Below are 72,089 nucleotides of genomic sequence, written 5' to 3' on the forward strand. Positions count from 1 at the left end.
CACATTCTGCCTATAGCAATCCTTGGCCAGTGCCTGATTATTTTGGAGGACTTCTGTTTTCTGTAACGTCTAAATCTATTGATCAAGGAGCATGTATCAAAAGCACACTATGTAAAAGGCCCTGTAGGAAGAGTTTCCAGATAAAATACAGTATAAGTATGTTCACATCAAATTATTTCGATGAGACATACTAAAAATTTCTTCATTGTTCATTTGCAATTCAAATTTAGCTGGAAATCCTGTTTTGTGTTTCGTTTTGTTTTTATTAAATCTGGCAGCCCTACCAGTTGGAGACATATACACTGCTTTGGTTCATTTTGCTTTTAATTGTCCCTCTCCCTCTTGGTGAGACAACCCATAAACATATGAAAAGGAAGCCAATAATTCAATGAGATATTTGATAAATGTCACATGACTAGTGCATATATTCGGTTTATCTTGAAAAGGTTCAAAACTCCTCTCAGAAACGACTTTGAGAACATACAGCCCTCTCTGCCCAGATGTCTTTCTAAGCTAGATTAGCTACTGTAGTCGCTGTCCTTTTTCACACTGATTCATACTTTTATTTAGTCAGTTTAGAGTTGGGGACCCAGGAGGAAGGGGATGACATACTCAGAAGGGGAAATGAAGGAGAGTATAATAAGGGTGCAGGCCGAGCTAAGAGAAACTAGCAAGGAATGGTGAAGTCCATGAAGGCTAGCAACCTTGCGAAACCCTCCAGGGCAGGAGGTGGAGCCAGTACTAGATTCAATGAGAGCTTAGCTGTAGGAAAGAACTAAGTTTTCCAAAAGCTGGTGAGACACGCAGCCAAAAGCAAACTGTGGCCCAACAGGGCAGGAACCAGGGGAATAAATACCTCTGTCACTCTGCACTCTGCTGGTGCCTCCAATGGACCAAACCCAAGAGGAAGCCAGGGTGCAAGAGAAGGCTGCAGTGATTCCATGGAAATCAGCTTCAGCTTCCGAGTGCACAGAGTACAGGGAGAAGGATGAAGACCTGAAGGGCATAAAGAGAAAATACTCAGCATATTCTGTGAAATCATTCATTTTTTGCACTTTGTAAGCATTTTATACATCTGCATAACATCTGTTGCACCTTGTAATATTTTGTTACTATTCATCCTTTTTTTCCTCTCAGTGGTCCATGAGCATCTCTCTTTGAAACTGATGAAAAAGCTACATATGATTCTGACCATTTCAAGTCTGCCATTGCCACTGAGGCAAAGGTGGCAGAACACAGCCTGCCAAATCCTGGCTGCCGGTGTCAAGGGAGAAAAACAGAGAAAGAGATGGAACTGCGTTTCTTTGGGATGAGGGCATGGTTTGCTTGGTGGGAACCCCACTGAAAGGACAGTAAGATAAGAGGGAACGAGGCAGGTTCACCTCCTTACAGCAGAGCCTACAGAAATACTGTCCACCTCTCACTGACTTCCCTGGGAGGCAGCAACTCATTTGAGAGGGTTTGTGGGGTCACAACTACAATACCACAAATCCCTTCTCTGATTTTTGTCAGTTTATGACTACGTCCAACACAGACTGATCACTCTGCATTTCACAAACTTATTTATTCGCAAAATGTATTCCACAACACTTTTTTTTCCCACTAAGCCTCTCATAGTACCCCACAGAGCAGGAGAGACACCTAGGAAATAAATATGAGTGCTGTCCTGAAAATGTGAAACTATCCTAAAATCACTTGAGCTTTCTTAACTGCTACATATATGCAAAGATCTGTTACATGTTGGAGAAATTACAGATGTGCCTCTCAATGTCCCCTTGAAAAAGCATCATCTCCCTCGTACAGTAGGGCTCCGGGGACACAGGGATGCGATACTTGTTAATTAACATTTGTCCAAGTCCTCTGAACTAAATTGTATCAGATGGGCTTCTCATCACGGAAGCTGACCAAAGCTACTACCTGAACATAATCCAATTGCTGAATAGTAAGCTGAAATTTTCTAAAGGAATTACATTTAATTTTGACAAACGTGCTATTTCTGTCACAATATATGTATTGATACTTAACTGAATAATTAAAAGCAGGCATTAGGATACATGCTTAACCTCATAAAAATCTTTAAAGGAGCCTGTTAATAGTATTTTTTGTATTTCTCTAGCAAGTAGGTTATCGAGTTTCCTAGCATACAACGTACTTATGGTAACAGTAAAATGTAGTTGCCAAGAGCTGAGACACTGGAGTCAGATGCACCTAATGTGTGATTTAGCCATAAGTTACTTCCCTCTTCATGCTTCACTTTTCTTCTTGTAGGGGGAGCCTCTAAGGTGGTCCCCGATGATTCCTGCCCCATTGATATTCATGACCTGGCAGAATCCCCATTCTCTGGAGTGTGGGCTGGAGTGAGTTACTCACTTTTACTGAACAGAATACATGAGAAGCAATGAGACGTCACTCGAGATTAGGTTACAATCTCCATCTTGTAGGTTCCTCATCGCATCCTTTCTCCATCAAGTCTTTCATTATGGGGGAAGCAAGCAACCTCATGGAGAAGTCAGCGTAGCAAGGATGTGAGGCTTGTTAACAACCAAGTGAGTGAACTTGGAAGTGGATCTTCTGTGTCCTATCAACAGCTGTGTGAATGGGCTTGAACGTGGCATTTCCCCAACTGAGCCTCAAGATGACTGCATCCTGGCTAATACCTTGATCGCAGCCTTGTAGAGATCCTGAGACAGAATCACCCAGCTACAGCACTCCTGGATTCCTGATAATCTGGACATTCCTTTTTTTGAAAATAAATATTGTATCAAATGCATTGGTACTGTTTCAACTCTGACTTTTAAGTTTGTTGAGATCATCACTGACTGCTTTTTATTTATTTACTTACTTATTTTATTTTTTTAATTTTTGGCTGTGCTGGGTCTTCATTGCTGTGCACGGGCTTTCTCTAGTTGCGGCGAGTGGGGGCTACTCTTCGTTGCAGTGCACAGGCTTCTCACTGCAGTGGCTTCTCTTGTTGCGGAGCACAGGCTCTAGGCATGCAGGCTTCAGTAGTTCTGGCTCGCGGGCTGTAGGGCGCAGGCTCAGTAGTGTGGCGCATGGGCTCAGTCGCTCTGCGGCATGCAGGATCTTCCCAGACCAGGGCTCGAACATGTGTCCCCTGCATTGGCAGGCAGATTCTTAACTGCTGTGCCACCAGGGAAGTCCCAATTTGGACGTTCTTAAAATTCCCAAACACATGGGCCAAAGTTTTCCCACAGGTTTGGCCATTCATTAAGAAAACAAAGGCAATACCATAAATATGATATTCTGCTATAATCCAGTATGTTGTAATAAAGAACTTAAATCCTGGAGTTAAACAGATCTGATGTGAATCCCACCTCTGCCACTAAGTGACTGTGCATCCCTGCACAAGTGTCTTCACCTCATCAAGTCTCATCAGTAAAATGGAGATAATAATAGTGCTTATTTCATTGAGTTGCTGTGGGGATTAAATGATACGAAGCACATAAAATGCTTCTGCCAAATGGGATGCATCCTCTGAATGTTAGTTTATTAGAAGTTTCATGGGGTAAAATAATAACCAACACATTGCAACTAAGAGTTTTCATTCCAATAAAGAGAGTTAGGCATATAAAACTCGAACTATAAATACAATGAGGTAGCAATGAAATAATAAAACTATATGCAAAATGCTTTGGAGAATAGAGGAGGGAGTAATAACGTCTGTCATAGGAAAACTTATTTGAGTGACTACATAATTATTTCAATGGTTATATGATTTGAGGAAGACATATTTCACATTGCAGTTGCTTCATTTATAAAATGGGCAATTTTGGAAAACTTATTTTAGAAGTAGTGCCAGCAGTGGGACTACTTTCATTAAGAAGAAATCCCAGGAAGATCTCTGGTAGAATTTTCAAAATGAATAGTCCAAAACTGTCCCTTCCTTAATTCTCCTTCAGTGCTTGCCCACCCCTAACAAACAAACAAAAAAGGTGGAAATTACCTTCCAGCTCCTGAAGCAAATGAACTGACAGCTCTCTGGAAGAAGGCGCCATGTGTAGGAGTGAAATAAGACTCTGGTGCCCACATGGAATTTCAGTCTTGCCTGCCTTTCCTTCAGAGCGGGCTGGTCTGAGTGCATGTTCTTATTTGGTCCTGGAAATGTGAATATGCATGAGGAAGGATGAGATTCTGTTATATAACCTGTATGAGGTTTTCTGATTTCTGCTATTGCTTTCCTGGGGTAAAAAGATGTTAAATAAATGATGCTAGATAATGTTATCTACAGTGTGTATGGGCTCTACTTGCTAGTGTAAAATGTGGCTGCAGTTTCATCTTGGTGTTATGGAACTAAAAAAGAACAGCTGTTTGATACTCAAGGGAAGGAACGCTCCTTTAAAAACACAAAGCGAGTATTCCTATAATGAAAATATACATATTTATTGCTGCTTGGATAACAATATTCAAATCTACTGTAAATGCTTTTATCTTAATTAAATGTAATTTTTTCTTTTTACTCTGGACTATATATCAATTGGAAAGTTTATCTTTGTTAATAATTAAATAAGTACAAATTAAAGAAGGTGTACAGCAATTTTTTTTTAACTTAACAGAGGAGAAAAACATTATGTAATACCCAAGGTTCAAGTGCTGATGGATGAAGCTGAATTTGGAATTCTCATTTTATGTGGGTGCTACCTTTTTGGAAAAGCAAAATAGCCAAGTATAGCAAGGGACATAAAGATTATCATTTCCTTTGGCCCTGTAAATGTTAGCTTTGGAATTTATGCTCAGAAAATATTTTAACATACCCAAAATGTTTTAAGAAAGATCATAGTAGAATATTTATAATAGGGGAAAAAAGGGTGGAAACAATGTAAAAATTCACCATAGGAGAATAATATAACAAATTTGAAATTTGGAACTACTGTGTTATCACACAGTCATTAAACATATATTAAAACTATGACTATGTAGACACAGGGGAAATGTTTATTACATAAAAGAGCAGACAACAAAATGGTATGCATATTTTAGCCAATTACATAAAAAACACATACATGGAGTCAAGGGCTAATAAGTTATATGCAAAAATGAGAATAAATTTTATGGTTATGAGATCATAGACATTTTCTCTTCAAAATAGTTTTACAGTTGTACATAATTTTTTTTTCAAAAATAAGAGTCATGTGAAAACCAAGAAAAAAAATCTAAAATCACTCTTAAAATATTCTTGTGTGAACTTCATTCTAATCCATTTATCAATGTCTTACATAGCTCTTACATTTATTTTATGTTATTTCCCACGTTTTAGATGTTTGAGAAAATGAACGGTTGTATTAACATCTCTGTTAGTCTGGGCTTTTCAAGAAGCAGACTTCAGAATGAGATTAAATGTGTAAGAATTTTATTATGGGAAGTGCTTGTGTGAAAGGAAATAGGGAGAGCGTCCGAAAAGGTCAGGAGAGCCACCAGACGGTGAGGGAAAGAGAGTGAGAGACCCTCGAGTGGCAGTGAGATGGGTGGCCCTGCAGTTTCAGAAAGGTGGGGCAAAAGCCTGGGCACGTACTTCAGGCAAAGTCGGCTGCCAAAGACGTCCAGTGTCCTCCAGGAACCCTTGTATCCTGACTTTGCAGGAGCAGCTCACTGGGCAGTGTGGCCTCAGGGCAAACATAGCTCTGGATTTCAAAACTCAGCATCTGGGGCCCTTGGTCAATTACCTCGCTCTTAACAAGAGGTCTACCAGGCACATTCTCCAGGCTGCCACGGTGCCCAATAATGATTTAAAGAAAGTTATCTGTGCAACGATATTTTAGCATCAGTCTGTCTGTCCTGAATGTATCATAATTACTAGAAAGTAATAATGAAGCGTTGAAAAGTTTCAAAAGTGTTTGAAGTCAAGAGATGAGAGACTCTAAAGGAAACACTATTTGGAACTAAAGAACTGTGCTCCTTTTCTTGGTCTATCACTTTGACCAGCTCCAGTAACATTATAATTGGCAAGCAGTTGCTAAGTGGCACTTCTAGGCCATGTGTTAAATCAAATGTCTGCCCAGTATGTTCTACCTGGCGTGTTCTACAAACTAGTGAGCCATAATATTTAAATGATGAGTCAAAGGATGTCCCCAGAGACCCTAGAGACTGTAGTATAGGTGCCAAGTAGTTCAAGATCCAGCTTCTGTTTCTATGACTTGCTGAACAGCCTTAGGGCAGGAACATGTTTTCTCTCAGTCTTAGCGTTCATAGGAAAACTGGAATAACTATAGCCATTTCACCCTCATCGTTAGGAGGTTTAATGACAAAATATACTTAGAACACTTACAACTATACTTAGCACATGTGAGCACTCAACAAGTATTAACCTCCCCCCACTACACACAGACACACACACACACACACACACACACTTTCTCATCAGGGCAAGTGAATCTTTGGTTCACTGTGGTTTTCAGGATAAATACAACCTCCTCAGCATCTCCTCTACAGTCATATTTCTTCTAAACCCATTTGAACAACTCTATCTCCCATCTGCCCCAGCCCAAGTTTCTTACTCCGATCAATCGGATCTCCCTGGGGTCTTCCAAACATACTGTATTCAGTTTCAACAGCAAACACTGTAACTGCTGCGCCCCCTTCTCCCTTCCGCTCTGCTTTTCCAAACTGGACTCACATTTTACCTTTTAATGGAGCCATTAATCTCTCACTTCTCTGAGCTTCTACAGTACTTATTAACATATTGTTCAATTTGGCAGTAAATAATATATGCTTATCTTACCACCATCTACCATCTTTTACCCTCCTTGGCACCTAGTAAGAGTTATTAAAACCCATAGTGGATTATGAATTAATTCTTATTTAATGAATAGGTACTCCCTCCCTACATTCCAGCTGACCCTATTTGCATTCCATAGAGCTATATGCTCTGATATATCTCTACATGTGACAGTGATTTAAATGTATGGAAAGAATTTAATTTCTACTTGGAATAATCAGCTTACCTGGTGCAGAGGCATGTTTATGAACAGGGGTAATCAGAAGTGATCTGTGAAACAATGCTCTACAACATTACTGCAATGTTACTATAAATTTAGAAGAAATTAATAGAACACTTATAAAGGTGCAAATGAATAAATGTGATTTCAGTGGCATCAGTGGGACAAAAGAAATGCAGATCTGACAACTGATCTAATACAACTATCTCATACTAAAGTTTTATTCCAGAACCCAGTAAGAATCCATTCAATCTTTAGATAGTTTAAAAATAAATTAATATCTGAAAACAAGCAAACATTATTTAGCAGACATTCATATCCAGTTAGGACTCATTCAAGACCTCACATAAAACAAATTACCTAGACCCAACAACAGCTTCTATGCTTCTAAGTTCAAATGGGCACTCTCCAAAGGTCTTATACATTTAAAAGAACATACTGTCCAAGTGAAACTATATTTATGTACAGAAAAGAGATAACGTAGCAGGAGAAAGAGTCCACTGGCAACATTCGTATCAATCAACAAATGTTGAAATGGGTGTATGACATGATGTTTTATTACAGGTGTCCATTGCAGGCGTCTTACGGCTGAGGAAGTATATGGAACAAGAGGCGCACCTGAGAGGGAAGGGGCTCTACCTCTTTAACTGGGGATTTACTCTCTGTGCCTTCATTACCTCATATGATAAAGAAAAACTTGTTTCCATCCATCAGAGAAGGCGGCACTGAAGGAGGAGGAGGTGGGTGGCTGGTACACTAGGTGTAATGGCAGCGCTGGGAAGCTGGGAAGTCAGGATGGGGTACCTTTGCCTAAGACAAGTCCCTCTCGGTGGGGAGGGAGGAGAGTGTGCCTCAGGAAAGAGCTGGACAGGAGAGGTCTGGAGCTCCAGGGTGGAAAACCTTCAAGCTGCTGTTAAAAGGTTACCATGTGCACCGATGGGGCTTTTACAAAGACGAAAAGTAGTGTCTGGATGCTGCTTCAAGTTCCTCAGTGAAAGGTGCGGTACAGACAAACGGGCAAACTATGAAATCTACACCCAGCATCTCAGGGGGAGTTGTCTAAGCAGCAAGACTTTCCCTGCCCTGCTTGTTTTCCTTCAGAATGTTTCACTTGTCCTAAAATTTCAAAAACAGAACACCTCACGTTACTGAATGCCCCTGCAGTTTGGCTGTCTTTTCTCCAGCCTTCATTATCTGCCAAAGCGAAGCAGAAGTTGCAAACGCAGGAGCTGTTTCCTAAGGATGGGTGCTTCGGTGTGGAGCACGGAGGATCAGGCAAGAAAATTCCTTCCACTGGCCATTGCGTTTCGCTTTCCACGGGGGGGGGGGCTATTTTCTTTATCATTTATCCCGACTGACAAGTACAAGCACTTTGGGCCCTAACTGAATGTGAACATTGTCAAAAGGAATTGGGCTAACGCGAGGCGTCTACAGCTCCAACGCCACCGCGGTCTGGTGGGGGCCTGGCCGACGATGTGGCGGGGAGGCTGGTGGGCAGACGTCCCCACGGACGCAGCCTCACATACTGCCTGCATCACGACCAACCATGAAAACAGTCACAACGAATCAGCCGTGCTGCGGAGAGGCTCCTTGGAACCTTCACATTTGATTTCCATCTGGCTGACGTCCGCACGTTGTAGTCAGCGGCTCGATTAAGCAGAGATTCAGAACTAACCCAGGAGTCCAAGGCCGCTGGGGCCTCACTCGCTGGGCTGAGCCACTGGTTTGAAACGTGTTTACTGGTTTCAGAGAGCTCATCGTTTGCAGATGAGTACGGGCTTCGATTTTAAGGAGTCGGTGTGTATCCGTTCATGCTTCCTGACCTCTCCAACAAACAGTTGCTAGGAGTCTGGGAGCTTCCAGAGGGGAAAAATCCATTCAGCCAGGAATTCCAATACAAATACCAATTTAGAAAACGAGCTAATCCGTCTTGACAACATGTTGTCACTGCAGAGCTGCAAAAAGGAATTACACACAAATACGACTTTAAAAATTAGAGGCCCCACAACTTAACAGCTTCAGTTTGCTTCCAAGGGACGACAGGGGAGCAGCAGTGACTTTCAGGTGACAGCTTGGAATTCGCTGGTTCTCCACGCGGCACAGGTACTGGTCTGATGGTAACACGAGCTCTCCAACTTGTTTCAAACTGAAGTATTATGGAAAGGTAAATTACGTTTTGTATTCATGACTGAAAGCATTTTACTTTAAAGCCAGTGCAGCTGACGCTGTCAAGGTAGAGATTCAAGTTTTATGTACAACGCCTGCAGCCCAGCCAATGTGAGTGAGGCAACATGACAGCTTGAAATAAGTAATTTTTATATAGTTACATTTATCACTCAAGTAGGCTTGGCGATATTAAACACAGACAGATCTTAAAATACTGCCTAAGAGGAGGACATGGGGGCTTCCTCCCCTCTTAGAGCAAGTGCGGGTGCAGATTTGGGTTCTTTTAATTTTTTTTCCAGTGTGAATTCCTGTTAATGTGGCACTTTTTAAGATATGCGTCCAAATGCTTTCCTACTGTTAATGTATCACTAAGAGGTTAAGAATGAAATAACCCCATTTGGCCCAAAGGATGTTATTTCAGGCTTTAATGAATTAGATATTGCTACCATTTTCAAGTGAAAATCAATTGCCTCAATTAACAAATTTCCACCAACCCAAATATTTACAAAATGGAAGGCCCCGAGTCTGCAATTTCTGCTACATTATTCCTTTGTTTCCCCTAAAGCTATTCCCTTTGCGTTCTTCATTAGCATTTCATTTTTTCTAAAGCCAAGAGGCCAGCTATGTCTCTGCAATGGCGTGAGGCTTTCATGCCTTCAAAGCTGACAACTTGGATATTCTTTCTCTAGGATTTTCTATAGAGTTTTGCTTTTTATCAATTGTTCACATACTTTTAAAGTTGGAGAAACAGGAATTTATCTAATTCCTCCACCTGGAAAATATATATATTACATTATATATAATATATATAAACATATCAGGATAAGGATATATAACCAAGGTGTGTATGTATGTGTGTGTGTGTGTGTATATATATATATATATATATATATATATAAAATATATAATATACATTAATATATACTAATGTACATAAATAAAAAAGGATCAGGGTATAGATATATATGTATTTATATATAGGTGTAAGCGTGTGTGTATGTTAGTACTTTTTGGTATGTTAGTACTTTTCAGGTTGAATATGTATGTCAAAAAAGTACTGTTTAACACAGTATGCCATTTAGGAGTTTTAAGCACATTTATTCATTTTTACTCATTTAATCCTCCTATTGACTTTATGAGGTGGGTAGTATTTTTAAACTCGGCTATCTATTAGATAAGAAAATTATCTTGGGCCTCCCTGGTGGCGCAGTGGTTAAGAGTCCGCCTGCCGATGCAGGGGATACGGGTTCGTGCCCCGGTCTGGGAGGATCCCATATGCCGCGGAGCGGCTGGGCCCGTGAGCCATGGCCGCTGGGCCTGCGCATCCGGAGCCTGTGCTCTGCAACGGGAGAGGCCGCAACGGTGAGAGGCCCGCATACCGCAAAAAAAAGAAAAAAAAAAAAAAAAGAAAATTATCTTATCTATTAGATACGAAAATTAAAGTACAGCAAGGTTAAGCAATTTTTTGAAAGTTACACATTCACACCAGGTATGAACTCTGGCAGTCAGACTTTAGCATCGGCGCTCCTAATCACTATGCTGAACTGCCTTTAAAAACAAAATGTGGGGGAAAAGAGGCTCTAATAAAATAACATAAACATGTGTTCATTCCTTTCAGCTTCATCAGATAGAGGAAACTTCATTCATCGGAAGAAACTATGTTTGCACCAATTTGCACTTGTCTATCAGAATATATTGGTGCTTTTGTAAGCATTAAATTTTCTTTTCTGTTGCCTATAAAGAAAGCAAATTTAAAAAGGAGAAAAGTACTTTTCCCTCAAACCCTAGCTGAAACAAGCTAAAGTGAGTTAGTTTGGATTCACTTGAACTATGAAGCCAAAATTCTTTGACCTGTGCAGCCAGGATTCAACAAGTCTTCCAGTGTGGCTATCAATCATGCATTTGTTCCATAAACATGTGTTGAATGCCTGTTATGTGCCAGGCACTGTGTAGGACCCGGAGAAAAACAGCAGCAACACAACTAAACATAACTCCACTCTCATGGAATTTATAGTCTAGTGTTGTTGGTCCAGTATGTTCCATGACTGTACTAGATAATGAGTACACACAGATAAAACAGGCATGGTTCCCACCATGTGGAAGCTGACATCTACAAGTGGGAGGCAGATATGTAAATAAATAAGCACCTGTAGCGTTAAAATTGCTCTGTCAAGTGTATGCATAGTGGACCACATGATTAAAGAAACTTACTATTATTGAGTATGGGGGCCAGTTGTCTCTTATCCTCCAACTACAAACAATCTTCCATCCACAACTGCAAACACATATTTGAAAGATATAAATATGTTTTTATTTGAGCTCATTCAAGTATGATGATGGAAGCTAAAGAATATATTAATTTGAATTCTTACTGATCAAAAAGATAAATTTCACTGCCATTCCTAAAAATTACACCTACCATCTTTAGGCCACCAACTGCATATATTGGAAAGAAAACAAGATGTGGACTCTGGAAACTTACGAATGAAAGCTAGAACTACCGTTCCTCCACCTGCAGGGAGATTGGATAGAAGATGTCAAGCCCCTGTTCCGATTCCACCTAACCCAGAAGGAACTTTTGGAAGAGCAGCTAATGCCTGAATTGGTTTTTCCCTGACGTTTGTGTGGAGACAGGGAAGAAATTCACCCAAATGGTTGTATTTGAACATTGCCTGTGAGCTCAGCCTTGCTCGGATACTTACTGTGATTCCAATTGCTCTGGAGTGGTGATTTGCAACCAGAGTGATTCTGCCTCCCAGGGACCTTCAGCAACGTCTGGAGACATTTGGTTGTCAAACTTGGGGTGTTGCTACTGGCCATCGGTGGGCAGAGGGCAGGACTACTGTTAAGCATCCTAAAATGCCCAGGAAAGCCCCCACAGCAAAGAATTTTCTGGCCTGAATATCAATAGTGTCAAGGTTGAGGAACCCTCCCCTACAGACAGCACAGATCTGGAAATAATTTGAATTCCTACTATCTACAAACAGGGTATGTAGACAAGTACTGCTGACCACCAAGGGCTTCAGCTCAAGTGCTGTCATGTGGCCTCTCTTGGACCTCCAGGGAGGGCTGCAAGAAAGCGGTCAGAGAGCAGGAAATGGCTTCTAATTAGTAGTGTCCTCACAGGATACAAATGCAAAAGACAATTTCCTGTCCCCTTATTTGATGGGAAGATTAATCACTTACTGAATTCCAGATGAGGAAGATTTTCAAAAGTTTCAAATAGCAAGAGTGTAGCCCTAGAGAAGGCAATTATGTGCAATTTGTACAGTGTTCGACAATCAAAATGTAAATCTGATGAGTTTATTGCAGTAAATGCATACGGCATGTTTACCTTAAAGAGCATCAGGCTGTAGAAATTCTAATGGTTTCTGACAGTTGGGAAGAATTATCTTTTCATATTACAATTTTTATCTGTGAGATGAAAAGAGAAAAGACAAGAAATTTACTCCTAGGGAACTATTATCTGTGAGGTGTTTTTTTTTTTTTTTTTTTTTTTCCTGATAAGGAGCCATATAGGTATGGGGCTTTGAAGAGATGGCGATTTGATAGCTTCAGTGTTCTAGGCGGATTTATCTGCACAGATACAATTAATTTTGTTGCAACCACAGTGTTCTGTACAACATCTAAACTGTGATCAGCTCCTCAATAAACGTCCTCTCCCTGTCGCATAATAATGTATACACCTAATGCACTGTTTGATTTTGGTCTTCATTTTCTGGGTCAGAAAGGCTACTCAGAACCTTAAGATCAAAAAGCCTTTGCTAAGTTTCATGGGAAAACAAAAACCTAGCTTTCTTCTCTGCTTACATGTAAAACAGCCAGCTCAGTTTGGCAGGGTAGGCATTCAACAAATAGTATATTCTTTCAACCTTTCCCCCCTTTTCCCATGAGCTACAGAAAGCTTTTCTTCTTCTCCTTTGCTGAAACTTCCAGAACCAGAATAAAAAGACTGGGATACTTATATAATGGGATAGCCTACAATAAATATATTCTGCTTCAAATACTAACCTCTTGGAAGTTGACTGTGATTGTGATTTTGCAATAAGACAGCAAAATAAAAAATTCAGAATGACAAGCTATACTGATTTTATTGCCGCCTTCTCTCTAAAACCTTAGCACCTACTCCCCCAGACTCAAGTTAAGAACTCACAGCAAGATTCAGACTACTTCTAATACGACCGAGCCTCCTCCTGCAATTGTCAGCTAGATGCCTTTTAGCATCCTTACTGGAGAGCCCACCTTAGTGCATGCATATAAGGCAGAAGGACTCTTCATGGCTGGCTGGCAATGCCTGCCCATTGAAACAGTGCTGGCAGCACTGCCGCACGGCTACTCACCTGATGAAGCTTAGTCCAGCTGCTACCCATGCCATACAACTTCCAGCTCACACCACAGCTGCAGTGAAATGTGATGCTGTGAGCTGGTCAAACCACCTGGCAGCTGAATTCTACTCTAGGGAGCATCTAAATTTCACTTTATGTCATTTAAATGACTAATAGTAGTTATTATTCTTAGGAAACTTGTTGTGGGTGAAATAGCTGGTGAGAGGTTTTGCAGTGATCAGAAAAGATCACAGGATTAGGCTAATGTAAAACATAAAGTACACAGTGTTGGTAATGAAGGGAAGTACGAATTTTCTTTTTCTTTTTTTATTTTTTTTGTGGTACGCAGGCCTCTCACTGCTGTGGCCTCTTCCCTTGTGGAGCACAGGCTCCGGACACACAGGCCCAGCGGCCACGGCTCAGGGGCCCAGCCGCTCCGCAGCATGCGGGATCCTCCCGGACTGGGGCACGAACCCATGTCCCCTGCATCGGCAGGTGGACTCTCAACCACTGCGCCACCAGGGAAGCCCTGAATTTTCATTATTTTTAAAAGCTTTTGTAGGAGGGAAACTTGTAACTATTATATCCTACTCCTTTTCACTATGGATAATGAAGTTCGCTACTTTGAAATCCTTTGCACTTTCCAACATGCCATCTTATCTCATATAATATGGTTAACACTTATAAACAGAAAACTAGGGTTTATCCATGGAGTTCATTATATTAATACAGCTTCTGTGGAGGACAATTTGGCAATATCTATCAAAAATACACCACAGCAACCTAAGTTTTAGTCATATATGCTACAGATACACTTGCTTACATACAAAATAACATTTGTACAAGGTTATTTGTTTGCAGAATTGTAAACAACAATCCAAGTGTCCACCAATAGTGAACCAGTTAAATAAACTATAGTACACCACACAACAGAATGGAATACTATGCAGCTGTATAAAAGACAAAGAAAGCTATATTAATATGGAAAGATATTCAAATCTCTAGGATATATTGTTAGGAGGGGGAAAGCAAGTTATAGAGAAAATATATATTGTGTGCTACCTTTGGGTAAAAAAGGAATTCACGGGAATATATGTTTGCATTTGCTTTTATATATTAGAAGTATATACAAGAACCTAACATAAGTGACTATCTATAGGAAGCAGTGGGGACAAGAACAGTTATGTGAACAACCTTCTCCATGCATACTTGATTTTATTTTTTCTTCTTAGACCACACGACTATATTACTCAGTTAAAAACAAGTACAAATACTTTTTAAAATAAAAAATATAAAAATAATTTCCCTGAAGAAAACATATTTATCATTTGTTTTTGAAAGGTTGTTTGCTACCTTTATTAAAAGCATTCACAGAAAATATAATCTGAGACTTCTGGCTTCTGGTCCACCATGAAAGGAGCTTGGAACTTGCTATTCCATCATAACAACAAGCAAAAGGGTGGAAAAAAAAGAACATATTAACAACTTTTCTTAGATCCACAAGAGAGGTAGGTCACAGAGAAAACAACTGTCACCAAAATTGGAAGAACTGACAGGTGAATATGGAGAATCACAATCCACAGGAGCAGAAAGTTCTGCAGGAACCAGTGCAAGGATAGGAAAATCTGAAGTATAATTGACAAGTTGCTAGAGGTTCAGTGTAAGCAACTCTGAGAGTTAAAAACTCCAAGGCACCAGGTCATTGGAGTGAGAGGGCAGACTCTTGTGAATTTTACTTCCTAAACCTCTACCAGGTTTTCACAGTGAATAGCCAAGAAAAATCAACTTGTGCTTCTGGCAAGGAGAGGGGGAAAGACCCATTTTGAAATGAACAAGGACATTCTGTCTTTCTTAACAAGGTTTGCCCTCAGGAGAAACTATTTAACCAGAACCTAACCTGCTGGGGTTCTATCAGAGCCTAACTGACCTGGGGGAAGGGAAATAGCCAGCTCCAGCACATTGAGCTTTCCACATGGAAGAAAGGAAATATCAAATTCCAGCCTACTCTAGCCATCCTGTTGCACCCCAAAAGGAAAAATAATCTGAGAAGTACATGTGAAGTTCATAGTCCAGAGGCAAATGTTCATTTAAAGATCAAGACCTAATCATAAGACTATCGAATATTTGCCTTCCCCTCACACCTCCTACCACATTCTTAAAGGCCTATTTTCAGCAGTTTTTTTACTCAGTACCTCCTATCCAGCAATCGAGAAAAAATTACAAGACATACTAAAAGGCAAAAAAGACAGTTTGAAGAGGAAACATCAGACCCATAATTTAAAACAACTGTGAATAAGATAGTAAGGACTTTAATGGATAAAGCAGAAAACATGCAAGAACCGATGAGCAATGTAAGCAGAGAGCTACAAATGCCAAGAAAGAACCCCCCCCAAAAAAGTCTAGAGATCAAAAACACTGCAACAGAAATGAAGAATGCCTTTGACAGACTTAGTAGACTGGACATGGCTGAGGAAAGAATCTCGGAACTTGAGGATATCTCAAAAACTGAAAAGCAAAGAGAAAAAGAGACTGAAAAAAAAAAAAACCAACCAGAACAAAATTAAAACTGTGGAACAGCTACAAAAGGTGTAACATATGTGTAATGAGAATATCTAAAGAAGAAAGAGAGAAAGAAACAGAAGAAATAATGAAACAATAAAGTCTGAGATTTTCCCTCAAATTAATGTCAGACAGATCTAGGAAGCTCAGAGAACATTAATCAGGATAAATGCAAAAAACAAAAGTTTTCAACAACAAAAAGACACTGCACTTAAGCATTTCATTTCAAACCACAGAAAAGTGGAAGACAAAAGAAAAAAATCCTTAAAGAAGCCAGAGGGGAAAAACACCACCTTAACTCTAGGGCAGCAAAGATAAGAATTACTTCCAACTTCTCAGTAATCATGCAACAAGGAAAAAGTGGAGTGAAATATTTAGTAGTAAAAGAAAAAAACACTAACCTAGAGTTCTGTACCTTGCAAAATTATCCTTCAAAAGTGAAGGAGAAATCAAGACTTTCTCTGACAAACAAAACTTAAGGGAATTGGTTGTCAGTAGATCTGCCTTGTAAGAAATATTAAAAGAAGTTCTTAAGAGAGAAAGAAAATGACAGGTGAGAAACTTGGATCTAAGCAAAGAAAGGAAAAAGCATTGGAGAAGGAATAAATGAAGGTAAAATAAGAAAACTTTAAATGTTCTTATTCTGAATTGATCTAACAGATAACAGTTTGTTCAAAATAATAATAGCAACAATGTATTCAATTACATATGTTTATGTATATATATATATGTATATGTGTGTGTACTTATATATTTTCATGTAAGAGCAAAGTAAATGACAACAATGCTAAAAGAGACAAGCTGAAAGAATTAAGATTATTTTGTTATTGTAAACTATTCATACTACCTATGAAGCAATATAGTGTTACTTGAAAGTGGACTTGAATTCGTTGTAAATGTATACTGCAAACTCCAGGGCAACCACTAAAAAATGTTTCAAAAGTATGACTGATGTGCTAAGAGAGGAGAAAAAATGGAATCATAAAAATGCTCAAAGCCACAAAAGGCAGAAAAAGAGTGGAAGACAAAAATAAGAACAAAAAACAAGAGCAACAAATAAAAAATTGTAACAAGTATTATAGATACTAATCCAACTATATCAGTAATCACTATGAATATCAATGATCTAAATGCACCCATAAAAAGTCAGAGATTGTCGAAGTGGATCAAAAACACTAACCAACTATATACTATCTACAAGAAATCCACATTAAATATAAAGGCTCATATAGATTAAAAATAAAGGGATAGAGGAAGATATTCCATGCCAATACTAATCAAAAGAAAGCAGGAGTAGCTATATTAATTCCAGACAGAGCAGATGTTAGAGCCAGAAAGGCTATCAGGGCATTATATAATGATAAAGGGGTCAATTCTCCAAGAAGACATAACAATCCTTAATATGTATGTTTTTAACACTAGAGTGTCAAAACATGAGGCAAAAATTGATAGAACTGCTAGGAGAAATAGATGAATCCACTATCACAGCTGGAGATTTCAAAACTTCTACCAGTAATGGACGGATCCAGCAAGTAGAAAATCAGTAAGGACATAGTTCAGCTCAACAACACCATCAATCAACTTAATATAATGGACATCTCTAGACTACTCTAACCAACAACAGAAGAATATATATTCTTTTCAAGCTCACATGGAACATTCATCCAAACAGATCACATTCTTGGCCATTAAACACACCTTAACAGATCTAAAAGAATAAAAATCATACAATGTCAGATTTCAAAGCACAATGGAATTAAACTAGAAATCAGTAACAGAAAGATAGTTGCAAAATTCCAAAATACTGGGGGATTAAACAACACATTTCTAAATAACACATGACTCAACAAAGAAATCTCAAGAGAAAGTAAAAAAATCTTGAACTAAGTAAAAATAAAAAAACAACTTAACAAAATTTGTGGATGCACTGTAAGCAGTGCTTAGAGGGAAACTGATAGCACTGAAAGTATATAGTATTAGAAAAGAAGAAAGATCTAAAATCAATCACCTAAGCTTCCACCTTAGGAAACTAGAAAAAGAAGAGCAAACTGAGTCCAAAATAAGCACAAAAAAAAAGAGTAATAAAAAGTTAAAACAGAAATCAATGAAATTGAAAACAGGAAATCAATAGAGAAAATCAGCAAAACTAAAAGTCAACTTTTTGAAAAGATAAATAAAATCTATAAATCTCTAGCCAGGCTAACTAAGAAAACAAGAGAGAGGACACAAATGATAATATCAGAAATTATAAAGGGGACATCATTATAGACCCTGTGGACATTAAAAGGATAATCAAGGAATATTATGAACAACTTTATGCCCACAAATTTGATAACCTAGATGAAATGGACCAATTTCTTTAAAGACACAATTTGCCAAAACTTACACAAGAAGAATTAGACAATATGAATTGTCTGGCCTATATCTACTAAAGAAATTTAGACAATTATTAATAACCTTCCAAAAACAGAAAGTGCCAGGCCCAGATGGGATTACTAGTGAATTCTATCAAACATTTAAGGAACATATTATACCAATCCTCCACAATCTCTTTCAGAAGACAGAAGCAGAGGGAATATTTCCTAACTCATTTTATGAGGCCAACATTACCCTCATACCAAAGCCAAACAAGGACATTTCAAAAAAAGAAAACAACAAACAATATCTCTCATGAACATAGATGTAAAAGTTCTCAACAAAATATTAGCAAATTGAATTCAACAATGTATGAAGTGAACTGTACACCAGAATCAAATAGGATTCATCCCAGGTATGTAAGATTTAAAAACCAATAAATGTAATCCATCACATCAACAGGCTAAAAAAGAACAAACACATAATCATATCAGTAGATGCAGAAAAAGCATTTGTCAAACTCCAATACCTATTTATGATGAAAATGCTCACTAATTAGGGATAGAGGGCAACTTCCTCAACTTGATAAAGACTGTCTACAAAAAGAATACAGTTAACATTATAAAACTTTGAGAAACTCAAAGTTTTCCTGCAAAGATAAAGTACAGGGCAAACATGTCCCCTAGGGCTTCCCTGGTGACACAGTGGTTGAGAGTCCGCCTGCCGATGCAGGGGACACGGGTTCATGCCCTGGTCTGGGAAGATCCCACATGCCGCGGAGCGGCTGGGCCTGTGAGCCATGGCCACTGAGCCTGCGCGTCCAGAGCCTGTGCTCCGCAATGGGAGAGGCCACAACAGTGAGAGGCCTGCATACCGCACCAAAAAAAAAAAAAAAAAAAAAAGATGTCCCCTAACAGTACTCCTTTACAACATCATAGTAGAAGTCCTAGCTAATGCAACAAGACAAGAGAAAGAAATAAAAGGTATACAGATTGTGAAGGAAGAAATAAAACTCTCTTTGTTCACAGATGACATGAATATCTATGTAGAAAATCCAAAAGAATTGACAAAAAACTCCTTGAACTAATAAGCAATTAGGGCAACGCTGCAGGATACAAATAACATACAAAAGTCAAATGCTTTCCTATACCCCAGCAATGAACAAGTAGAATTTGAAATTAAAACCATAATACCATTTATATTAGCACTTCTAAAATATGAAATATTCAGGTATAAAACTAATGAAATATATACAAGATCTCTATGAAGAAAACTACAAAACTCTGATGAAAGATATCAAAGAAGAACTAAATAAGTGAAGAGAGAGTGCATGTTCATTGATAGTATACTTAATATTGTCAAGATGTCAGTTCTTCCCAACTTAATCTACAGATTCAATGCAATCCTAATAAAAATCCTTGTAAGTTATTTTGAGGATATTGACAGTTGGATTCTAAGTTTATACTGAGAGACAAAAGACCCAAAATAAACAACACAATAATGAAGAAAAACAAAGTTGGAAGACTGACACAACCCGACTTACTATGCAGCCACGATAATCAAGACAGTGTGGTTTTGGTGAGAGAACAGAAAAATCGATCAGTGGAACAAACAGAGAGCCCAGAAATAGACCCATATAAATGTAGTCAACTGATCTTTTACAAAGGAGCAAAGCAAATACAATGGAGCAAAGATAGTCTTTTCAACAAATGATGCTAGAACAACTGGGCATCCACATGCAAAAAATAAATCTAGACACAAACCTTATGCTCTTCACAAAAATTAATGCAAAACAGATCACAGATCTAAATGTAAAATGCGGGACATCCCTGGTGGTCCAGTGGTTAAGACTCCACGTTTCCAGTGCAGGGGACATGGGTTTGATCCCTGGTCGAGGAACTAAGATCCCACATGCCGTGTGGTGCAGCCAAAGATTTTTTTTTTAAAAAAGATGCTAAATGTAAAATGCAAAACTATAAAACTACCAGAGGATAACATAGGAAAACACCCAGCAGACCATAGGGTTGGTGACTTTTTAGATACAACATAAAAATTATAATCCATCAAAGAAGGAATTGATCAGCTGGACTTCATTAAAATTAAAAACATCTTCTCTGTGAAAAATATGGTCAAGAGAATGAAAGCCAAGTAGAAAATATTTGCAAAAGGTGCATCTGATAAAGGAATGTCATCTAAAATATACAAATAGGGCCTCCCTGGTGGCGCAGTGGTTAAGAGTCCGCCTGCCGATGCAGGGGATACGGGTTCATGCCCCGGTCCGGGAGGATCCCATATGCCGCGGAGCGGCTGGGCCCGTGAGCCATGGCCGCTGGGCCTGCGCATCCGGAGCCTGTGCTCCGCAACGGGAGAGGCCACAACAGTGAGAGGCCCGCATACCGCAAAAAGAAAAAAATAAAAAATAAAAAAATAAAAAAAAATAAAATATACAAATAAATGTTAAAACTCAACAATAAGAAACAAACAACCTGATTTTAAAATGAACCAAAGGTTTTAACAGTCACCTTACCAAAAAAGATACAAAGATAGTAAACAAGCATATGAATAGATGCTCCACATCATGTGTCATCAGGGAAATGCAAATTAAAACAACAGTGAGATATCACTGGACACCTATTAGAAATGGCCCAAATCAAGAACACTGACAACACCAAATGCTGATGAAGATGTGGAACAACAAGAATACTCATTCATTGCCGGTGGGAATGTAAAACGGTGTAGCCACTTTGGAAGACGGTATGACAATTTCTTACAAAATCTAAGCATACTCTTACTATACAACAATTGTGCTCCTTGGTATTTTCCAAAAGGATGTGAAAATTTATGCCCACACCAAAACCTATACACAGATGTTCACAGCAGCTTTATTCATCATCGCCAAAACTTGGAAGGAACCTAAGATGTCCTTCAGTAGGTTAATGGATAAATAAACATCCAGACTATAAAATAATATTCAGTACTAAAAAGAAATGAGGTATTAAGCCAGGAGAAGACATGGAGGAAACTTAAATGCACATTGCTAAGTGAGAAAAACCAGTCTGACATCATACATATTGTATGATTTCAAATATATGACATTCTGGAAAGGGCAAAACTATGGAGACAGCAAAAAAAATCTGTGGTTGCCAGGGGTTAGGGGGGAGAGAGGGAGGAATGAATAGGCACACACAGAGGATTTTTAGGGCAATGAAAATACTCTGTATGATATCAAAATGATGAATACATGTCATTATATATTTGTCCAAACCTGTAGAATGTACCATACCAAGAGTGAACCCTAATGTAAACTGTGGACTCTGAGTGATAATGATGTGTCAATGTAGATTCATCAGTTGTAACAAATATACTACTCTGGTGGGGGATGTCGATAATGGGGAAGGCTATTCATGTGTGGGTGCAGGGGATAAGGGGAAATCAATATACCTTTCACTCAATTTTGCTGTGAACCTAAAAGTGCTTTAAAAATTTACATCTGTTTAAAAAATTACTCACACTAATGCTCAGTGTTTGCTTAATTGCGCTACTATTCTCAAATTGGACTTACAATTTAAAAGCAAACTTCTGCCTTATACTTCTTCTCTGTTTCCCAGCTCCTCCAGCCCTAAACACACACACACACACATATCATTATCCCTAATAACACAATTTTAGCCATGTTGATAATGTGGTTCTGGGTCTGTCAGATGGCTAGCTCCATCTCCCATGATCTCAGCTCTCATACACAACCCTAGAAAATAATGGGTGGACCACTTGGAAAACATTTAACTTCTAGAGAGTCAGTTTATCTGTGGATCTTGATTTTGTGTCTGTAATCATTTTTCTTCTCCTCTTGTGTCTTCTCTTTGCCTTACTCTGACATAAAGGGAAGTTGTGAGGCATAAGATATACCTAGGTCTGAAAACCAATGTGTGACTTTGGCCTTGGACATAAACCTGATTCTCCCTCTGCTTGCAGAACAGTTTCCTCATCTATAAAGTGGGAATAATAAGCATCACAGGATGCTTAGGTCAGTGCAATGCCTGGCACATAAGAAGCTCAATGTTACTTGACCTGTTCTCTGCCCCTTTTCATCTCTTCTTCCATAAATGCTTAACTGGTAATAAGATACCCAGAATTAGCACCCATTAAAATGTATTGCCACTTTTTTATTTCTAAACAGTCATTATATATGAGGTCCCACGTAGCCAGTGCTCTGCTTGGTGCCCTTCAAATGAGATCCGTTTATTTTAAGCCCTTTCACTATCCACCACTATCGTGTTTGTGCATTTCACTTCACTTGGAGCTCTGAAGTTCTAGGACATCCCCAGGAAATTCACCTGGGATCAAACTCAAAGGGAACCGTGGGTCACCTCCTGGAAGTCTGCCTTAATTCAGGAAAATCACAGAGAGTGCATCTGCTAAAGCTAGGTGAGCTAGGAATGGTGCTCAAGGTGGTTTTAGTTCAAGCCAGAGGCAGTGAAACCCTACCACTGTAGTTCACGAACACCTATTGGAAGGAAGGTGTACTGCACCTTGGCTACCCGGGAAGAGGCAGAATCGTGCAATCCTAAATTTTCTACATGTCCCAAACCAACTCTGAATCTTCCAAGGGAAGTGAGTGCCGGGACTAACTCACTCCTTTTCCGCCTGTATCCCTAACGTCTGTACCACCTCTTCTGCGTGTCCTCCGATCTCTCAAAGTCACTCTGACCCTCAAGAAGCCGACAAGGGTATGGAATAACAAAACAGCCACTAAGTGCACAAGCCAGAATGAGGAGTAAGTTGAGGATATTTTCTGTTGTCAGACCAAGCAGCCCACCAGGCAATGGATATGTTTCTCCTAAGCTAAAACAACTCAGTCAGAAACATAGCCAAAGTAATCGTACCTACCATTTTAATCCAGTTCCTTCAGTCATTCAAACAATCAAATTATCTCAGTTGTGGTGAAATCTAATTGATGTTATAGCAATCAAGCCTTCAACACCTTTCTCAATCAGTCATAGAAACTGGGACTCGGTATTCCCCTCAGTAGTTAAACCTTTAAAGCCTAATTTTTGGCTTTAAACAACACTAAAGTAAGGGGCCAGTGATAAATGTGTCTTATTTCTGGTTCAGCGTGACTACATGCCTAACCAGGTAAATTGCTTGGCACCACTATCCCCAGCTCAAATAACAAAACAAAACAAAACAAAACAAAAACACATGTTGTTAAAATATTAAGGACAGAATAATTATGATAATTGAGATAGTAACAATGAACTTGATTCTCCCTCTGCTTTGAGGAATAGCTATACATCAACCACTGCTTTCCCACCCAGTGGGCAATGGCTAACTTATAAACTTGGCCACACCAGCTTCAGTTATCAGACCTCAATTTCTGCTTTAAGAATAGACAAAAATCAGATCCAATAATAAGTACAAGTGTTAAGGGAGAAATCAATGTTTGCTAATGCTTTCAGATCTTGATTGAAAACTGCCTAGGGGAGAACATTTTTTAATAATTATGTTTGCATTCTGCTCACATAAATTCACTCAATTTTCAATGTGGTTGAGGTTCGGCTCTCTCTGAAGTTGTTTCTATTACATTCTACCTTGAGAAAAATCTTGTGGAAGCACGTTTAAGGTGTCGTTTTGTTATTATTTTTCTTTTTGCATAGAAGGTTTTGAGAAATTCCTCTTTCCTAGAAGATAAAAATTTGTAACTGAACAGTAGTTGACAGCATCCTATTAAAACTGTATGCCTTGTCTTCAGACAAGGTAGATTTAGGCAGCTGCAGCTGACATCCCTGAAATCGGGGATAGACCACAAAATGAAAGCACAGGTAGATGTGGGCAGGGACTGTTATAATAAACTCAGCCAACTGTCCAATTCATAATTTTTTTAAAGAACCAAATCTTACTAAATGCCAATGGAGCTTTCATTTCAAATCATTTGTTTAATTTCATGTGCAAATTATTGAGATGCGCTTGTTTCCAAACTATTGAAATAGATTTTGGAGCCATGTTGTTTGAAGTGACTGCAGTGCAGAAACATCTCTTTTCAATTAGCTCTGAAACCTCTTTCAACAGCCTTTCATAAATAGGCCGACATCAATGGCATGCTCGGATTCAGTGTGGATCTCTAATGGAAATGCACGATGGGCCTTGCGCCATGCCTGCAGGGGCAAACATCTTCCATTTCAGACAGATCCGATGAGAAGTTTCGCCAGCTATTCTGGGTCTCTCACTTTTTGGTCTCAGGTTTAGCTCATCGCTAATCAATGCCTGTGCTTTTTAATTACACTGTACAGTCAGTAATGATTTGTCACTCATTGAACCTGGGCGGTCTTCTGAGCTATACAGATGTAAACAACTGCAAAGACAAGGTAACCTTAACTGCCAGGACTCCACACTGGAAAAGAGAGACATTTCCCTGAGAAAAAGCAATGCTGAGTTTGGAAGAAAGGAAAGACAGGTAATGCCCTTACATTTAAGTTGCACCAAACACTAGAGGCCTATCTTTTCACTGTCCAGAATCCTGGACCAGGAACGTCTGCCCATTAAAGGGTTTATATAACTCTTATATCTCCTTATCAGTGACCTGGGTGATTCTGGACACTCAATAGATATTAATCGATTGATAGAAACAAGTCTTCTTTTTTTCTTTTCTTTTTTTTTATATTGACGTTTCCCTCTGGTAGTTAGAAGAGAAATTCTGAAAATGACTTTATGCTCCAATAACTAGGAATGTAATGCTGCATGGTGCTTGAGACTAAAAATATTATTTTTCAATAAATGACTAGCTATCTCACAATCTGAGGTGATAGTCAATATATTTATCATTGGTATAATATGGACAATAATCAATAAGGACAAATATTTAACCAATCAGAATGAATGCCATTTCAGCCCTGCCCAGAAAACAGATCAGTGATGCTAAGCAAAAAAGAAAAAACAAAACAAAACGAAAAATCTTTGCAAATACAAAGCAATAACACCAGAGAGATATCACCGGTAGAGCTTTTTCCTTAAAAAAAAAGCAGGTAGCACAGTCCCATCCCAGTCCTGATGAATCCAAGTCTCAATAGCCAGGCCCAGCAGGTGCATTTTTTTTGGGGGGGCGGTTCGCAGGCCTCTCACTGTTGTGGCCTCTCCCGTTGCGGGGCATAGGCTCCGGACACACAGGCCCAGCAGCCATGGCTCATGGGCCTAGCTGCTCTGCGACATGTGGGATCTTCCCGGACCGGGACACGAACCCGTGTCCCCTGCATCGGCAAGCGGACTCTCAACCACTGCACCACCAGGGAAGCCCAGCAGGTACATTTTTTAAAAGTTTCATACGTAAGTTTGATATGCACTCCTACTTTGTTAATTTGGGCTCTAAACAATAGATTTTATATGCTTATGCCTGAATTATTCATTGGGAGAACTATGAAATATGACTTTGTAAATGCTTATTCACCTAGTTCCCAATGACTTTATTTTAGTCACTAAGTAAATATAAATGTTTTGAATGGCTGCTTACTTTGCACCATACACTGAGCTGGCTCTTTACCCAAAATTCACCATCTTCCAAAAGAACCTGTATCATGTAATAAATTTCCTTTTTTGTTTTGTGGAAAACTTTAAAGACTACTTGGAGGTTTCAGAAATCCTGGTTTTAATTAAAGTGATAGTCATTATGTAGTTCAGATGCTAATATTCTAAATGATAATATATATTTACATTAAAGCTAAGATTGTTAAGCAAAACAATGCCTAATTTGTTGGCTTGTAACTGTTCTGGGGTCTAGAGCTTGTTGATGTTCTGTTCCTACTTTGAGAATTTAACTGCTCACTTATTCTAAAAGCCTTGTCAAACAGATGTTATGTTGGTTTTTACTAAAGCTACTGGGATATCTGCCTCTTTGGAAAATGTGTTGATTTTTCCCCTGTTTAATAAAAGCAAGTTAAATATTTTTTAAAAAAGAAGAAGAAGAAGAACCTGTATCATGTAATAAATTTCCTTTTTTGTTTTTTGAGTTTTTTTTTTTTTTTAACATTTCTTCCCCGTGACTCATTTATTTTGTAACTGGAAGTTTGTACCTTTTAATTTCCTTCACCTATTTCTTTCATCCCCTCATACTCTCCCCTCTGGCAACTACCTGCTTATTGTATCTATAGGTCTGTCTCTGTTTTGTTATATTTGTTCATTTGTTTTATTTTGTAGGTTCCACATAAAAGTGAAATCATACTGTATTTGTCTTTCTCTGACTTATTTCACTTAGTATAATACCTTCTAGATACTATGTTGTCACAAATAGCAATATTTCATGTTTTCTTACGGCTAAGTAATATACTATTGTTTGTGTGTGTGTATATATATATATATATTTATACACACACACACCACATCATCTTTATCCATTCATCTGTTGATGGATTCTTAAGTTGTTTCCATATCTTAGCAATTATAAATAATGCTGCTATGAACATTGGGGTTCACATATCTCTTTGAATTAGTGTTTTCATTTTCTTCTGATAAATACCCAGGAGTGGAATTTCTGGATCATATGGTGGTTCTATTTTTAATTTTTTGAGGAATCTCCATACTATTTTCCATTGTGGCTGCACCAATTTACAATCCACCAACAGTTCACAAGGATTCCCTTTTCTACAGATTATCACCAACACTTGTTATTTGTTGTCTTTTTGATAATAGCCATTCTGACCAGTGTGAGGTGATATTTCATTGTGTTTTTTTAACTTTTGGGGTACAGTTGCTTTACAATGTTGTGTTAGTTTATGCTGTACAGTGAAGTGAATCAGCTATATGTACACGTATAGCCCCTCTTTTTTGGATTTCCTTCCCTGTCACCACAGATTTCACTGTGATTTTGACTTGCATTTCCCTGATGATGTTGAGCATCCTTCCATGTGCCTGTTGGCCGTGTGTGTGTCTTCTTTGGAAAAGTGTTTATTCAGGTCCTCTGCCCATCTTTTTAAATTAATCTTCTTTAATCAGATTGGTTTCTTTTTTTGATATTGAGTGGTATGAATTATTTGTATATTTTGGATACTAACCCCTTATCAGATATATGGTTTGCAAATATCTTCTCCCATTTGGTAGGCAGCCTTTTCATTTTGTTGACAGTTTCCTTCTCTGTGCAAAAGCTTTTTAGTTTGATGTAGTCCCAGTTGTTATTTTCTCTTTCGTTTCCCTTGCCTGAGGAGACAGATCCAAAAAAATACTGCTAAGACTGATGTCAAAGATGTTCTTCATTCTTTAAAGAAGAAATCAAATATATTTAATTATTGTAATATAGTACACCTGGATTTGAATTACTACAATTATAAAACCTATAGAATTTCTAAGGCAATTAAATGTGATATTTGGCTAAAATGCCCACCAGGTAAAAACAGCAAAGGGTGATGCAGTGCTGAATTAATGATACAGAAGCCTCTGGAATTTATAACCCTACAATGTCTTGATGTTATAATATAAAATTTGTGACATGGAATCAAACTTATAATCTAATGGAATTTCTGAAGATAGTGGCCTTTCCCAAATTAAAAAATCCAGCAAAATACAACAATTCTTATCTCATCCCCTTAAAAATGCCTTATGTGATTTTTTTCAAACGTAAGTGCAGTTGTGCTTGTAAAACAGGCAGCAGTGGAAGTGATTTGGAATTAACGGTTTTAACCAAGTTTAACTTGAAGAAATTTACCAATTGAATGTCACTTATTCTTTTCATTGAATCAAAATTTAGATCCAAAGGCTGTGTGTAATCAGCATATCAATTAGCTAAAATTATGCCTCTGAATGACGGTAGCTAACAGGTGCACAGGGCAGTTTCCTCCCAAAAGATATTTAAAAATATGTCCCGCTTTTCCCAAAGCCATTGTTGCTTTTTATTGGGTTTTTTGTTCTTTGCATATTTCAAAGAAAGTTACAAAATGAGCTGATTTCCACATACAGTTTGGCCCCCTTATCATCAAGTTCTCCCACTAAGGCCTCTGAGGCACTGCTTCAGGAGCTCTGGACATTAGTCAGTCCTCTCTCTAGAGCAAATTAATGATACTAGCTGGGGCATGCCTGGACATCAGTTTCCTTATCTGCAAAATGAGAGTTGCAAACTGAATGATTTCTCATGTTCCTTCCAGTTTTATGTCTCTTCAGCCTCAAAATGAGTGCTCCGTATAATTAACTGACAGAAACCAGTTTTTAAATAGCCTCATTAAATCGCTAAACTGAGGCACATTATTTCTTTCATTGGAGGAGTGTTACAGCCATGGGAAAGTGTATTAGTCAACTATTGCTTTTCTAATACTGCATAACAAACCAATCCCCAAATCCGTGGCTTAAACAACTACTTACTCCCTCACTCACGTGTCTGCGGTTGGCTGGGACAGCTCAGCCTCAGCCTGTGGCAGATGAGGAGGCTGGGGCAACTCTGCTCTGTGTGTCTCATTCTGAGGTCCAAGTTGAAGGGGAGCAAATACCCAGAGCACGTTCTATTAATGTAGACGTTGGGAAGCTCCCAAAGGGGGCAGGTGGAAAGACAAATGCCCCCTAAGACCTCAGTTCAAAACAAGTTGATTGTCACTTCCATCTTCTCCCATGAACCAAAGTGGTCCACGGCCAAGCTTAACATGAATAAAGAAGACAGGCAGACTTCTTCCACTAACGTGGGAAGTGGGGAAGGGAGTAAATACTTACGAAGAAAAACTCTAATCTTCCACAATGCACAATGACAGACAGCCCAAAGAGGAAGGAACTCATGGATGCAATTTTCTAGGTGACTTAATTCAGGGGATAATTATCATTCACTTACTCAACAAATATTTTGGAGGAACTTCTATTTGCCAGGCAATATTCTAGGAACAATAATACTTGCTGGTAAATTAGATACGGAAGACACGGTAAAATAAAGAAGGAAAGTAGATAACTCCTAGGTTTTTAGCTTGTATTAGCTGGATGATGGTATCAATTGCTGAAATAGGGAAGGCTTGTGGAGAAGCAGGTTTGGGGTGGGGATTCATAGGGCTTGTTTTGGATTTTGACATGTGTGCTGGTCTTTGCACTTTACAATGTGCTTTCACGTACATCTTGTCCTGTCAATTTTTATCTTGACAAGATAGGATAGGTAATAAGCTGTTTTAATTTCCTATTGCTGCCTTAACAAATTAGCACAAATTCAGCAGCTTAAAACAGCACAAATTTATTCTCTCACAATTTTCTTGGGTCAGGAGTCCAAGTACAAGTTAGCTGGGTCCTCTGCTCAGGTCACACAGGTGGAAATCAAGCTGCACATCCTCATCTGAGGTTCGAGGTTCTCCTCCAAGCTCATTGATTGTTGTAACATTTCCTTGCAAGTGTAGGACTGAAGTCTTTGTCGTGTTGCCCATTAGTCAACATCACTTCCAGCTTTTAGAAGCCACTCGTCCCCACAGATCACAACATAGCTGTTTGCTTTCTTCCTTCAAGCCAGCAGAAACCTATTTCTCTGACGTATTCTCACACCAGCTAAGAAAACTCTGCAGGACTTCCCTGGTGGCGCAGTGGTTAAGAATCCGCCTGCGAATGCAGGGGACACAGATTCGATCCCTGGTCTGGAAAGATCCCATATGCCATGGAGCAACTAAGCCCGTGCACTACAGCTACTGAGCCTGTGCTCTAGGGTCCATGTGCTTCAACTACTGAGTCAACGTGCTACAACTACTGAAGCCCGTGTGCCTAGAGCCCATGCTCTGCAACAAGAGAAGCCACCAAAATAAGAAGCCCGTGCACCACAACGAAGAGTAGCTCTCGCTCGCCGCAACTAGAGAAAGCCCGTGCACAGCAACGAAGACCCAACACAACCCAAAATAAATAAAATTAAAGAAAAAAAAAGAGAAAACTCTGCTTTTAAAGGACATGTGATTAGATTGGGTCCACCCAGTAATCTCCGTATTTTAAGCTCAACTGATTTGAGACTTTCATTCCATCTGCAAAATTCCCTTCACAGCAGTACCTAGATTTGTGTTTGATTAAATAAGCAGAGGACAGGAATTTTGAGAGGACCATCTCAGAATTCTGTCTACTACATAAGCCCACTTTGCAGAAGACAAAACAGAACCTTGGTTGAAATCAACCACCATCAAAAAGCCTGTCCAGTGCTGAGGCTTCTATCTGACCTTGATCTTGTGATTCAGTCCAGGGCTCCTTTTCCCATGTCCAGCCTTCTCCCTTCCTCCAGGAACGTTCCTTGCAACATAAAGATCACTTCCTCCCCTTGAAGCCCTAAACTATAAACAAGACAGCACCCTACAAAATTATAATTCCATTATTTTTTACATCCTCACATGTCATAATACCTCATATAGCACTTAAGCACTTGCTATAGGAATTAACCTAAGCCGGGAGTTTTGTACGGTATATATATATTTGTTTGTTTGTTTGTTTGTTTTTGCGGTATGCGGGCCTCTTACTGCTGGGGCCCCTCCTGTTGCGGAGCACAGGCTCCGGACGCGCAGGCTCAGTGGCCATGGCTCACGGGCCCATCCACTCCGTGGCATGTGGGATCTTCCCGGACCGGGGCACGAACCCGTGTCCCCTTCATCGGCAGGCGGACTCTCAACCACTGCACCACCAGGGAAGCCCTGTTCTGTATATTTAGAGAATCATGGCTGTGTGTACCTTTGGTGTTAGCAGTTACTATGGAAAGTTTTCACAACCATAAAAAAGACCAGCACACTGTTAAAGCAGCACGTTAAACTGGTACTGACATTAATAACATTATGTTAAGAAAAGGAGTTCCATTATCAATAGCTCCTGAGAAACACTGAATTAAACAAAATTAATATAGCAGTGCAAGAGCTTTTAAGGAATTCATTATGTTAATATATGTTATGGAGGAACAAAAGGGAGATATAATATGCTAACTTGATACAGAGCACCTTTCTATCAAGCATCTCAGGGCGCCAGCACTCCATAAAACCCTAAGTTAGGCAAGACCCTGCCACTCCCTTTCCACTCATCACAGTCAAGAAGTTCCCCTGACATCTCTAGCTTTTGTGGTCATGTTAGAGGTAGGACAGGTAAGCCCATTCTACCCTGAGGAGCGCTCTGTTCTCAAAACGACCAGTAACAAGGCATTGTAGCCTGTCTGATGGTGTCCAGTAATCAATGTGCTTTACAGAACCAAAGAGAAAATGCATCAAAACTGAAACCCTTTTTTTAGACCTTACCAAATACATCTGGGAATGAATCTGGATAGAACATAAGGTCTAAAATGTGTCCTTTACATGAATGAGGAAAGAATATATTGGAAGGAACAAAAAAGGCCTCTAGCACAGACATAAATTTTCACATCAGGGGACCTGAGAGATATCAAAGTGAATATTAAATTCATCCAGGATAAGTAACCTAAAAGACCTAGACATCAAATTTGACATCAGTCCCCAAAACTTGGTGATAAATCTATGGCTGGACATAAGAAAGATGACATGCCTAACTCATACCATGCTTGCTGGTTTCCAAAGGGCTTAAAGGAAACCTGGGAATATAACACAGGTGACCCCAAATGTACACTAAATGCTGGGCAACTCTTTTCATTTGGATTTTCAAATTAAGAGACATAATCATAACTTTATTTTCCTTGATCCAAACGGAAGAACTGAGAAAAACAACAAAAAAAGACAACTTATTCCTTAAGTGGTTAATATTTCTCCAAGCATCTACATCTTTCTCTGGTGCTCTTTCAGCTTCTTGTTTGTCATCACGAAACATTGCTGATGGCCTGTTGTAGGCTCTACAGAGAAGAAACCCCACAGACCCATGTAAGACTTGCTGGAGCTCACGGCAAAGGCTCAACTAAGAAATCACTGCAAAATTATCACCAAATGGCCAACTCACTCCTGCTGCCAATGGACGGAGCAGCATATCCTACTGCTTACACACCCATCCTGGGAGCTTTGATTAGACCAACACAGAGAACGTAAACCTCTTAACTACTAAAACCTAACAAGTAGGAACTCTGTAGTGAGGGAAGTGGGGTTAGCTGAGCTGAGCTGAGTTTTCTTTAGGTAAGAACACGTGCTTGTGCTAGCCCATTTCCTTTTCCACATTTCCCCCCATTCTTCAGCTCCTGTGCAAAGGGGCCATCACCTTTCTCCCCAGAGCTCAGTTATTTCACTGCTCAGGGGAGACACTAAACACCAACAACTTAAACAAACATCTCTTGTGTTCTGAGCACTCTTTCCACCAAACACACTGTGATCAACCTGGAGATAGTTACCTTGAAAATATCAGCTCTAGAAGTGGGCACAGAAAAAGCGCCCTCTCATAGTTTCAAAGAAAGAGATCAAGGAAGTAGTATATTAATGTTCAGGAAGGTAACCATACTCTCTGATATGCTCCTAGTAGGAAGTTGCCCTGATCAGAAGCTCTATATCTTTGGTTTTACAGCTACTTATCTATGTATTCAGTGAGCATTTTATCAAGTGTTTACCATGTACAAATACTGCCCTAGAAGCTGGAAATGCAGTGGTAAAGTCCAACATACCCACATGAAGTTCAGTTTAGTGGAAAAACAGACGAGCCCTTACAATATCGATTTACTGCAGTTATAATAGTAACTCAAAGTGCTACGAGATCATGGAGGCCAGATTTAGACCAGAGGAAGGAAGGCACAGTCCAAGAAGACAAAGGAGGGGATATCTGAGCTGGGTTTGGAAGGGTCAGTAGGAGCACAAACTCATCTATTTATTTTTAGTTAGTTGGTTACTGCCCACCTGGCTCCACAAAGAATTTAAAGAAACTTTCAAAGACATATACATCGCCAAAAGATTACAAATGCAAAATAAGTTTCTGGTTTTTTAAAAAAGTTGGGTGAGAGAGAGTAAACAGAAAAGAGTGGGGGAACCAGTGGGCCTAGGAGTGAAGTTAAATGCATGCTATTTGATGTCTACATGTTTGTGAGATGAGGACCACAAGTTTGGTTCCAAGCCTTGCAATCAAAAAGGAGAAGTTATAGATCAGGCATCAAACAGTGAGAAGAAATAAAAATAAGAGCCAACGTTTCTCAGGTTAAGCATTTGCAAAACAATAAGAAAAAGGTAAATGAGTACTTTCCAGAGGTTTCAAGTGTAGGCTGGGTGTAGAAAATGAAAACAGGTGAGGCTGCTAAGGTAGTCGTGTCTGAGCACAGAGATGAGTTTATGCCAAATTAAATGAGGCTTTCAGAGGGATAGACATGGACAGATTTTTTTTATTTTAGGAGCCTGGGCAGTGATCCAGGTGAGAGTTGATGAGGACTTTCAGGTAATGGCCGTAGAGCTGTATGAAAGGGAATGAATTCAGAGAGCCCTGAGTCAAGATGGCATACTAGGAGGATGCAGAATTCACCTCTCCTCACAACTAGAGCACCTACCAGGCGCCAGTGGGGGACCATGGACACCTAAGGGGACGAGAGGAACCTCCAGCAACCAGGTAGGATGTGGGGCGTGGCAGGGGAGAGAAGGGGGAGGAGAAGTGGAGGCGGGATGGGACTGGCGCCCCTGAGGGGTGGCTGGGGGAGGGGAAGGGACCCCTCACCCGAAGGGGGAAATTGGGGAACCATTGGGAGGGCAGAGGATCAAAAGGGAGCGTGGCAGGTTTCCCCTGCCCACTTGGGCCCCCAGGAACCTGCTGAGATCCCGGGCCTGATCCTCCGCCCACCTAGGCTCCCTCCAGCCACACGGGTCCTGAGGGAGTGGGAGGGAGGGAAGGGGGAGCAAAAGTAAAGGTCGGACCTCCAGGACGGCACCCCTGAGGGGTGGCTGGGGGAGGGGAGGAGTTCCTACACCCAGCGGGTCCCACCCACCGTTAGGGGTCCAGCAGCTATGGGGGAGACCCTGGGGGAGACGGTGGGGGAGGGGCAAAAAGGAACAGAAGGAAACGCAGCCAATGCCTTCCCTGTCCACTTAGGCATCGGGGAGCCTGCTGGTCTCCCAGGCCTAATCCTCTGTCCTTGGAGCCTCCCTCCTGCCACACAGAACCCAAGCCCCGCCCCTACACCCCCATCCAGGGCCCCATCTCTACCATCAAAGACCCCCTCCAACGTGCTGGGCCTAAACCCCACCCACACACCCTCACTCACGGCCCTACCTCCAAACCCCAGAACTCCACACTCCAGAGGCCCTGCTTTCCACCTGTGGCCTCACCCCTTCTGCAGGTCCTAAGCAGGGGCCCCGCCCCATGCTCAAACGTCACTACCCCAGCTGCCTAGGTCCTGCCCCACCCCAAACCCCATCCCTGCCTAAGTTCCACCCCTGCCTAAACTCTGCCCCCATAGCCAAGGCTTTTTTATTTTTTTTATTTTTATTTTTTCCTCTTTTGGATTGGGGTTCTGTTCTACCTTATTGATTCATTATTGTTGATTCCTTTATATTTTTATTTTTCCTAATAAATCTTTTATTTTTACAATTTTATTTTATTCCTTATACTTTGTTATTGTTCTCTCCTTCTCGCTTGTTCCCCCCCACCTTTTTTTTCTTTTTCTTTTTTCTGTTGTGGTTTTATTTTACCTTGTTGCAGTTGTTTCAATTATAGGGTTTTTTTAATAATATATTTTTTATCTTTCTAATTTTATTTTGTTTTTTATTCTTTGATATTGTACTGCTCCGTTTTTTCTTTCTTTCTTCCCTTTTTTTTTTTCTTTAACCACACCACGAAGTTTGGGGGAATCTCGGTTCCCAGGCCAGAGGTACGGCCCAAGCTCCTGTGGTGGGAGCTCCAAGTCCAACCTGCTGGTCTAACAGAGAACCTCAGACCTCGGAATATCAATCAGAGTGAGGCCTCCCAGAGGTCCTCATCTCAGCAACAAGACCCAGCTCTGTCAATCTGCCTGCAAACTCCAGTGTTGGATGTCTCAGGCCAAACAACCAGTAAGACAGGAATACAGCACCACCCGTCAAAAAAAAAAAAAAAAATGGAACAACAAAAAAAATATGTTACAGATGAAGAAGCAAGGTAAAAACCTAAAAGACCAAATAAATGAAGATGAAACAGGCAACCTACCTGAAAAAGAATTCAGAGTAATGATAGTAACAATGATCCAAAATCTCAGAAACACAATGCAGAAAATACAAGAAACATTTAACAAGGACCTAGAAGAACTAAAGAGCAAACAAACAATGATGAACAACACAATTACTGAAATTTAAAATATTCTAGAAGAAATCAATAACAGAATAACTGAGGCAGAAGAACGGATAAGTGAGCTGGAAGATAAAATGGTGGAAATAACTACCAGGGAGCAGAATAAAGAAAAAAGAATGAAAAGAATTGAGGACAGTCTCAGAGACCTCTGGGACAACATTAAATGCACCAACATTCGAATTATAGGGCTCCCAGAAAAAGAGAAAAAGAAAGGGTCTGAGAAAATATTTGAAGAGGTTATAGTCAAAAACTCCCCTAACATGGGAAAGGAAATAGTCAATCAAGTCCAGGAAGCGCAGAGAGTACCATACAGGAAAAACCAAAAGAGAAACACACCAAGACATATTAATCAACCTATCACAAATTAAAAACAAAGAAAAAATATTAAAAGCAGTAAGGGAAAAGCAACAAATAACATACAAGGGAATCCCGATAAGGTTAACAGCTGACTTTTCAGCACAAACTCTGAAAGCCAAAAGGGAGCAGCAGGACATATTTAAAATAATGAAAGGGAAAAAACTACAACCAAGAGTTACTCTACCCAGCAAGGATCTCATTCAGATTCTACAGAGAAATTAAAACCTTTACAGATAAGCAAAAGATAAAAGAATTCAGCACCACCAAACCAGCTTTACAACAAATGCTAAAGGAACTTCTCCAGGCAGGAACCACAAGAGAAGGAAAAGACCTATAGAAACAAATCCAAAACAATTAAGAAAATGGTAATAGGAACATACATGTCGATAATTACCTTAAATGTAAATGGATTAAATGCTCCAACCGAAAGACATAGACTGGCTGAATGAATACAAAAACAAGACCAGTTCATATGCTGTCTACAAGAGACTCACTTCAGATATAGGGACACATACAGATTGAAAGTGAGGGTATGGAAAAAGATATTCCATGCAAATGGAAATCAAAAGAAAGCTGGAGTAGCAATTCTCATATCAGAAAAAATAGACTTTAAAATAAAGATACAGCTTCCCTGGTGGCGCAGTGGTTGAGAGTCCGCCTGCCGATGCAGGGGACACAGGTTTGTGCCCCGGTCCGGGAAGATCCCACATGCCGTGGAGTGGCGGGGCCCATGAGCCATGGCCGCTGAGCCTGTGCCTCTGGAGCCTGTGCTCCACAACGGTAGAGGCCACAACAGTGAGAGGCCCACGTACTGCAAAAAAAAAATCAACTAATTAATAATTTTAATTAATTAATTAATAATTTAATTAATTAATTAAAATAAAATAAAGATTATTACAAGAGACAAAGAAGGACACTACATAATGATCAAGGAATCAATCCAAGAAGAAGATATAACAATTGTAAATATTTATGCACCCAACATAGGAGCACCTCAATACATAAGGAAAATACTAACAGCCATAAAAGCGGAAATCAACAGTAACACAATCATAGTAGGGGACTTTAATGCCTCACTTTCACCAATAAACCGATCATCCAAAATGAAAATAAATAAGGAAACACAGCTTTAAATGACATTAAACAAGATGGACTTAATTGATATTTATAAGACATTCCATCCAAAAACAACAGAATACACTTTCATCTCAAGTGCTCATGGAACATCCTCCAGGATAGACCTTATCTTGGGTCACAAATCAAGCTATGGTAAAATTAAGAAAATTGAAATCGTATCAAGTATCTTTTCCAACCACAATACTATAAGACTAGATATCAATTACAGGGAAAAAAACTGTAAAACAAACACATGGAGGCTAAACAATACGCTACTAAATAACCAAAAGATCACTGAAGAAATGAAAGAGGAAATCAAAAACTACCTAGAAACAAATGGTAATGAAAACACAATGACCCAAAACCTATGGGCTGCAGCAAAAGCACTTCTAAGAGGGAAGTTTATAGCAATACAATCCTACCTCAAGAAACAAGAAACCTCTCAAATAAACAACCTAACCTTACATCTAAAGCAGTTAGAGAAAGACGAACAAAAAAACCCCCAAAGTTAGCAAAAGGAAGGAAATCAGAAAGATCAGATCAGAAATAAATGAAAAAGAAATGAAGGAAACAATAGCAAAGATCAATAAAACTAAAAGCTGGTTCTTTGAGAAGATAAACAAAATTGATAAACCATTGGCCAGACTCATCAAGAAAAAAAGGGAGAAGACTCAAATCAACAGAATTAGAAATGAAAAAGGAGAAGTAACAACTGACACTGCAGAAATACAAAGGATCATGAAAGAATACAAGCAACTATATCCTATTAAAATGGACAACCTGGAAGATATGGACAAATTCTTAGAAAACCACAACCTACTGAGACTGAACCAGGAAGAAACAGAAGATATAAGTAGACCAATCACAAGCACTGAAATTGAAACTGTGATTAAAAATCTTCCAACAAACAAAAGCCCAGGACCAGATGGCTTCACAGGCGAATTCTATCAAGCATTTAGAGAAGAGCTAACACCTATCCTTCTCAAACTCTTCCAAAATATAGCAGAGGGAGGAACACTCCCAAACTCATTCTATGAGGCCACCATCACCCCGATACCAAAACCAGACAAAGATGTCACAAAAAAAGAAAACTACAGGCCAATATCTCTGATGAACACAGATGCAAGAATCCTCAACAAATTACTAGCAAACAGAATCCAACAGCACATTAAAAGGATCATACACCATGATCAAGTGGGGTTTATCCCGGGAATGCACAGATTCTTCAATATATGCAAATCAATCAATGTGAAACACCATATTAACAAATTGAAGGATAAAAAGCATATGATCATCTCAATAGATGCAGAAAAAGCTTTTGACAAAATTCAACACCCATTTATGATAAAAACCCTCCAGAAAGTAGTCAAAGAGGGAACCTACCTCAACACAATAAAGGCCATATATGACAAACCCACAGCCAACATCATTCTCAATGGTAAAAAACTGAAACCATTTCCACTATGATCAGGAACAAGACAAGGTTGCCCACTCTCACCACTATTATTCAACATAGTTTGGAAGTTTTAGCCACAGCAATCAAAGAAGAAAAAGAAATAAAAGGAATCCAAATCGGAAAAGAAGTAAAATTGTCACTGTTTGCAGATGACATGATACTATACGTAGAGAATCCTAAAGATGCTACCAGAAAACTAATCAATGAATTTGGTAAAGTAGCAGGATACAAAAATAATGTACAGAAATCTCTTGCATTCCTACACACTAACAATGAGAAATCTGAAACAGAAATTAAGGAAACACTCCCATTTACCACTGCAACTAAAAGAATAAAATACCTAGGAATAAACCTACCTGAGACAAAAAGACCTGTATGCAGAAAACTATAAGACACTGATGAAAGAAATTAAAGATGATAGAAACGGATGGAGAGATATACCATGTTCTTGGATTGGAAGAATCAACATTGTGAAAATGTCTATACTACCCGAAGTAATCTACAGATTCAATGCAATCCCTATCAAACTACCAATGGCATTTTTCACAGAACTAGAACAAAAAATTTCACAATTTGTATGGAAACACAAAAGACCCCGAATAGCCAAAGCAATCTTGAGAAAGAAAAACGGAGCTGGAGGAATCAGGCTCCCAGACTTCAGATTATACTACAAAGCTACAGTAATCAAGACAGTATGGTACTGGCACAAAAACAGAAATATAAATCAATGGGACAGGATAGAAAGCCCAGAGATAAACCCACACACATATGGTCATCTTATGTTTGATAAAGGAGGCAAGAATATACAATGGAGAAAAGACACCCTCTTCAATAAGTGGTGCTGAGAAAACTGGACAGCTACATGTTAAAGGATGAAATTAGAACACTTCCTAACACCACACACAAAAATAAACTCAGAATGGAGTAAAGACCTAAATGTAAGGCCAGACACATTAAAACTCTTAGAAGAAAACATAGGCAGAACACTCTATGACATAAATCACAGCAAGATCGTTTTTGACCCACCTCCTAGAGAAATGGAAATAAAAACAAAAATAAACAAATGGGAGCTAATGAAACTTAAAACCTTTTGCACAGCCGAGGAAACCATAAACAAGATGAAAAGACAACCCTTAGAATGAGAGAAAATATTTGCAAATGAAGCAACTGACAAAGGGTTAATCTCCAAAATATACAAGCAGCTCATGCAGCTCAATATCAAAAAACCAAACAACCCAATCCAAAAATGGGCAGAAGACCTAAACAGACATTTCTCCAAAGAAGATACACACATTGCCAACAAACTCATGAAAAGATGCTCAGCATCATTAATCATTAGAGAAATGCAAATCAAAAACACAATGAGGTATCACCTCACACTGGTCAGAATGGCCATCATCAAAAAATCTACGAACAATAAATGCTGGAGAGCGTGTGGAGAAAAGGGAACTCTCTTACACTGTTGGTGGGAATGTAAATTGATACAGCCACTATGGAGAACTGTAGAGAAGTTCCTTAAAAAGCTAAAAATAGAACTACCATATGACCCAGCAATCCCACTACTGGGAATATACCCTGAGAAAACCATAATTCAAAAAGAGTCATGGGAACTTCCCTGGTGGCGCAGTGGTTAAGAATCCTCCTGGGAATGCAGGGGACACGGGTTCCAGCCCTGGTCCAGGAAGATCCCACGTGCCGCAGAGCAACTAAGCTACAACTCAACTACTGAGCCTGCACTCTAGAGCCCGCGAGCCACAATTACTGAGCCCACATGCCACAACTATTGCAGCCTGCGTGCCTAGAGCCTGTGCTCCATAGCAAAGAAAAGCCAGCACAATGAAAAGCCCACACACTGCAACAAAGAGTAGCCCCCACTCCCTGCAACTACGGAAAGCCCGCACACAGCAACGAAGACCCAATGCAACCAATAAATAAATAAATAAATTTATAAAAAAGAGTCATGTACCACAATGTTCATTGCAACACTATTTACAATAGCCAGCCCATGGTAGCAACCTAAGTGCCCATCAACAGATGAATGGATAAAGAAGATGGGGCACATATATACAATGGAATATTACTCAGCCATAAAAAGAAACGAAATTGAGTTATTTGTAGTGAGGTGGATGGACCTAGAGTCTGTCATACAGAGTGAAGTAAGTCAGAAAGAGAAAAACAAATACCATATGCTAACACATATGTATAGAATCTAAAAATAAATGATTCTGATGAACCTAGGGGCAGGGGAGGAATAAAGACACAGATGTAGAGAATGGACTTGAGGACACAGGGTGGGGGAAGGGTAAGCTGGGACGAAGTGAGACAGTAGCACTGACATATATACACTAACAAATGTAAAATAGATAGCTAGTGGGAAGCAGCTGCACAGCACAGAGAGATCAGCTCTATGCTTTGTGACCTAGAGGGGTGGTATAGGGAGGGTGAGAGGGAGACACAAGAGGGATGGGATATGGGGATGTATGTATATGTATAGCTGATTCACTTTGTTATACAGCAGAAACTAACACAACACTGTAAAGCAATTATACTCCAGCAAAGATGTTAAAAATTAATTAAATTAATTAAATAAAAGGGAATGAATTCAAATGATATTAAAGAGGTAGAACTGATAGGACTCTCGACGGCAGGGGGTTGGGGGGCGGGGTGTGCAGACAAGTGCGTTGAATTTCTAACCTTTGGATTCTGTGTTTTCCATCTATACTATGGGAATCTGATTTCGCCTAATCATCTACTTTTCATAAAGATAGAGTATAAACTCTAATAGGAACTATTTTATCTATAACTTTCCTCCAATAATGGAAGAAGGGAGAGAAAATTTGAGAACAAATTGTATTGCTTGGCATAAAGCACTGTGGTTCGTGGAGGGGTTCACAGCTTTGAGCATCTGGGAAAGGAAGATGAACACTCCTATAATAGAAGGGCTGGGGGAGGTGATACAAAAAAAAAGAGAGGGCTTCCCTGGTGGTGCAGTGGTAGAGAGTCCGCCTGCCGATGCAGGGGACATGGGTTCGTGCCCCAGTCCAGGAAGATCCCACATGCCGTGGAGCAGCTGGGCCCGTGAGCCATGGCCACTGAGCCTGTGCGTCCGGAGCCTGTGCTCCACAACGGGAGAGGCCACAGCAGTGAGAGGCCTGCGTACTGAAAAAAAAAAAAAAAAAACTAACTAAAAAAAAAAGAGAGAGAATGGGATGAATTCCAAAGTATATTTTACATGGTTCAAACTTTTCCCTAAGACTTGCCCAGTGGAGATGACAGTCACATGTAGCCCATTCTGTAATTCAGGAGTGTACACACTGGGCAAAACAATTTCATTGGTATGATTTGTTTTGAAAATGATATCTCTGGTTACTGTTATTTTTTCTTTTACTCTTAATAATTTTGGTACATTTGCAGCTATTTCTTTTTACTATTTTTTTAAAAATATTTTTTCTAGGGCTATTTCTCAGTTCTTAAATTTTGAATTAGATTTTAATAAATGACATCTTTTAAACCTTAAACTCAAAGAATAGAGAAGTTAAGTTAGAGGCAACTATGGTATAATAATGATGAAAATTGCTAATATTTATTGTGCACCTATTAGATGGCAGAGATTTTCTAAGAGTTTTATATTATTAATTAATGTTCACAACAACTCTATGAGGCAATGACTCTTAATAGCACCATTTTAGAGATGAGGAAACTAAAGCATAGAAAGGCCAACCCTCTTCATTTTTTCACCAAAATCATATCTGTACTAGAGGAATTTCACCATGAAAAGTGGGCTGGTTCTCAATAAATACATGTTGAACGAATGACTGTCACTGACATTTGACACTTTCAAGTGACATCTTATCCTTATTAATAATAAATGATCACATTAATAATTTATTCCATTTGCTTTCATATCCTGTCCTCAAAAGAACCCTGTGAAGTAAGTGGGCAGAGTAACTTGAGGAACCATAGTGAAGACAAAGGTAAATAAGTAAACAGAACAGATCTTCTGACTGTCATTCTGTGCTCTTCCTAATATGTAAATCATTTTTCCTAAAGATATAAACTTCTACTTCTGGTGTCTTTCTACTTTATCCTAATACCTTAATAGCTATACATGGCCCCAACCAACATGAATGGTTCTCATTCCCTGTTAACCAATACAGTATGTTCAGCCAGGTTTTCTAACTTATAAAAATAATAACATAAATTTCCTTGACTGTACACAAGACCCCCATGAAAACAATCTCCAGAAAAAAGCAATTATGTAAGTATGCAAAGATTAGAAACTTAAAGACAAACACTAGAGAAGAGTTTACTGATACTACTTCAATTCTAAATTGTTTATGTTGCCATGACGAGTGACACTCTTGCTACCATATAAGTCTGGGAGCAGAAATTGGCGTACCCACCAGGGAGGGAAACTGACAATATCTATCAAAATCACAACACGCATACCCACGGATCCAGCAATGCCACATCTTAATGTGTTCCTAAAGATAGTCTCTCACATGGGTGTAAAAACAGTTAGACACAGATATTCATTGCAGCACTGTTTTGAAGAGAAAATGTTCCAATAAACAAGTAATAGAGGGTAGGTTAAATGAACTATAATACATTCAAAAACTGGAAAAAAAAGAAAAGAAAAAAAGGGCTCGATCTAGATGGCAGAGTAGGAGGACGTGGAGCTCACTTCTGCCTGTGAACACACCAAAAATACGTCGACATGTGGCATAACTCTCCCTGCAAACGAACTGGAAACTATCAGAAAGAATCTTGTACAAAGGCTATAACAAAGATCCACGTGGAACCCGGTAGGAAGGGAAGAGAAGCGATCAGGTTGGGGTCTGTGCCCCCGGGGAGGGGACTCAGAGGAAAAGGAGAATACATGGGCAGAGATCAGCCCTGGGGAGTGAGCGGTTTGAACCACACATTGCGTGCCCCAGTCCTGGGGCCTGACACAGGGGAGACGAGCCCCTTTGGCTGGTGGGACAGCCGCTAGGACTAACAGGAGTGCTGTTGGGAAGGCTGGACTCCACTGGGGAGCAGTGCACGCACAGCTGGCTTGCTCCCAAGGCAGTGTAGAGGGCAGATTGAGGACTGCGCCAGCGGCTGCCCAGTTTCCCGTGACCACCCCGGTGCATACCCCAGCCTGAGCTGAGAGAACGTGATGGCCGCACTTACTTCACATCACTGCTCCACACTGGACCGAGGGCTGCCACGTCTGGGGAGACACAGAGATGACTCAGACCTGGGGCAGCATCTGAGCAGGGGTGGCAGAGGTGCCCATGGCTGGTGCTTATTCAGGCAGCACATCAGAAGCAGCCCCGATGTCTGACAGCATCCAGACTGTCACAGCCGCGCCCCAATACATGCAGAGAGCACACACAGGCCCTGCCTGCCCTGTGGCATGGCTCCGTAACAGGGCAGTGGCAGTGAGCGCAAGGGAAGTGATGGGCTGTGAGCCACGAGGAGTCTTGGACCTGAGGCTGCTTCTGAGACAGGCAGGGGCAGCCACTGCTGGTGCTTGCAGAGGCAGCACGTGAGAGGCAGCACAGGCCTCTGTCATGAGCCGAGAGCCCCCTCAGGCCCTCATGCTCCAGCACTGCTCCCCTCTGGCTCAAGGGTCTCAGGGCTTGGAGAAGGGAGAACCTAAGAGGAACAGAGCCAGTTTGCAACCAAAATTCGGGGCTTCTACTCCAGCAATTTGCAAGCCGACCTCACCCCTGATAAGACAGCGATGGCCACTGGGCAGAGGGGAAGCCCTGGCTCACACCTGGCTCCAGCCCTAGCCCCTCCTTCTCCAGCCCCAGCCCCTCCTCCTCCAGCTCCACCTACTGCCAAGGTGATAGCTGCCAGCACACCCTCAGGAAAGGTGTGACTTGCATTCACATCAAATCTGGCTCTCCCTCCAAAGGTACTGTGCACATGCAGATTGTATAGGGACACTTCCACATAAGGACACTCCTTCAAGACCACAATATGTAACTCTTTCACCTAAATTCATGGAGACAGAGTTAAGCAAAATGAGAAGACAGAGGAACTGGTCTCAACTAAAAGAGCAAGAGAAAACCCCTGAAAAAAAAATAATGAAACAGAAATAAACAGTTTACCAGGTAAAGATTTGAAGAATTAGTAATAAAAAATGCTAACTGAATTAGTGAAAAGAAAAGATGAACACAGTGAGAATTTTTAAAAGGAACTAAAAAATATAAAAAATAAGCAATAAGAAATAAAGAATATGATAACTAAAATGAAAAACACACTAGAAAGAATTAACAGAAGACTAAGTGACACAGAAGAACACACAAGTGATCTGGAAGATAGAATAATGGAAACCACCCAATCAGAACAGTGAAAAGGAAACCAAATTTAAAAAATGAGAACAGTTTAAGAGATCTCTAGAATAACATCAAGTGCACAAACATTCACAGGTTAGGGGTCCCAGAAGAGGAAGAGAGAAAGAAGGGGGTTGAATGTATTTAAAGAAATTATGGCTGAAAATTTCCCAAACCTGAAGAAGTAAACAGATATCCAGGTACAGGAAGCACAGAGCGTCCCCAAAAAGATGAACCCAAACATACTCACATCAATACATATCATAATTAAGATGGCAATAGCTAAAGATAAGAGAGAATTCTAAAGGCAGCAAGAGAAAGGAAGAGTCCCACTAGGAAAGCAAATATATAGTAAGGACTGAGGATGACCATTTAAATAAGCTAGAGTATACAATGCAGAAAAGAGAGTCACTTCAATAAATGGTACTGGGAAAACTGGAAAACTGCATGTAAAAGAATGGGAATAGAACATTTCCTCACACCATACACAAAAATAAACTAAAAATGAATTAAAGACCTAAATGTAAAACCAGAAACCATAAAACTCCTAGAAGAGAATATAGAATACTCTGACATAAATCATAGCAATATTTTATTGGACCTGTCTCCTAAGGCAAAAGAAACAAAAGCAAAAATAAACAAATGGGGTCTAATTAAACTTAAAATCTTTTGCACAGCAAAGGAAATCATCGACAAAATGAAAAGACAACCTATTGAATGGGAGAAAATATTTGCAAGTAATATAACCAATAAGTGGTTAATATCCAAAATTTATAAAGAGCTCATATAACTCAATATCAAAAAAAAGGGCAGAAGTCCTGAATAGACATTTTTCCAAAGAAGACATACAAATGGCTAACAGGCCCATGAAAAGATGCTCAACATCACTAATTATTAGAGAAATGCAAATCAAAACTACAGTGAGGTATCACTTCACACCAGCTAGAATGGGCATCATCAGAAAATCTACAAACAATAAATGCTGGAGAGGGTGTGGAGAAAAGGCAACCCTCTTACACTGTTGGTGGGAATGTAAATTGGTACGGCCACTATGGAGAACAGTATGGAGGTTCCTCAGAAAACTAAAAATAGAACTACCATATGATCCAATAATTCCACTCCTTAAAAAAAAAACAAAAACATTAATTCAAAAATGATGCATGTACCTCAATGTTTATGGCAGCATTATTTCCAATAGTCAAGATATGGAAGCAACCTAAGTTTCCATCAACAGATGAATGAATAAAGAAGAAGTATATATATATATATACAGTACAGTGGAATGTTACTCAGCCACAAAAAAAGAATGAAATTCTGCCATTTGTAACCATGTAGATGGACCTAGAGAGTATTATGCTTAGTGAAATAAGTCAGATAAAGACAAATACTGTGGGCTTCCCTGGTGGCGCAGTGGTTGAGAATCTGCCTGCCAATGAAGGGGACACGGGTTCGAGACCTGGTCTGGGAAGATCCCACATGCCACAGGGCAACTGGGCCCGTGAGCCACAACTACTGAGCCTGCGCGTCTGGAGCCTGTGCTCCACAACAAGAGAGGCCACGACGGTGAGAGGCCCGCACACCGCGATGAAGAGTGGCCCCTGCTCACCGCAACTAGAGAAAGCCCTTGCACAGAAACAAAGACCCAACACAGCCAAAAATAAATAAATAAAAATAAATAAACTTATTTAAAAAAAAGACAAATACTGTATGTTATCACTTATATGTGGAATCTAAAAAGTAAAGCAGAGGAATGTACATAACAAAACAGAAACAGACTCATGGATATAGAAAACAAACTAGTGGATGCCAATGAGGAGAAAGGAGTGGGGAGGGTTAAGATAGGGCTCTAGGATCGAGAGATACAAACTACTATGTATAAAATAGATAAGCAACAAGCATATATTGTACAGCACAGGGAAATACAGCCACTCTTTTGTCATAACTTTAAATGGAGTATAACCTATAAAAATATTGAATCACTATGCTGTACACTGAAATTAATATAATAGTGTAAATCAACTATATTTCAATTTTTAAAAAGAATCTGACAAAATCAAAAGAAAAGAAGAGGATAAGGCAATTCTATATGTACTAAGTTAAGACCTGCTTCCAAGATATAAGTGACAAAGCAACATGCCGGACCATAAGCATTATATGCTACAAGTCTTTTGCTAAGAAAAAGAAGGAAGAAGAGAGGATGAAGGAAAACATAGCAGAGGAAGAGGAAAGGAAAGAGAAGGAGAAGTATATGAAATGCTTGTATATGAATAAAGAACTCTGGGAGGATACATAAGAAATTAATAGCAGGGGCTGCCTTTGGGGAAGGGTATTGAGTGGTTAAGATGCAGAAGTTGGAGGGAGACTCAGACTTAACATACTTGTATCGATTTGGGTTGTCCAGGAAGAAGCTGCCAAAACGAAATCAGAAGTATAAGAGATTTATTGGGGGAAAACATTTGTGAAAGATAAAAGGGAAAGAGATTAGGAGTGGGCAGGGAGAGTCTCCAGACTGTGATGTGGGTTTGACACCTGTGAAAGGAAAGAAGAAAGCAAGAAGGATGGGGTAGGAGGAGCCCTGAGTGCAACGCAGCTCTGAGAAAGTGAAGCCACGCCAGTGGGTCCCCACAGAGCAGCCAGTGCCTGCTGGAGGACTAAAACGTCAGGCGGAAATAGCCTGGCTCCAAAACCCTCTCCACGTTCAGTGCAATCACACTGAGGCTTTGCATGCACGCAGGGACAGATTCTGAAAATACGGCAGCTGGAGGCTGTGAGTTAACCACACTCCTCACAGCAGCTCTTAGAGGGAGCTCCGAGGGGCACGCCACCATGGCTGCCAAAATACCCTTTCATATACTGTGATTTTCATTTTCCAGGCATATGATAATAATTGTACATGGAATGATTTTATAGGGATGCTGTTGCATAATGCTTAATGACGTGAAAAATTGTACATGTAATATTATTAAGCTGAAGAAAGATTTTAAAATAATTTATATAGCATAAGCTCCGTCATTTCAAAAAACACATTACATATAAATGCATGTATCAAGATATATATCAAGGCATAATCCCCATAAGATTGGGAGTACATGCTACAGAATATTAACAATGATTATAGCTAAATATTGAAAACAGAAGTTATTTTTAACTTTTTCTTTGTGTTCTCCTATAAATGTATTGAATATATATACATATCTTTTAATTTTACAGCAAGGATGTGCATTTTTTGGTTTTGTTTTGTTTTCAGTGAAACTCCACAAAATATAGCAAAAATCATCTGGCTAATTCAAAAGTGTTTCTTCCTTCTTTTTTTTGATGACTCAGGGAACTCCAGAGGTAGGAACCAATTATATCCTAAGGACAGGATGTATTCACTCCCTTCCCAGTTCACAGTGAATTAGATGGGCAAGTCAATTAAACAAAGACTCTGGTGCCCAGAGCTACAGACCCTATTCAAGTTGTTCTTTGTCTACACGAGCCTCTCTTATAACTGATGAACTTCATAATATAAGATAGATGTGAACCTGTTTCTAAAGGCAGAGCAGAGAAGCACAGGAATGCAAAGCAACATTACAGATCTGCAAGCCCACAACACATTCCCCAATGCCTGCAGACATAGTGTATGTGTAGTATCAGCTCCAGTGGAACTTATAGTCTGTCATAGAAGAATTGTTTGTATGCATGTCTTATTCTACTGGTTAGTGTGTGAGTTCTTTTAAGGCTGAGGAACTGGCTTTATCTGTTTGTTTGATCTCTGCAGTGCCAAGCACAGTACCTTGTGATGATACAAACGTTGACACTTACTGAGCATTTTCAATTAACAGGCACCAGACTATGCTAGGAACCTATATATAACATCTCACTTAATCTTCACAACAACACAAGAAATATGAAGGATAACTCTCCCATTTACAGATAAGGCACCGGAGGCCCAGGGAGGTCAACTAATTTGCCTAAGATCACAACTAAGCTGGGAAGTGGTAAAGCCAGCACTACAAACCCATATTCTAAACTATGTTAGTATTTAATCAGTATTTGCAGTTAAATACCCAAGTAATATAGCTCATGAGTTGGCAGACAATGGCCCGTGGGCCAAATATGGCCCGCTGCTATTTGTTATGGCCCATAAGCTAAGAATGGCTTTTACATTTTCAAATGGCTGGGGGAAAATATTTTTAAAAGAAAATTAATACTTTGTGACACATGAGAATTATATGAAATTCAAATTTCAGTGTGTTTATTGGAACACAGCCTTACTCATCAGTTACTTAGTGTCTATGATGGTTTTCACATGCTAACAGCAGAGCAGCTACAGCAAAGACAATATGGCCTGCAAAGCCTAAAATATTTACTATATGGCCTTTTACAGAAAAAGCTTGCAGGCTGCTGTGATAGAGAAAAACCTGATCCCAGTATTTCCTCAGAATCATCCAGACTGTTTTTTATAAGCTGGACTTGGAGGGCTCCGACCTACTAAATTAGAGTCCCTAAAGGTGAGGGCCATGAATCTATGCTTTAAAAAGTCCCCCAGGACGCTGGGGCTGCTGCTGCCGCCGCCAAGAAGCCTGTGTGCGAGCGCAGGTCACTGTCCACACCGCCCTTCCGGGAGCCTGTGCAGCCTGCCACTGCCGGGGTCCCGGGATCCAGGGGCGGCTTCCCTGGGAGAACGCACGGCGCGCCTCGGGCTGGTGCAACGTCACGCCGACCTCTGCCGCTGCAGGCTCGCCCCGCACTCCGTGCCCCTCCCTCCCGCCCGGCCTGAGTGAGCCAGAGTCCCCGAAGAGGCTGCTCCTTTAACCCTGTCCTGTCTGAGCGAAGAACAGACGCCCTCCGGCGACCTACACGCAGAGGCGGGGCCAAATCCAAAGCTGAGGCCCAGGAGCTCTGAGAACAAAGAAGAGAAAGGGAAACCTCTCCCAGCAGCCTCAGAAGCAGCGGATTAAAGCTCCACAATCAACTTGATGTACCCTGCATCTGTGGAATACATGAATAGACAACAAATCATCCCAAATTGAGGAGCCAGGAGTCAGTGCTGTGCCTCTGAGGTGGGAGAGCGAACTTCAGGACACTGGTCCACAAGAGACCTCCCAGCTCCACATAATATCAAACGGCGAAAATCTTCCAGAGATCTCCATCTCAACACCAGCACCCAGCTTCACTCAACGACCAGCAAGCTACAGTGCTGGACACCCTATGCCAAACAACTAGCAAGACAGGAACACAACGCCACCCATTAGCAGAGAGGCTGCCTCAAATCATAAAAAGTCCGCAAACACCCCAAAACACACCACCAGACGTGGATCTGCCCACCAGAAAGACAAGATCCAGCCTCATCCACCAGAACACAGGCAGAAGTCCCCTCCACCAAGAAGCTTACACAACCCACTAAACCAACCTTAGCCACTGGGGACAGACACCAAAAACAACGGGAACTACGAACCTGCAGCCTGCAAAAAGGAGACCCCAAACACAGTAACATAAGCAAAATGAGAAGACAGAAAAACACACAGCAGGAGAAGGAGCAAGATAAAAACCCACCAGACCTAACAAATGAAGAGGTAATAGGCAGTCTATCTGAAAAAGAATTCAGAATAATGATGGTAAAGATGATCCAAAATCTTGGAAATAGAATAGACAAAATGCAAGAAACAGTTAACAAGGACCTAGAAGAACTAAAGACGAATCAAGCATCGATTAAAAACACAATAAATGAAATAAAAAATACTCTAGATGGGATCAATAGCAGAATAACTGAGGCAGAAGAACGGATAAGTGAGGTGGAAGATAAAATAGTGGAAATAACTGCTGCACAGCAAAATAAAGAAAAAAGAATGAAAAGAACAGAGGACAGTCTCAGAGACCTCTGGGACAACATTAAACGCACCAACATTCGAATTATAGGGGTTCCAGAAGAAGAAGAGAAAAAGAAAGGGACTGAGAAAATATTTGAAGAGATTATAGTTGAAAACTTCCCTAATATGGGAAAGGAAAGAGTTAATCAAGTCCAGGAGGCACAGAGAGTCCCATACAGAATAAATCCAAGGAGAAATACACCAAGACACATATTAATCAAACTGTCAAAAATTAAACACAAAGAAATCATATTAAAAGCAGCAAGGCAAAAACAACAAATAACACACAAGGGAATCCCCATCAGGATAACAGCTGATCTCTCAGCAGAAACTCTACAAGCCAGAAGGGAGTGGCAGGACATACTTAAAGTGATGAAGGAGAAAAACCTGCAACCAAGATTACTCTACCCAGCAAGGATCTCATTCAGATTTGATGGAGAAATTAAAACCTTTACAGACAAGCAAAAGCTGAGAGAGTTCAGCACCACCAAACCAGCTTTACAACAAATGCTAAAGGAACTTCTCTAGGCAAGAAACACAAGAGAAGGAAAAGACCTACAATAACGAACCCAAAACAATTAAGAAAATGGGAATAGGAACATACATATCGATAATTACCTTAAATGTAAATGGACTAAATGCTCCCACCAAAAGACACAGATTGGCTGAATGGATACAAAAACAAGACCCATATATATGCTGTCTACAAGAGACCCACTTCAGACCTAGAGACACATACAGACTGAATGTAAGGGGATGGAAAAAGATATTCCATGCAAATGGAAACCAAAAGAAAGCTGGAGTAGCAATTCTCATATCAGACAAAATAGACTTTAAAATAAAGACTACTAGAAGAGACAAAGAAGGACACTACATAATGATCAAGGGATCAATCCAAGAAGAAGATATAACAATTGTAAATATTTATGCACCAAACATAGGAGCACCTCAATACATAAGGGAAATATTAACAGCCATAAAAGGAGAAATCGACAGTAACACAATCATAGTAGGGGACTTTAACACCCCACTTTCACCAATGGACAGGTCATCCAAAATGAAAATAAATAAGGAAACACAAGCTTTAAATGATACATTAAACAAGATGGACTTAATTGATATTTATAGGACATTCCATCCAAAAACAACAGAATACACATTTTTCTCAAGTGCTCATGGAACATTCTCCAGGATAGATCATATCTTGGGTCACAAATCAAGCCTTGGTAAATTTAAGAAAATTGAAATTGTATCAAGTATCTTTTCCGACCACAATGCTATGAGACTAGATATCAATTACAGGAAAAGAGCTGTAAAACATACAAACACATGGAGGCTAAACAATACACTACTTAATAACGAAGTGATCACTGAAGAAATCAAAGAGGAAATTAAAAAATACCTAGAAACAAATGACAATGGAGACACGACGACCCAAAACCTATGGGATGTAGCAAAAGCAGTTCTAAGAGGGAAGTTTATGGCAATACAATCCCACCTTAAGAAACAGGACACATCTCGAATAAACAACCTAACCTTGCACCTAAAGCAATTAGAGAAAGAAGAACAAAAACATCCCAAAGTTAGCAGAAGGAAAGAAATCATAAAAATCAGATCAGAAATAAATGAAAAAGAAATGAAGGAAACGATAGCAAAGATCAATAAAACTAAAAGCTGGTTCTTTGAGAAGATAAACAAAATTGATAAACCATTAGCCAGACTCATCAAGAAAAAAAGGGAGAAGACTCAAATCAATAGAATTAGAAATGAAAAAGGAGAAGTAACAACTGACACTGCAGAAATACAAAAGATCATGAGAGATTACTATAAGCAACTCTATGCCAATAAAATGGACAACCTGGAAGAAATGGACAAATTCTTAGAAATGCACAACCTGCCAAGACTGAATCAGGAAGAAATAGAAAATATGAACAGACCAATCACAAGCACTGAAATTGAAACTGTGATTAAAAATCTTCCAACAAACAAAAGCCCAGGACCAGATGGCTTCACAGGCGAATTCTATCAAGCATTTAGAGAAGAGCTAACACCTATCCTTCTCAAACTCTTCCAAAATATAGCAGAGGGAGGATCACTCCCAAACTCATTCTACGAGGCCACCATCACCTTGATACCAAAACCAGACAAGGATGTCACAAAGAAAGAAAACTACAGGTCAATATCACTGATGAACATAGATGCAAAAATCCTCAACAAAATACTAGCAAACAGAATCCAACAGCACATTAAAAGGATCATACACCATGATCAAGTGGGGTTTATTCCAGGAATGCAAGGATTCTTCAATATACGCAAATCAATCAATGTGATACACCATATTAACAAACTGAAGGAGAAAAACCATATGATCATCTCAATAGATGCAGAGAAAGCTTTTGACAAAATTCAACACCCATTTATGATAAAAACCCTGCAGAAAGTAGGCATAGAGGGAACTTTCCTCAACATAATAAAGGCCATATATGACAAACCCACAGCCAGCATCGTCCTCAATGGTGAAAAACTGAAACCATTTCCACTAAGATCAGGAACAAGACAAGGTTGCCCACTCTCACCACTCTTATTCAACATAGTTTTGGAAGTTTTAGCCACAGCAATCAGAGAAGAAAAGGAAATAAAAGGAATCCAAATGGGAAAAGAAGAAGTAAAGCTGTCACTGTTTGCAGATGACATGATACTATACATAGAGAATCCTAAAGATGCTACCAGAAAACTACTAGAGCTAATCAATGAATTTGGTAAAGTTGCAGGATACAAAATTAATGCACAGAAATCTCTGGCATTCCTATATACTAATGATGAAAAATCTGAAAGTGAAATCAAGGAAACATTCCCATTTACCATCGCAACAAAAAGAATAAAATATCTAGGAATAAACCTACCTAAGGAGACAAAAGACCTGTATGCAGAAAATTATAAGACACTGATGAAAGAAATTAAAGATGATACAAATAGATGGAGAGATGTACCATGTTCTTGGATTGGAAGAATCAACATTGTGAAAATGACTCTACTACCCAAAGCAATCTACAGATTCAATGCAATACCTATCAAACTACCAATGGCATTTTTCACAGAACTAGAACAAAAAATTTCACAATTTGTATGGAAACACAAAAGACCCCGAATAGCCAAAGCAATCTTGAGAACGAAAAATGGAGCTGGAGGAATCAGGCTCCCTGACTTCAGACTATACTACAAAGCTACAGTAATCAAGACAGTATGGTACTGGCACAAAAACAGAAAGATAGATCAATGGAACAGGATAGAAAGCCCAGAGATAAACCCACGGACATATGGTTACCTTATATTTGATAAAGGAGGCAGGAATGTACAGTGGAGAAAGGACAGTCTCTTCAATAAGTGGTGCTGGGAAAACTGGACAGGGACATGTAAAAGTATGAGATTAGATCACTCCCTAACACCATACACAAAAATTAGCTCAAAATGGATTAAAGACCTAAATGTAAGGCCAGACACTATCAAACTCCTAGAGGAAAACATAGGCAGAACACTCTATGACATAAATCACAGCAAGATCCTTTTTGACCCACCTCCTAGAGAAATGGAAATAAAGACAAAAATAAACACATGGGACCTAATGAAACTTCAAAGCTTTTGCACAGCAAAGGAAACCATAAACAAGACGAAAAGACAACCCTCAGAATGGGAGAAAATATTTGCAAATGAAGCAACTGACAAAGGATTAATCTCCAAAATTTATAAGCAGCTCATGCAGCTCAATAGCAAAAAAACAAACAACCCAATCCAAAAATGGGCAGAAGACCTAAATAGACATTTCTCCACAGAAGATATACAGACAGCCAACAAACACATGAAAGGATGCTCAACATCTTTACTCATTAGAGAAATGCAAATCAAAACTACAATGAGATATCATCTCACACCAGTCAGAATGGCCTTCATCAAAAAATCTAGAAACATTAAATGCTGGAGAGGGTGTGGAGAAAAGGGAACCCTCTTGCACTGCTGGTGGGAATGTGAATTGGTACAGCCACTATGGAGAACGGTATGGAGGGTCCTTAAAAAACTACAAATAGAACTACCATATGACCCAGCAATCCCACTACTGGGCATATACCCTGAGAAAACCATAATTCAAAAAGAGACATGTACCAAAATGTTCATAGCAGCCCTATTTACAATAGCCCGGAGATGGAAACAACCTAAGTGTCCATCATCGGATGAATGGATAAAGAAGATGTGGCACATATATACAATGGAATATTACTCAGCCATAAAAAGAAATGAAATTGAGCTATTTGTAATGAGGTGGATGGACCTAGAGTCTGTCATACAGAGTGAAGTAAGTCAGAAAGAGAAAGACAAATACTGTATGCTGACACATATATATGGAATTTAAGAAAAAAATGTCATCAAGAACATAGGGGTAAGACAGGAATAAAGACACAGACCTACTAGAGCATGGACTTGAGGATATGGGGAGGGGGAAGGGTAAGCTGTGACAAAGTGAAAGAGCGGCATGGACATATATACACTACCAAACGTAAGGTAGATAGCTAGTGGGAAGCAGCCGCATAGCACAGGGAGATCAGCTCGGTTCTTTGTGACCGCCTGGAGGGGTGGGATAGGGAGGGTGGGAGGGAGACGCAAAAGGGAGGGGATATGGGAACATATGTATATGTATAACTGATTAAATTTGTAAAATAAAAAAAAAATAAAATAAATAAAATAAATAAAAAAAAAAAAGTCCCCCAGGTGGGGGCTTCCCTGGTGGCGCAGTGGTTGAGAGTCCGCCTGCCGATGCAGGGGACACGGGTTCGTGCCCCGGTCCGGGAAGATCCCACATGCCGCAGAGCGGCTGGGCCCGTGAGCCATGGCCGCTGAGCCTGCGCCTCTGGAGCCTGTGCTCCACAACGGGAGAGGCCACAGCAGTGAGAGGCCTGCGTACCGCAAAGAAAAAAAAAAAAAGTCCCCCAGGTGATCAAAACCATCAGTCAAGTTTGGGAACCACCGACAGGAAGTACTTTGGCTGTGGGCAGTTACCCCTCAGGATCTTTTACTCCTGCTGAGTAAAAACGGGTGGGTGGGGCAAAGAAGACCCCTCGGTGCTCCAGGACAAAGCACCCTCCATCCCCGACATGAGGGAAGCTAGGCAAGATAAAAGGCCTCTGGAATCCTTAGGATTAAGGAGACAAGCCCCTCTTCTCTGCTTGCACACACTTCACTAGTAACAACATTTCCGAAGGGGACAGAAATGACGTGTTGAAGGACCTACTTATCAAGTTCAAGGGTAACGTCTGCAACTTGCTTGTCTCTTTCTGCAGATGATTTGCTTCCGTTTAGGACAGGGCAGCTGACAGACTGTCTTAGCACTCAGTCCTCTCCCACCATTAGCAGAAGCACAGTACTGAGAAGGCCTGAACCTGCTTCACACCCAGTGTCTTTGAATGAATATTCCAATGCCCACTCCTCAGCTGGCTAGCTGGCTTCCACATCTATCTCCACACTGAAGGTAAGCCCTTGTTGTTAAACCCAAGAGCTGCTTTCTAGCCTTCACTTTCCTCTGGAATGTCTGATATCCTGTCTCCTTCCTACTTCTAAACATCCTCTCCAATCCAGGGTTTCTGCCCACATTAGCTCCGGTTTTCCTCTTACCTCTCTGCCTTGTCATGTCTGCTCAGCCTTCTTCGAAGGTTCTCACCCTCTGTTTAAATGACAATATCCCACAGGTTCCATAATGGGACCTTTTCTTTTCCCAATAGACTTACTTCCTGGGTGATCTGTGACTTCAACTCTGGCCTGAAGTGTTAAAATCTTTTTCTGCAGCCCCTGTTTTACTCCTGGGTGGCAGTGATGGGGTGGGGGTGGGAGGGCTTGAAAGCCAGAACACTCCTGTTCTGCTACTTACTCACTGTGAGACCTTAAGCAAGTCACTTAACCTCTGTGTCTGTTTCCTCCTCTTATAAGACTAAAATAAGCGATAGTTTGCACATCATACAATTGTTGTGAGAATTATGTGAGTTTTTGCAATGGCTCTGAATGAAGGGTGATTTTACACCTACCTCTCATGGGACATTTGGCAAGGTCTGGAGACATTTCTGCCTTTAACAACTGGGTGGGAGCATCAGTGGGCATCACCCGGCATTCAGTGGGCAGAGTGCAGGGAGGCTACTAAACATCCTACAATGCACAAGACAGCCCACCACGACAATGAGTTATCTGGCCCAAAATGTCAATTGTGCTGGTGATGAGAAAGCCCCATCTACAGATAGAGTTTTCGTTAGAAAATGACCTGGCACCTAGTAAGTACCATGGACACATTATTCATTATTGTTGACTGTAGCAGCCAGCTCGAGCTGAACGTTTAAGGGCACTTCAAACTCAGCATGGACAAAACTGAACTCACTGTTCTCCCCATTTACTTTTTTTTCTTTGTCCGTGCCACGCAGCACGTGGGATCTTAGTTCCCTGACCAGGGATCGAACCTGTGCCCCCTGCAGTGGAAGTGCAGAGTCTTAATCATTGGACTGCCAGGGAAGTCCCTCTCCCTGCTTACTTTTTTTTTTTTCCCCAGTATGCGGGCCTCTCACTGTTGTGGCCTCTCCCGTTGCGGAGCACAGGCTCCAGACGCGCAGGCTCAGCGGCCATGGCTCACGGGCCCAGCCGCTCCGCGGCATGTGGGATCTTCCCGGACCGGGGCACGAACCCGCGTCCCCTACATCGGCAGGCGGACTCTCAACCACTGCGCCACCAGGGAAGCCCATCCCTGCTTACTTTTAAGGCACCTCCTGCTGGGTCCCATTCTCTGTGCCTGGCTTGACCCATCCATCCAGATGGGAATCATCCTTAATCTTTCTTCTCTCTCACCTGATCCTCACTGGCCACAAGATCCTGTAGACTTTGACATTGCATATGGCTGTGGGGTTGTACAGTGCACAAGGATAGGGGTGAAACCCAGCACACTTTCTACTAACCAAGCTGTAATTACTGCTACAGTTATGCTCCTGGAGGCAAGAGGCCCGTTTTGTAAAGTCATATAGGTGTGCCCTGAAGTCTGGTATCTTCAGCACCGCACACAAGCCTTTTACGGTGTGGCCTCAGCCCACCTCTGCAAGCTCATCTGTAGCCACCCCCTCACCCTATACTCTGAGCTCCAGTTTAACTGACCCCTCGATTCTTTCACATGGGCCATGCTCTCCCTGTCTCCAAGCCTTTGTGCATATGGCATCAAGTCTGCCCCGCCCCTGCCTTATTTATCTCCAAGCCTCAGCTCAGGGGTTACCTCTACTGAGAAGACAATCCCCACTCTAGTTCCATGGACACCCGGACATGGCTTCCATTTGTCACATCAATTTATATTTTGTCTCTCCCACTAGACAGCAATTTCTTGAGAGCAGAGATTGTGTCTTAATCATCTCCGATGTCTAGGTTGGTGTCTTGCCTATAGGAGTTGCTCAGTAACTATTCTGGAGATGAATAAATGCACATACCTGAGTGGTAATAACAATAAAATAATAATAGTAATGACAGCAACATATATTGGATTCTTACTTTTCCAGATGCTGGTTTGCGTGTTTTTCATCTATGAACTCATTTAGTCATTATCACATTATAGGGCTCTATGTTTTTACAAACTGAGGTGCAGAAATGATTAGTTACTTGCCCACATTCAAACAGCTAGTAACCAGAGGAGCAGAATCTGACCCCTCCAGGTTCATCCCTCTTAGAACCCCCTCTTTTAATCAAAGTATTAATGTATTATATTGCCTCTCATGAATGAGCAGAAATTCTGGACAAGTAGAAATCTGTGGATTTGAAGAGTACCAGGAGACCAATATTCTAGTCCAAGTGTAGGCCCAGTTTCTTGGGTGTTTGGGTCAAATCATTTTAAATCAGTGCACCTTGTAAAAGTAAAGAAGGAAACAAAAAGCCTCCTTATTTCCTTCCTCTCAGAAGGAGTCTAAGCTTCCCTTTACATGGTCAGTTAGCCTGGCCATGCACAGCCAATGTGGACAGCTATGCAGCTGGCGCTGGCAGATGAGATGACTGAAAAATGTAGCAAGATATTAAGAATGAAGTCTTCTCCCAACAAAGGAACAGCATCATCACTGTAACTGTAAGAAACCTTCAGATTGGACAAGGGCCAACCAAACACCATGTATCTAGAGGAAATGTCATCTAAAACCTGGGGGACTGGAACCCAATGCCACCATTTTACTTCAAAAGAAGAGGATGTTTAAACACAAAACTCCAAGGACGTAATGAATAACTCAAGTTGAACCTTCCTGCATGGAAGTTGGGAGAGGGCCAGAAAGGAAAAGAAACAGCCGAAAATGATAAACTGTGCTCACTTTGCAGTTTTGCTTAAGGCCTTTAAGGCAGAAACCATCTGTGTGTCTCTGCGGAAGGGGCTGCTGCAGGGAGCAGAGGGTGAGGATGATACCCAGTCTCACAGGTAACCCGGTGAGGCTCCAGCCCTGTGTCTGGGAAGAGTGCTAAGGGTGCTGCTGCTATTTATTTCCTTCCCAAATCCATCAGCAGTCCAAGATCTGCTCTGACTTGTGCTTTTCAACAGGGATAATGGTTAATTTCTACTGATTGGTTACTCACCTTCTCTTGCTCTGGTCTCAACAGCAAAGGGAAATGAGGGACAGCATCGTGCCAGGTACTGTGCCCTTGTATATACTGGTCTGCTGGCCCTGTGAACTCCATCTGTGGCTTCCTGGTGAAACAGATACCTGTCTGCACACAGAGATGAAACCTACATGCAACTTCAGAAATGCTGATGAAACAGAAACTAATCAAACTCTTCCATCTTGGAAAGTTGCCCCGGAGTATCACCCCTAACCACCCTCCTTCTCTACCCCTAGGTGTTTTCCTTCTTCTGCAGTGGCCCCACAAATAAATAACATGAGACTTACACTTTAGCACCTGTGGTGACTGGGTGAACTGTTAATTATGAAATTTGGATATACCATCTGGGTTAACATTTGGCTGAGGACAGCTGAAGCTCTCGGTGCTTCTGAGAAAAACTATGAATATTTTTTCTATTAATTATCATACTATTTTCCCCAGCTGGCATTTCCTTGTCTCTCTTCTCTGCCTATGCAAATCCTAGCACTCTTCCAAGGTCCCGCCAACTTCCTCTTTCTCCAGTATGCTTGCTCTGACTTCCCAGCCCACATTATGAATCCCAGTTGCATTTACAGTTAGTTTCCAAAAGTTTACCTCTTAATTGTCTTTTTTTTTCTTTTTTTTTTTTTTGTGGTACGCAGGCCTCTCACTGTTGTGGCCTCTCCCCGTTGCAGAGCACAGGCTCTTGACGCACAGGCTCAGCAGCCGTGGCTCACGGGACTAGCCGCTCTGCGGCATGTGGGATCTTCCCAGACCGGGGCATGAACCTGTGTCCCCTGCATCTGCAGGTGGACTCTCAACCACTGCGCCACCAGGGAAGCCCTCTTAATTACCTTTTAATTGTTTCACGTGTATTAGTTCAGGCTCCTGAATGCAGAGGCCATGTAGTATCTGATATTCCTTTTCCTCTCTCAACATGTAGACCACTCTGAATACTCCTCTAGCATGAACTTCATGTATATTTCAGGACATTAACACCACTGATGGATCAATCTCTTAAGGGCAGGAACTAGAACCTTTTACTCTTGCAAGTGTCCCAGTACCAACCAAACTGTCTGACCCTCTCCAGTAGGCATTCAACCATTTGAAGAAAAAAAAAAAAAAGAAAGAAAGAAAGAAAAGAAAAAAAAATGCTCTGAAGACCTAGATTGTGTTTTTCAGCTGGATTATGCAATGTTAGAGCCGAAAGGACCTTTAGAATCATCTAGTTGAAACTTTTATTTTTACAGGAAAGGAAACTGAGGTCCAAGGAGGCCAGGTGATTTTCTAGAAGCAAGTAGACAGTGAGTGGTACAGACAACACCAGAAGTTGCTGTGTGAGGCCGAGAAATGAGGTCTTCCTATCCTCTGTTCTGTGCTCTGTCCGAGCAAGCACCCACACCTCCCTTCTACTGTGGTACTTGGACATGTCATTCTGGGCTTCCTGATCCCCAAGTGCCTTCCTTGACCAGCTAATCACAATTACACACAGAGACGTAACCACAGGTTATTGGATCCTCTGAACGCCCACTGACGATTATGATTTTCCTCCAGAATCTATAAGCAGAATGTCTCCCCAAGACCCAAGGGCATCCTTTCAGAAATTACCCAAAAGTTGGGCTTGGCTGTATATTTGTTTCTACCAAACTGTAATTGTTCCTTTGGTCTTTGATTTTCTCAGACATCATTATGCGGTTACTATTACACTTGTAGCCTGAAGAGCTGGCCACACAACCCTCCTCAGAACAGCTGCCAAGTTTGCCAGTGGTGCTGTTTCCTAGGCTGAGGCGAGCTGGGTAACATTTCTCTCTTTCAGGAACCAGAATTGCTCTTTTTTTTTTTTTTTTTTTTTTTTAAAGCTTGAGGTAAAAGGCTCTCCTCACATTTCAATGAGTCCTAAAACCTTCCGCCTTCAGCCAGAATGCTCTTACATTTGCAGGACCCGCCATTTCCCACAGAGCTCCAGTTATCTTATTACTTTTTTTTTTTTTTTTTTTTTTTTTTTTTTTTTTTTTTTTGCGGTAAGCGGGCTTCTCACTGTTGTGGCCTCTCCCGTTGTGGAGCACAGGCTCCGGATGCGCAGGCTCAGCGGCCATGGCTCACGGGCCCAGCCGCTCTGCAACATGTGGGATCTTCCCAGACCGGGGCACGAACCCATGTCCCCTGCATCGGCAGGTGGACTCTCAACCACTGCGTCACCAGGGAAGCCCCAGAGCTCCAGTTATCAATCGGAATCAGAGAGGTTAAGTGGGAGCTGCCTGGTGTGGGTGCCCGGTGGGGTCACCCTGATGTGACAAATATCTGGTGGGGTCGTGATTTAACCCCTTGCTTTCTGATGCCCCGCTTCCAGGGGCCAGGCGCTTTGCAGCTTTGACCGACAATTGTGCATAAACTGTTCTCAAAGTGTATTGCTTGACTTTGAGTCTTTCATCTACTCTGAGTTAAACACAGAAAGGAGTGATTGGAGGTGTTCTCAAGAAAGGGACAACAACAGTAAATGCCTTCGCAAACATCTCTCGTGACCTAAGCCTTCTGACAGAACCGGTCCCTAGCAGAGTTGCAGTGCTCACCGCGCCATGATAGGAATCCCCCCCTACTCTGGGGGCTCCCTCCACCTGCGGCACCCAGAGCAGTGGTCTCAAGGACATCCGTGTCTCCTCAGGGTGCTCCTTCCCACGGTGCTTTCCAGTGAGAAGCACCCAGCACGCTCAACTTGTCTGCCCCTTCCCCACGCCCTAAATCCAATTTTGTCTGCCATCCCCTGAGGGCCCTGATTTCTGATAAAACTAACCACCGTACAAGTTATGTAATTATGAAGAGTTTCCTTAGCCTCTCTGAGTCTCAGTTTCATCATTTATAAATAGAAGAAAGTGGGCTCAATTCTCCCAAAGCCCCTGTCTACTCTAATACTGAGAGTCTCATTGAACTGTGGTAAGGGTTTGGGGTGGAGGCAGGGGCTGATTAGTATAACCCCGAAGCTGTACTTGCTCTGGGTGCACAGTCGCATTTTAATAAGTGCCTTCTTAGAAACGATGTCTTTCTGTGACTTCAGTGAGGGCAGTTTCAGGCCCTGTGGCAGATCAATGACAGAGATATTTCTGACCAAATACACTTTTAAGCATCATTTTCAGAGACACCATGGGGAGACAGAAAGTGCCCAGATTCGATGTCACAAAAACCTGCATTTGAACGCAACTCAACCACTTGTAAGTGGAGTAACCTTGAGCAATTTGCTTCAGCTCACTAAAAGTCAATTTGCTTAACTCTAAAATATCTTAATACTTTTCTCAGAGAGGTGTGATTGTTGCTGCTGTTGTAATGAAGAACAAAATAAGAAAACGTGTAAAGTACCTAAACAATACCTGGCATATAAAACATGTTCAGTAAACGTTAATCCCTTTTTCCTTCTTCCTCCACCCAAATTTACCCTTCATGTGTAAAAACTCCAAATTACTCCAAATTCAAAATGTGAATCTTTTCATTTTCTAGAATGAGGCATGAATTATTAATGTAGTAAAAATAATGCCATCCCACTGCTGAGAGAAAGCTAACTGAAAATGACTTGTCAGAGACATACAACTCAATCCTTCTACAGCTACTTGTCCTGCATGATTTCAGGCGTCTGACCCCACATTTTCACGGTTTCGGGAGGCCAGCTTAGCTAGCCTGACCCACAAACATGCTCAATTTGCAACTATCTAAACATGAAACCAAAAAATGTCCTCTTCCTTAATTCTAATAGAAAAAAAAACAACAACAAAGCAAGGTTTCTTAAAGAAGGATACAGAGTCAGCCTCCCCCAGCTAGCACCCAACCAAGGCCTAGAAGATAAATATTGCCTCATATTTTCAGGAAGAAGTCCAAAGCCACCTCCCTCCTCCTTCCCCTGTAGGCATTTCCTTTTCTCATTATCTTTCTTGCAGGGAAATTGGAGTGCACAGCCCAGTGAGTCATCGCTTGATCAAACATGGCTCCAGCTGTGAGGAAGCTGAGGAGAGGATTCTCAGCATGGACATGGTTGAACTGCATTGGCCTCAAAGGCCGAGATACCTTCAGAACTAGGGTTACAGGCCTTCAAGCCCAGAGTGGTAAACTTTGGGAGAAATGAGCACTAGGTTGCCCTGTCATCACAACAGGAGGGAGCTGCCAGAAATAGGGGCAGTGTCATTCTGCGGCTTGCAGAGGCCAAGGTGCCTGCACACTGAGACCTGGCTGTAGAAGTAGGCCATGCTGTCCCCACACACCCCAGAGCCCCCTTTCTCAATGATCTCTCCCCGACTCCATCTCCAAATTTCAATTCCTTAACACTCCCCAAGGTAGGTGGGAGGGGGAGAAAATACTCAAACATCTAAACCAATTTAACTATGAATGATCTTTATTAACCTACCTAGTGGAATTTAAGACAGTAGGACAAAGTGAAGATTTAGTGAGGAATGAAATATTCTGAGAAAATGGTCTCTTCCCTGAATGGCCTTGGTTGCCCTGTGTCAACAGCCAGATTCACCTGTGTATTCTCATGGCCAAAAATTGCCTGAAATGCTTTGGGGATGAAAGATGAGGGGTAGATAGATGGCTTGCAGTTAGAGGAACTCTGGTCTCAAATGGCAGTAAGGTCATCCTGAAGATCTATATGATAAAATCAACTTTAGAGGATGTTCTTTTGTTGAGGACATCATGAAGCATGGGCCACAATTTTGTCAGAAAAGAAGTTTGAACATTTCTAAGAGTTAAAAGATCTTGGGAGACTGGCTGCATCAAAGTTCATGTGGGCACATGCCCCAGGTTTTTCTATGATTGGTGACCTCTAAGCCTTATATTAACCAAATACACAGACATTCTAGTATGAGATTTACAAAATAAGGAACTATATCAAAAATAAAACCAATATAGGCTCAAACTTGTATCTGTGTGGATGTATGTGTATTTATACATATATATATATATGTGTGTGTGTATATAGACACGTTTATGTATATGTGTGTGTATATGGCATATATATCTATATCTAGATAGATAAATAGATCTAGATACAGGTAGATGTGTAACACTGCTGACAAAACAATCAATAGCAACTTGTAAACAGAATCTCCAACACTGAAGTAATTCTCCCTGAGCTCGGATTAAACCCTAGTTACCAGCACTGTCAGCCTTACAGTTGCAAAGACACTGTTGGCCATTTCCTAGTTCTTATAAAGAGATATTCTGAAGCCTTGGTTTTAAATCCCTGTACAGCTCTGATTCACTGTTCTCTCGAGTTGTTCAGAATAATTCGATTATTAGAATGCACGTGATCAAGTTAGCTGCCTCTTTCACCCTTTCCCCAAAGGTATTTGCACTTTAGCAGGTGAAGGCCAAGATTTTGTTTTTGTTTTGTTTTTTCAAGATGGGGGACTGAGTGCACGTAAAATAGAGATGTTTGCCTCCTCTCCCTTCAGGATTGCAGTTAAGTAGTTAAATTGATGATAAAAGATAAAAGTTTTCTTTAAAAGGGAATAAATCCCTAACAGTGGACGTGGGGGGAGAGAGAGAGACAGAGAAACTCCACAAATTCCTTGAAGATAAATAGTATATGGAAGCATTTTTTACACAAAAACAGGAGGAAGCCATGGCCTACAAAACCTGCCAAATGAGGCTGTAGAGGAGTGGCCCCTTCAGAGTTTTAGGAAAAGTTATTTTGAACTTATTATTCTCCATTTCTTCAAACTATCAATCAAATGCAATAGCAAAATAAAGACGTTTTATACAAAAAAAAAAAAGTTTACCTCCTGCATATTCTTTTTGAAGAAGTAACTTGAAGATCCATTACAACAAACTGTGAAATCCAAGAAGGAAGACACCTTGAGCTATAACAACCTCTGGCAATGACTTAAAATCCAATAAAAATGAACCAGGGGTTGATAGCAGCGTAGACAACCCATAAAGCAATTGGTCCAAATTAGAACAGACGCTCCGTGGGCTTCCACAGCTAACTTTTCAAGCAAGAGAAAGGAATGGATCCCATTCCATAGATGGAATGAGCAAGACACTGCAAGGTCATAATAAGATGGTACAGGAAGCTGCATTTCTTCTGCTGGTAATTAGAAACTCCAGGAAAAGAAAGCTGTTCAAAAAGTTATATAGTCTAAATAGGAAATGAGCTAAAATGTGACAAGATTGGAAAAGTTGAAGGAGTGTAAGTAAAAGGAGTTCCTTTGACCTAACACTAGGACCCTGATCGGTGCAGGGGCATAAAGGGGGAAGGGGAACATGGCATTTCTTTAATGTACAGTGAACAGTGTTTACATAAGCACAATGATGTAAGTGCTTTCTTACTGGACTTCAGCTTTGAGAACGGTACACATAGACAAAGTAGGGGGTCTCTGAAAAAATCTCCTTTTTGTGTAGAATAGGCCTTCTGAGCAACTGTCCCACAATAGAGAGATATTTTTCCCTGGATCACCGGACTTTTTCCTAAATTAGTTGCCACCTTTGGATCTTAAATAAAAAGCAAAAGAAGCAACTTTTTTATTATTTGTGCAGTAGTTTGAATTTAGGCATAGATGCAATTTAGTGTTACTATTTGAAAGAATGGTGAAGTTACTTGTGAGCAGGCACCTTAGCCAGTGAAAGACTAGTCACCCCCATGAGACTCCCAGATAGCCGCATAAACCAGAGAGCTTTGTCCTCTCTTTCGGGTGGCCTGATGTTACAGGCCAAGCCCTCTGTGCCAGCGCAGATACACCTCTTGGACCCCACTGGCAGAACTGCAGTCACGTTCTCTGCGGTCCCAGCAGCTCCAGGAACAATGCTCAGCCAACGCTTCTCCGTGCACAGAATGTGCCAGGCTCTGCCAAGAGTAATGACGGGTGAAAGCTCTCCTTCCTTCTCCCTGGATCCACTGGCGACAGCAGTGACTCACTGGGTGAGTCTGGTATTTCGGCCACACCAGTCTACTTCTTCTACAAAGATGAATCTAAATTCCACTTCTGGAATCTGAAAATTCGTTTTTAACTTGACTAACAAAGCTTAGCAGAATTAATTATAATGGCTCAGTAGAATATAAACATTATCACCCTAACCCAAGGATATTTAAACAATAGTTGGCAGAGTTTTGTGAGGGCTGGGGGATCAGTGAGAGGTCAGGTGGATGGCAAAGCCGCTGATACCCTCCTGTGGCCAGTGGAGGGTCAAGAGATGCGCTAACGTCTTGACCTACAAGTGAGGGGCTGTTTGCCAACACACACTCGGAGGAGGGCACCTACCCACGTGAACACGATGGGGTGCCAGGGATGGAGGGAGGTTAGGCGAATGAGAAGTCTTCTGTGGCTGAAATAGCACAAGCGTTACTCCTGCAGGTGAGAGTTCAGTCCTGACTCCACGATTCACTGGATGTATGACGTGGGCAGTAACTTGAGCTTTCTGAGCCTCCTTTTCCTCTTCTGTAAAGTGGGACTTATATCCACACCTCCTAAGATACTACCAAGTTCCTGGCATTTATTTAGAGGGCTCTCATACACGTTAGTTGTTTTTCTTCACTGCAGATATTTCATGCGTCACACTTTTGCCGCAAAACCCATTCTGAAGAACTGAAGAAGTGAGTACTTTATAAACCCTCTTACTAGTTCTACCAGAGAATAGCATATGGGGTACCAGGCCAGTTATTTCCTCTTTCTTTTCAGCTGTCACCTCACATTTCCCTCCTAACAAGGTCTTTGGAGGGCCTTCTGTAAATGCTCAGAATAAAGTGAATCCATCATGTTGGAAATTGTGTGGTCCTGGGTCAACTCTGGCTGTGTTGGGTCTTCGTTGCTGCACCCAGGCTTTCTCTAGTTGCGGCTAGTGGGGGCTACTCTTCATTGTGGTGCACGGGCTTCTCATTGCAGTGGCTTCTCTTGTTGTGGAGCACGGGCTATAGGCGTGCAGGCTTCAGTAGTTGTGGCACTCAGGCTCAGTAGTTGTGGTGCATGGGCTCACCTGCACCACGGCATGTGGTATCTTCCCGGACCAGGGCTCGATCCCATGTCCCCTGCATTGGCAGGCGGATTCTTAACCACTGTGCCACCAGGGAAGTCCCCAAAAGAGAATTATTTTTGAGCCTTGACAAAATTAAAACTTACATCTGGAAAGATAAACATGTTGTTACAGCAAAGAAAATTCTGAAATAGAAAATTAATGAAAAAGTACTTCTATCAGATGTTAAATTATAAGAAACGAAGCACTGTTAAAACAGTATGCTGGCCTGGTGGTATAGAAATAGAATAAAGATATCAGAATAAATAGAAACTCAGAAATAAATCCAAGCATATATAGGGATGTAGTATATTATAAAAATGGGCATTCTGAATTTAGGAGTGAGAGAGACCTAGGGATTATAAGTAGTATTTGGAAATTGATTAGCATTTATATTTAGTGAAAGTTGTATCTCTAGCTCACTCTTTATTCTAAACTCCCAATGGTTCATATAAAGTATGAATGAATATTTTATAATAAACCATAAAATTATTGAATATGATTTAAATACTTAAAGTTTAACACAAAATTTAACAAATAAACCATAAAAGTACTACAGTAAAACATAAGTGAATAAAAATGTAAAAAGAAAGAAAAATCGAAGTAGTATTGGAATAAAACAAATACTTTTATAACAGAGTAGGAAAGGTCTATCTAGAAAATACATCCCTGAAGGGGGGGAAAAAACAACAACAACAGCTTGGAACAAACTCAGTGCCTTCTACTAAATATTTAGTAACTGTATAATGGTATCTCCGTTCAGTGGAATACCATGTAGTCCTTTAAATGAATGCCACAGACCTACAAGACAGTGTCCATTTCAAGCTCTATTTTGAGCTTGGGGCTTCTCCCAGTCATTCATTACAGGCAGGAAGAGCTCTTAAAAATCAAGGACTAAATAGAAGCCTCAGAAATACTTTACATGGAGTTAAAGAGGTATAATAAATAGATCTGGATCAGGACAAGTCATCACTCGCACTCTCTTCCATGACTACACAATAAAAGTGTAACACACAGAGCTGAGGTTAGGTGTGGACCTAGGTCAGGGAGCCAAGGAGCAGAGCCCTCCAGTGACTGGGGATGTAGAGGCAGAGGGGTAAAAAGAATTCATCCTCAAAGCCAACCCTCCTTGCCAGGTTAAGAGACCTGGCAGGAAACTGGTCCAAAGTCCTCACCAGTAATAAAGAAAGTATTAACTAGAGTCTTCTCTGGGTGGCCTGCACCTTTGGAATCAAGCATAATGGTTAGCAAGATGAGGGAACTCAGAAATTCCAAATCCTACTTAGGTTTCCTTTCCCAGAGAACTGACAACACGGCAGCAGGATCCTTGGCCTCATTTACCTGTTCTCCTATAAGCTATGCTTAATTGTAGCCAAGTCAGCAAAGGCACAATCACCAGCAATAATATCTATAAATTCTACCAGATTATGAGCAGTCTCGAGACAAAGCTTCTTCATAGATCTATCTAGGAAATGGATATCTACTGGGAATCTCAAACATCTAAAGTGACCTTCAAGTCTAATGAAACCGAATTCTGATCATTCCAATGAGAGGTGACCTCTCTCCTCTCACCAACTTTCCCTTCCCTTTCTTCTTGACCTACCCCACTGCTTTGCTTATAAATTTCTTAAGACACTTAGCTTGTATTTTTGTTGAACTATAAGTGAAATGTGTTTAATTCTCCTAATGTAAATTCTTTATAAAAATCATCATTTTTATCCACCAATTACCAACTTAGTAGGAAAAGCACTTCCCTCAAGTCTTTGCTCAACTGGCAGTTTCTCAGAGAAATGTGTTCCCTGCTTTACTGTTTCCATAACACTTACAACCTTAAATAACATAATGCTTGCTCGTATATCTTATTCATCATTTCTGTCTGTCTCTGTCTTAAACACACACACACACACACACACACACACAAATACAAGCATGATGAGAACAAGGAGTTTTGTCTGCTTTGTTCACTGTTGTTTCCCTAGAATCCAAAATAGTATCTGCCACACTGTAGGTGCTCAGTATGGTTGTTGGAATACATGGTGTCACCTTGAAAACTGAATTCAAGATGGGATGAAAAATCCGTGACTCTTACCAGTCAGCCTATTTATCTGAAAAAATATTGCCTGGCAGCTATTACAGGATCCTTCCTTCATCCATGATTCAAATTGCTTCTTGCTTACCTCTCTGGTTCTGTAGCAGGATCAGAAAAATTATAGAAGACGGGCCACAAACATCCCTATTATTGTTAGACGGCATGAATGGTAAGAGGATACTCCTCAGTAGAACCCTCACGATCAAATGATGGGGTGGTGCACGAAAATAAGTTGAAGAAACAGAAACACCTCACCAGGGCTAAAAACCAGTGGTGATGATCCTTCTATACTTTGGGGAAACCATGGTGTAAACAAGATGGGGCTTCTGTACACTAGTTGGTATGGTGGTGTGGTATCTCTCTTTAAACACATAAGGAAGACCACTGGCTTGTCAGGTCTGCAGACTTATATAAGTGAACTTTAGATATATATATTCCATTTGTGATAACACTTTGAAGTTTATTAAAACTTTTCCCGTGCATTCTCAGGCCTTCACATATAATTTAAGGAAATAAACCGCATCAATGTAGTGTCCAATGCAAGTTTTAACAACATGCTAAAATGCAAGTAGCTTCCCTGGAAAACATAGGATGCATTTACTTAAAAAAGAAGGTCTCAGAAATTTGAAAATAAAATGAAGCTACAGATTTGCCCATCCATTTCCAGTTTCAGTGTGATATGTTATCAAAGAATCACAACAAAGCTTCAGAAATAATCAAAAGGCAAAGAAGACCCCCCCATGTAGAAAATGCATTCTGATGAGTAAGGACAAGGGCAAAGAAAGGAATCCAAACCACTGTGATGCTGCTTTTCTACAGCACAAATATTTGACCAAGATTGTTTCATAAAAGCTCACTAGTCTAGATTTTACCTAGAAATTCCTAGGACCCTGCAAATCCCTGCAAATTCCCTGGGGTTTGGGGAGGGGGCAATGTCCTAATTCTCTCTCTCATTTAGCATATACCACCTCAGTGATGCTGGAAGCTCTGTAAATTACTCACTGTTTTTATTTTACCCCTGCTGGCCTCCTTGTGAGCCTTCCTGGGTTTGTTATACTCTGAAATATGGAGCATTAATGACCTTTTAGAAAGTGCCAACACATGTCAGAAGGCGGCTACTTGCTCTGCTTGCTGTAAAAAAAAAGGGTGTTAATAGGCTCCAAAGGGGGCCCGCCGTAAGTAAAATAGTACTTCAATCCTTTATTAACGACTGCTGTCTTGTAGGGGGATCCAAAGTGGTGAGCCCTCAATTTGGAGAAAGGCTACATTCAAGAACAAGGGAAAGAAGGCACGAATGGGGTTCTTTTACAATTCGAATTAGATGTGTGACCTTGTAAAACCTGATTAACTATTGTTGTTTTCATCTCCCCCTGTTGACAATTGGTTTGTTAAGTGGCTTCTCTTAATAGCAAAATGAGTGTCACAGAGAGGGTGCTGCGGGAAGCCAGGCTTTGCAATTGTCAGTATGGGGTCGATCCTTCCTAGCCGATTTCAGCTCATACGTAAAATTATTTTAAAATAGATAGCAAAAACAGGAGGCGTTTTTTGTTCTTATAAGAGCCCCATCTCTGCCATTTCTATGGCTATTATACAAAACTTTTTAGAGTATTTTGATGACAAGGGTAATAAGATACTGGATTTTTTTCTTTCGACCTCTCAGAATAGTATCGCAGATAATGTCTGGCTTGATTAACAATTAACTCCAAATGGCTAAGTCACCACATTAGCACAGCAGCAATACAGCGGAGCTGGCCCTAGCTCTCTGCACATAACTGTTTGGGAAATGACATACCAGATATGCAAGAGATCCATCCAGGCCTTCCCAGCGTGTGCCTTCACTCAGGGATAAACTGGGGGAAACTATGGCCTTATTCCTTCCACTCATTCTCATCACCCCATCCCCTCACCTTCACCTACTGATACACTTAATACTGAGCTAGGCTTTTTCACTAACATTCTGAATGTTTACTTGCAAGTCGTTTCACCACTTTGATTCCAGTCGGAACCAGAACCCGAAGCACTAAAATACCCTGGGAAAAGTTAGTCTCCTGCTATGTCTGGTTGAGACTGGAAGCAGCAGTATTAGACAACTGGCCAGAGAGCCTTTTCCCATGACATTTGTAACCCAACTTTGTAATGCCAAAGTACAGAAGAGTTCTGGACCCAGTTATAGGGAGGGAACTTCGTACTCCCCCCCACTGTCCCAGGGGTGAGTTAGGACAGGGTGGAGTTGCACAGGCATTTGGTCCCTCTCCCAGACGCACAGCTTCGCACACAGGTGAACTGAGGATGAAGTGGACCTTCAGGCAGCCTTTCAGGGGAAAAGGAGACACAACGGGCCTCATAAAGCTTAGAAGGAAGGTGCAGGTGCGCTACCTAAATTGACCTGGTGATGGCAGTGGGGAAGGGGGCATTCCGTCTTGTTGTTCTAGGTAGACTGAACATTTAATTGCTTCACTTGGCACCGGCTTAGAGAAGGAGGAGTGAGGAAGCAGGAGGTGGAGCCTACTGGGGGACATAGAGCAGGTTCCTTGGCTTCTCTGAACCTTACTTTCCTGAAAAGTCAAATAAAATTTATGTAAGACTAAAATTAAATAAACTACATAAAACACTTACCACAATGTCTGGCACATAGTATAGCTTCAGTAAGTAGCTACTGCCTTTTTTTTTTGGTTTTTGGTTTTTGTTTTTATTGGGGTATAGCTGCTTCACAATGTTGTGCTAGTTTCTGCTGTACAGCGAAGTGAATCAACCATATATATACACATATCCCCTCCCTTCTGGA

The sequence above is a fragment of the Mesoplodon densirostris genome, chromosome 10 (assembly GCF_025265405.1).
Source record: "Mesoplodon densirostris isolate mMesDen1 chromosome 10, mMesDen1 primary haplotype, whole genome shotgun sequence".
Taxonomy (NCBI): Eukaryota; Metazoa; Chordata; class Mammalia; order Artiodactyla; family Ziphiidae; genus Mesoplodon; species Mesoplodon densirostris.